The sequence below is a fragment of the Apium graveolens genome, chromosome 11 (genome assembly GCF_009905375.1).
Source record: "Apium graveolens cultivar Ventura chromosome 11, ASM990537v1, whole genome shotgun sequence".
Lineage (NCBI taxonomy): Eukaryota > Viridiplantae > Streptophyta > Magnoliopsida > Apiales > Apiaceae > Apium > Apium graveolens.
The window spans coordinates 90,468,559-90,540,647 of NC_133657.1; the positions used below are offsets into that span (position 1 = coordinate 90,468,559).

General features: G+C 36.8%; 1 protein-coding gene and 1 non-coding gene across 4 annotated transcripts; one reads left to right on the top strand and one right to left on the bottom strand.

Annotated features, from left to right (window-relative positions):
* Positions 1 to 15,226: 15,226 nt before the first annotated feature.
* LOC141697133 (SUPPRESSOR OF ABI3-5) lies at positions 15,227 to 30,753 on the bottom strand. Of its 3 annotated transcripts, none has more exons than XM_074501369.1 (16): positions 30,523 to 30,753; positions 29,121 to 29,255; positions 28,880 to 28,920; positions 27,903 to 28,650; positions 27,742 to 27,813; positions 27,535 to 27,627; positions 27,379 to 27,458; positions 26,737 to 26,890; positions 25,884 to 25,968; positions 25,715 to 25,806; positions 25,570 to 25,638; positions 18,612 to 18,782; positions 17,674 to 17,863; positions 16,507 to 17,460; positions 15,932 to 16,119; positions 15,227 to 15,667 (listed from the first exon to the last, which is right to left on the bottom strand). In XM_074501369.1, exons 2-16 carry the CDS (start codon positions 29,166 to 29,168, stop codon positions 15,488 to 15,490), a joined length of 3,165 nt encoding a protein of 1,054 aa, XP_074357470.1. In that variant the 5' UTR covers positions 29,169 to 29,255; positions 30,523 to 30,753; the 3' UTR covers positions 15,227 to 15,487. The 3 variants fall into 3 exon arrangements, with proteins under 3 accessions (XP_074357470.1, XP_074357472.1, XP_074357469.1); XM_074501371.1 differs by having other exon boundaries at positions 25,902 to 25,968; positions 26,737 to 26,893; XM_074501368.1 differs by having other exon boundaries at positions 26,737 to 26,893.
* Positions 30,754 to 45,352: 14,599 nt separating this feature from the next.
* On the top strand, positions 45,353 to 45,459 carry LOC141698978 (small nucleolar RNA R71). Its single transcript, XR_012565472.1, has one exon. It is a non-coding gene; the product is annotated as a small nucleolar RNA R71 (small nucleolar RNA).
* The last annotated feature ends 26,630 nt before the right edge of the window (positions 45,460 to 72,089 follow it).

The following is a 72,089-nucleotide window of genomic DNA, read 5'->3' on the forward strand; positions in this document are numbered from 1 at the left end:
AGTCATTGTTCAAGATTTCTCAGCTGCCAGGACATTAAGTGAATTCTGCAAAGGCAAAGGCATTGTTCAAGAATTCTCAGCTGCCAGGACACCTCAACAAAATGGAGTAGTTGAGAGAAAGAACTGAACATTAGTTGAAGCTGCTAGAACAATGTTGCAAGATTTCAAGTTGCCAACAAGATTTTGGGAAGACGTTGTTAACACTGCATGCTATACTCAAAACAGATATCTCATTAACAAGGCCCATGGCAAATCACCTTACTCAATCATGTCTAAGAGAAAGCCTACTGTAAAGCATATTCATGTGTTTGGAAGCAAGTGTTACATTTTAAATGACAACTCTGAATTTGTGGAAAAATTTGACTCAAAGGTTTTTGAAGCAATTTTTCTGGGATATTCATTGAAGAGAACTGTCTACAAGGTCTATGTGATTGATCAAAAGAAGATTATGGAAAGCACGGATGTGACTTTTGATGACGACAAGTGTCCAGGCTTGGAATGCCTTGATGATAATGAAGCTGAAGCCCTTGCATTTGAAAATCTCAATATTGATAGTGATTTTAATGGAGAAGATGAAGCTAATGCACAACAGATGATGAATGAAGAAACTACTGAACAGGAAAATCATGGGAATGGAAGCTCATCTCAAACACCTGAATTTGATAGCACAAACTCAGGGGGAGAAAGAAAAGAAGGATCTACAAGTCATACCAATGATGAAGATAATGATGAAGGCACAAGTCAACAAACTCACACAAGGAAGTGGGATAGAAGTCACACTAGAGAAGCAATTATTGGTGATCCTATTACTGGTGTGAGAACTAGAAGTGCAACTGCTAATGAGTGCCTACATGCATGCATCCTGTCTCAAGTAGAACCTAAGAAAACTAAAGAAACTTTATTGGATCCTGATTGGATATATGTCATGCAGGAAGAGCTGAATCAGTTTGAAAGGAACAAAGTTTGGGAGTTAGTTCCTGCACCAAAGAACATAAGTATAAATGGAACAAAATGGGTGTTCAGGAATAAGATGGATGAAAATGGTATAGTTACCAGAAACAAGGCAAGGTTGGTTGCAAAAGGTTACTCACAAGAAGAAGGAATTGATTATGATGAAACTTTTGCTCCAGTTGCACGACTGGAAGCAATAAGGATTTTTTTAGCATTTGCTGCACATTCAAATTTTAAAGTGTATGAAATGGATGTCAAGAGTGCATTCCTAAATGGTGAGCTAGAAGAAGAGGTTTATTTGCAACAGCCACCTGGCTTTGAAGATCCAGAGTTTCAATATTTTGTGTACAAGTTACTCAAGGCTCTATATGGACTAAAGAAGGCACCTAGAGCTTCGTATGATACATTGTCAGAATTCCTACTTAAACATGGTTTTACTAGAGGGACTATAGATAAAATTCTCTTCTACAAGAAACATGGTAATGATATGATCCTGGTTCAAATTTATGTGGATGATATCATCTTTGGTTCTACAAATGAAAAGCTTTATCAAAGATTCTCCAGGCTTATGCAGGGTGAATATAAAATAAGTATGATGGGGGAATTAAGTTACTTTCTTGGACTTCAAGTCAGTCAAAGAAATGATGGAATCTTCATCAGCCAAACTAAGTATGTCAAAGATTTATTGAAAAACTTTGGTATGGTTGATTGTTCACCTGCATCTACACCTATGTCTACAGCAACAAAGTTAGATGAAGATAAAAAGGGTAAAAGTGTAGATATTTCAAGATATATAGGGATGATTGGATCATTGCTTTACTTAACTGCAAATAGACCAGACATCATATTTGCTATATGTTTGTGTGCAAGATTTCAAGCCAATCCAAAAGAATCACATTTGATGGCTGTAAAGAGGATTTTCAAATACTTGATGGGGACTCCAAACTTAAGATTATGGTATCCTAAGGGAACTAGTTTTGAAGTTGTTGGCTACACAGATGCAGATTTTGCTAAATACAGGGTTGACAGAAAGAGTACTAGGGGAAGCTGTCAATTTCTTGGACAAAGACTTGTATCCTGGTATAGCAAGAAACAACAATATGTGTCAACTTCTATAGCAGAGGCTAAATACATAGCTGCAGGAAGTTGTTATGCTCAAGTGTTTTGGATTAGAAATCAGCTAATGGATTATGGCCTAGTGTTACACAAAATTCCAATAATGTGTGACAATACTAGTGCTATATCTATAGTGGCTAATCCAGTTAATCATTCTAGAACAAAGCACATTGATGTAAGGTACCATTTTATTAGAGAACATGCTACAAATGGTACCATTGAGCTCATTTTTGTTCCAACAGGAAAAAACAATTAGCTGACATTTTACTAAACCTTTGGATGAAGCAACTTTCACTATACTTGTAGGTGAAATTGGAATGCTTAATTCTTCATCCTAAGGCAAGAACTCAGCTAATGTTTTACAGCAGATTAATTTCTAGTAAATCAAAATTAATTTAATTTAATTGGATATTAACTGAAATATGAATTATAAATATTTCAGAAATCTTTGCATATTTATTTTTCAAAAACAAAAATTTAGCTTGGAATTTTTCAAACTCTAAGCAAACTATCTAGATGTTAATTTACATCTTTAATATGTAGAATGAACACAAGGCAGAATCAAAGTGATCAAGAGTATTTAGAGAACTGAGTTCTCGATAAGTCTAATTGACTTATCGACAAGTCATTCTAAGACTTCTCGAGTGAATTCTCGATAAGTCAATTTACTGACTTCTCGAGTGACTTCTCGATAAGCTTTATTATGATTTATCGATAAGTCATTGTAGTAGAGTTCTCTACAAGTATAACTTCTAGACTTATCAATAACTCAGAACTAAAATAATTTAATTCAATAAATTATTTTGGAAAATACTTTTGACAAAATTATTCTGATTTTATTTTGATTTATTCAAATAAAAATTGAAAACAATTCAGTCCATTTTGGACAAACTGGGTATTTATTTGACATATCGATAAATTAATTTTTAGTTCTCTAAAAGAGTAATTTAAAATGACTTTCGATATGTAATTCATTTTCAAATTGACTTCTTGATAAGTATACTCCAAAAGTCTATTTTTGACTTCTCGATAAGTCATTTGCTTTTACTATAAATACCCAGACATCTCGATACATATAAATACTTACACCTTCGAGAACTCAAGTAACCCAACTTTATAATCCAAAACCGATTTCTCTCTCGTTTTCACTCATTTCTCAATAATTTCTTTTACCCACTAAAGTTCATACTCATAACAATGGCAGCCAACAATATTGTACCCTTCATCCCAAAGGAGACTAACTTTCTTGCATTCCTAGATGCAAACCAAGCACCTGAAACTTTTCAATGCTTCGTCGAGTTCTTGTCTGAGACCTACTTTGTAGGGGCTCTAACTGTTAATCTAGTACTTTACTTGGATGTGTTAGGTGACTTTTGGAACACAGCAACAACAAGAACAATTGTGCATGAGAACCAGGCTGCATCAATTATGATAACCTGCACAATCAAGGGACAACAGGTGGAGATCTATGAAAATGATGTCAATCTGGTATTGGGCATTCCTACTGACAAGCTGGTGGAGGCTCCAACTTAGGATGAGTTATATGAATTCATGGACTTCATCAATTATTCTGAGAAGATCAACCTGGCTAGCATGAACAAGAAGCGTCCTTTCTTTTTAACTCAGTGATAAGGGCTTTCACCTACAGGAAGTCAGGATTTGACAACATATCAAGTGTTGTCCAGAAGCTGGTCTACTCAATGGCTCACAACAAACAGATCAATGTAGGACACTACATACTGAAGGAATTGAACACCAGGCTAACAATTCCACTGGAGTCAAGAGGTAAGGAAATTTATCTACCTAGATTCATTATAACTGATTTAAACCATAAAGTCAATGACATACATATGCTTGAAGGAGTAAATAGGTCACTAATTGGCAACTGTAAGCAAGTATCCAAAATTTTATTTGGATCACTTCTTACTAAGAATAAGGTTCTAGTGGGGTCATAAGTTAACACCTTTCATGATTGAAAGATTTAAGACCTACCTTTATTCTATGCCAGACATGAGAACCAGTGCAAGTCAACCTAGTGCAATAATGGTTCCTGAGCCTGTGGAAGCACAAACACAGGCACACCCACATGAACCTACCCATGTTGAGCCTATTTCTTTAAAACCATTAGTAACTAAGAAACCAACCACCTCATCTTCTCAAAAGGATGAGGTGAGTAAAAATAAGAGAAAGGAGATAACATTAACTGTTATGAATGAGAGTGGTGAGGAACAAACAGAAGCTGAGTCACCATTGGTCAAAAGGATAAAGAAGGCTAAGAAATCTGAGCTGACCACTCAAACCACCTCTGTATCCTCCCAAAAGAATGGAGTTGTAAAAATAGGGACAAAACAGACTCTAGATACATCCTCTCAATAGGGTGTGTCTATTGAAAAGAGCATTCTCCCCAATGCACTTTGTACAGAGTCTGCACAGCCAACAATTGAACAAATTCAAGTGTATGGTAGAAGAAATAAGGATGATACACACAGTGAGAGCACATCTATTGAAGTTCCCTCATCCATTCAGGAGGAGCTGCCAACACTCACTTCTGAATAACAAATCTTAATCTCACAAATTTTTTCTTCACATACATCACTTGATTCCATTCCTCAAGTGCAATCTCAATCAAGTGACTTGGTTCAAGAAACCTTGCTCACCACCCGGAAACCATATTAAGTTGGTGAGAGGCTACATGCTGGGGTAGACATTGATGACACCAACACAAATATAGGGGATTCATCAGTTTTCACTGAAGACCCTATGAATGTCACAAATGCACCTTCATGTGCAAATCAACCTTCAAAGGCTGTTAGGTTTAAGGGTAGTACTCCTGAGGGGGAGCTATATAAATCCTCTCCAATTCAATTGGAGGTTCCTCATGTATAAACAACTCTCCTCAAAACCCTAGCAGAAATTTCATTAGCGGTTGATGCTAGGAGTACAATTGCCAATGACTATGCCATGGGAGAGGCAAGTTTACCACATTCATGTGACAGTAATTTATAAGAAGCACAAGGGTTTGATACTGGTGCACATGACAGTAACCCAGTCAAATCCCCTCCAATTCAATTAAAGGTTCCCACAACTAGTGTGGAACAACAGCTTGTCATAACCACAGATCAATCTGTGAGTGAAACTGTGGCTTCTGTCATAGGTGGTTCTGACTCAACAACACAACCATCAACCTCACAACCTCAACAACCACATCTTCTCTCTCAATGGCTACAAGCATCTGACTCTCAAACTACATTTGTGGATGATCTTCTTGTTGAGCAGATTTCTGGATTAGCAAATATTTCACAGCATCTACTTACTTCATATATGAGCAATCAAGATTATCAAGCCATCATGCTAACATACAATGAAGAAGTTGAAAAACAAAAGGAGAAAATTGTAAATGATGTAGAACAAGATGGAAATGTAGATGCATGGCTATCTGAGGATTTTGTGTTAGAAATGGATCAAGTCCTGGCTAGTTTTAGGGAAGAATATGTCACTATTCTGGGAAGCAATGCCAAGGCCTTGACTCCACAAGATGGTTATGATGTAGTTATAGAAGTTTATAATGCTCAGCTTAAAGCCTTTCACCTTTTTGGTAAAGCTCTAGAAGTAAAACTGACTGGTCATGAAGACAGGATCAGAAAGCTGGTAAATGAGAAGATGGATGAAATTATACCTTCTCAGGTCAAGATCACCTCAAAGTTTCAACACTTTGCTGACCAAATGAAAAGATTATATTTAACCACTATGGAAAAGGAAGTCAAGGGTCTGAAACAGTCCTTCATTGCTCTTCATGAAGTGGTCCAACAATAAATCACCAATGCAAATGACTCAAAGGTCAAGTTGGACCAGCTTCATCAGACCATATATGAGCCTTCTGCATTACTTATGGATGGCATCAAACAAGCTGTGGAAGCAACTTTTGGCTCCTCAACATCTACCAGCTCAACCTCTACAAATATTCAAATCCAATCTCTTCAACAACAAGTCTCATACTTGAAAACCTCAAATGACTCTCTCAATGCTCAAGTTCAAGCCTTGACTTCTCTAGTCAAAAGTCAACAGTCAGATATCCAGACTCTGGTGGACTCTCACAAGCATCTCCAAATGCATAATTCTGTTGCTTTGGGAGCATCATGGTTCTCAACATACCAATACCATCACTTCCTGAACAAATAATGCCAGAAATTCCAACTCTCCTACTCATGCCTGTCACCAAGACTAAGGGGGAGATTGAGGCTAGAATTCAACAATCTAAGGATGCTAAGGCAAAATCTAAAGAGCCTATTCAGGTTGGTTAAAGCTCTTCTCAAGTTGATGTTGGAAAAGAAAGACTTCTAAAGGCTGCAGAAGGACCTAATCGAGATCAGGAATTTAGTGACCTTCTTGCAGCACTAAGAGTATCTCTTCAAAACAACTATGTGACCTGCAAGAAAGCTTTGTCCAATAACATCAACTTCATAAGGGCAGTGGTGGTGAAAATTGATAACTTTTTGGAGAAAAGGATTGTCATGAACATCAATGATGGTGGTGTGGACAGGTGTCTTCAGGTGACTCTTACAAATCTTCAATCTTTAAGAGCATCTGAATTGGATGTAATGATTGACAGAGTGAATCCAGTTATTCCAGACAAGCCAAGCACTTTCTTGTTCTTAAACATATGTCAAATCAAATATGAGGTTGATCATGACTCTACAGTCTGATCTAAAGCACAAAAGGAACAAGAAGCATGAGGATGTGGAGATGATAAAGATCTTGGATAGATATCTTGTAAATCCTGACACCATGCTGCCAAATACTCAATACAATTTAAGAAAAGACAAGGATGATGATGAGCAAAAGGATGACAGACAAAAGCCTTCTGGCTCAAATCCAAGTCAAGCTTCTAAAGCAACTGGCAGCAAGGACAAGAGTCAAGGAGAGAAGAAGGAGGATGAGAAGAAGGATGGTGAAAGTAAAAAGAGAGGAAAAAGGAGGAGCGAACAAAGACATGATGGCTCAGAACCACAATAAACCCTAAAAATCCAAACAAATCTAGCTCAACCTTCAATGCCAACAACCTTAATCATCAAACCACCTCTAACCTCTAAGCCAAAATTTCTATACAAACAAACTGCAAACACCTTCCTAAAAACACCAATCACCTCAAACCAAACATCTCTCAAGAAAATCACAAACTTACCTTATGACAAACCTTCACACAAAATTCACTACAAAACTGTTGGGAGGAAACCTAAGAAGGATAAGGATGCTGAAAAGGGTCAAGTTACTGAAAGGACCATATGGAAGTGTTTCAAGCAAAGTGACTTTCTACCTTTAAATTGGTGCATCTCAGATGAAGACTATTTTCAACAACTAGCTGAGGAAATAGCTAGAGTCTGGGTTGTATCTCTAAGGGAAGTTAGAATCTACTATGAAGATGGGTCCTTCACATTCCTTGGCTGTACTTTAATGGACTCTCTCTCTCCCCCACGGAAATCAAGAGAGTGATAAGTTTGCTAAAAGATAAAGATACTGCTACAAGAGCATGGAGATCAGTTTAAGCTGAATGGTTGATTGTAAAAGAGGAAAGAAGGGCAAGGAGTAAAGCAGGATATGAGGAGAAAAAGAGGAAGTATGATGAGGAGATTGAAATGTATATCAAAAGATCAGAAGAACTCATAGCAAAAGGGATGAGCAGAATCTCCAAAGATGGAAGATTTCTAAATGTAAAAGCTGGCTCATTTTCAAAATTTAGAATGGAAATGTTAGATGGTTATCCAAAGCAAGACAGACTCAAACTGATAGAAGCTCTAACAGGGACTCCAATTATAGAGGAACTTAAGATTCTTGTGTATCTAAAGGACCTCATTAGAGAAGAATCAAAAGTTCCAGTCTTTGTCTAATGTTTGTAATTATTCAAACTCAAGAAATCATCTAATGTATAATTGTTGTAATTGTGTCAATTTTTATATTAGTCTTATTTTCCATTATAAATTGGGGTTAGTCTTGTTAACAGGCATGAATTTGTGTTAAGCAATCTTCTCACAAATTGGGGGAGATTGTTGTGCAGGACATGCCTGTACAATAACAAGACTAAGTCAAATTGACAATCCGAAGTAAGTTGTATTGTAATCTTAGATTGCATTTTATATTGTAATATTTAAAGTCTGTAAAAATGTCAAAGAGGAGACTGGGGTCTTTTTCTTTAAACAGTATCAAACCTAAAAATCCTATCTAGAAGAAGATCAAGAAGATCATGCCTCAGAAGAACTATAAAGAAGCTTGGAGTTGAATAAATCTGTTTTGAGAAAAATGTTCTAAGTTAAGATCTCTACAAGTCACAGATTTTGTGTTATAGAGAAGTCATCCGAGAACTCTAGAATGACTTATTGAGAACTTAGGAAAGCTACTAGAGAACTCAGAGATATCGACAAGCCAAATTGAAGACATAAAGATTGGAGATATCAACAAGTCATTTCTTCACTAGAGAACTCAGAGTTATCGACAAGTCAAATATCACTAGAGAACTCTGAGTTATTGACAAGTCAAATATCATTAGAGAACTCTGAGATATCGATAAGTCAATTATCACTAGAGAACTCTGAGATATCGACAAGTCAAATATCACTAGAGAAATCTGAGTTATCGACATGTCAATTAGTCACTAGAGAACTCAGAGATGCCTATAAGACAAAGTGAAGACATGAAGTGGAGAGATCTCGACAAGCCAAATTCTCTTATAGAGAACTCAGAGACTTCTACAAGTCAAATTAACTATAGAGTAATGAGAGATCTCGATAAGCCAATATATTTATCGATATGTCAAGTTCTCTATATACCAAACTGGAGATCTCGAGGCAAAACTCAAAGTACAAAGTGCAGATCAGTTCAATATCCAAGATTAACAATCAACAAACAATCCAACCAGTTGGATTGACAAGTCTACAAAAAGCAGCTTGAAGAGTGTGCAAGATTAAGGGTGAAGATTAACTGACAAAGGAAGATCAAAGTTAACACAGTATGCAAAGATATGCTAAGCCAGAAATGGAAGATATACTTTTTCTAAAATGGAATGATTAGTGACAGTTTACTAAAGTCAATAGCATTTCTTATTACACACTATGTAAACCAGTGGTTAACTATCATATAAAGTTAGCATTATTTCTTTGTTAGATGTAACAATTCAGATCAGAAAAATCTTGTATTCTCTCAAGGAAGAAGTTAAGCTCTTTAACAACAAACAGCCCAGAAATTTTGTAACAAAACATTCTTAATTTTAATATAAAATTAAGTGAGTTTTGAAAGATTTGTGTTCACTTTTATTTGCTTGTTTAATTTCAGTATTAACACATCTCACTGCAAGATTTAATTTACTTTGTTCACAACCATAAAAATTTAAAGAAAAGCATTAAAACACAAAAATACATCCACCCCCCCCCCCTTTGTGTGTAATTCATTATCTAACAATAGTTCTCCCATGTTATTGGAAGGTGTTGGTTCTGTTTCCACACCTAATGTGTTCCTATCTTATGTATATTATGTTCCTAGTCTTAAGATGAATTTGGTTTATGTGATTCAGTTATGTGCATCTGGATACTTACTCTCATTCTCTTATTCCACTTGTTGTGTTCAAGACCCAAAATCTCAGAAAGTGATTGAGATAGGTCGTAGGCAAGGGGGACTCTATGTTTTAGATAAACTGAAAGTCTCGGATTTTCATTTGAGTAATTCTTCGTCAGATTTTTATCTTTGGCATTCTCATTTGGGCCATGTGTCTACCCCTCGTTTACAGTATATGCTATCTACAAGAGTTTTTGGATATTTAAAAACTCATGATATTTCTGATTGTAGTGGTTGTAAACTAGCTAAATTTGCTGCTTTGTCATTCTATAAAAGTGGTTCTTTTACCGTTGCACCTTTTGATATTATTCATTCTGATGTGTGGGGATCTCCACCTGTACCCACAAAGGGGGGTTCTAGATATTATGTGTCCTTTATTGATGATTATACTCTTTTTACATGGGTTTATATGATGAAACGTAGGTCTGATTTTCTTGATATATATAAGGAATTTCGTGCTATTGTACAAACTTAAAATTCTGCTGTTATTAAATGTTTGGGTGAAGAATGGGGTTAAATATCAAGTAGGTCACTTACTGCATCCAAATGTATCAAGTGAGTCACTGGTTACAAAACTGACTCAAATGAGTCACTCATTTAAATATTTATATCAAAAATATCACTCTATCGTTAGTCGAAATTCTTAAAAATATTATATATCGAGTTTCCCATATTTTTTGTTAATGATATTACATCCAAATGAAAGGTTATGAGTTCTACTATTTTAGATAATATTGTTAGATTTTTAAAATTTTATCAACTATTTATTTTTAATTTTTTGATTGTATTATTTGATTTAAATAAAAATAAATAGTAAATAAATTTTAAAAAATTTAAAAATATTATCTAAAATACTAGAACTCAGAATCTTTCATTTGGATGTAATATCATTCATAAAAAATGTGTGAAACTCAATATATAATATTTTTAAGAATTTCGACTAATGATAGAGTGATATTTTTTATATAAATATTTAAATGAGTGACTCATTTGAGTCAGTTTTGTAACCAGTGACTCACTTGAAACATTTGGACGCAGTAAGTGACCTACTTGATATTTAACCCTTAAATGTTTTCGTTGTGATTTGGGGGGTGAATACACTTCTAATAAATTTTGCCAGTTACTTGCTTCTGATGGTACTCTACGTCAAACCTCGTGTACAAACACGCCTCAGCAAAATAGAGTTGTTGAAAGAAAACATCGTCATATTGTAGAAATAGCTTGTTGCTTCTTGTTGTCCAGTCAGGTTCCTAGTGTGTTTAGGGGGGAAGCAGTTCTTACTGCGACCTATGTGATTAACATGATTCCTGCTTCTCATAATTCAGGTTTGTCTCCTTTTCAGAAATTGTATGGAGATGTTCCAGACTATTCTTCGTTGCGTGTTTTTAGTTTCACTTGTTTTGTCCTTCTCCCACATGTAGAGCGTACAAAATTAACTCCTAAATCTGTTTTGTGTGTTTTCTTGGGTTATGGTATCAGTCAGAAAGGATATCGTTGTTTTGATCCTGCTAGACAAAAGTTATATATTTCTCGTCATGTTGTGTTTCTTGAGCATATTCCATATTTTTTTGTCCCTGCTAGTTCCCATAATATGATACAGGCAGATCTCATTCGTATTGATCCTTTTGACTCAGATGTTGAGGAAACTTTGCCCACGGCTCCTAGTACTTCAGTTCCTGAGACGTCTCAGACTCTCTCATCTCCGCCCCCGTCTACGACTACTCAATCCTCTCCAGAGATTTTGGATCCTCCTTCTCCCACTCGTCAATCTACTCGTATTCGTAAGTCCACTCGACTTCCTGATTTTTCTTATTCATCTTATTCTCCTTCATTTGCCTCATTTGTTACATCTATTCACGGTGTATCTGAGCTTATTTCCTGTAGAGATGATGTTCGTGATCCTCTTTGACAGGCAGCTATGGATGAGGAACTTACTACTTTACATCAGGCACATACGTGGGACTTGGTTTCCTTACCACCAGGAAAACATGCTATTGGTTGTCATTGGGTCTATAAAATTAAGACCAAATCTGATCGTTCTGTTAAGCGCTATTAGGCTCGGCTTGTTGCTAAAGGTTATTCTCAGGAGTATGGTTTGGATTATGAGGAGACCTTTGCACCTGCTGCAAAGATGACGACGGTTCGTACTCTAATTGCAGTTGCTTCAGTTTCTAAATGGAACATATTTCAGTTAGATGTTAAAAATGCTTTCTTGTATGGTGATCTACATGAGGAAATTTATAAGAAACCTCCTCCTGGTTTTCCTCATCGGCCTGGTTATGTTTATCGACTTCGTAAGTCACTATATGGTCTACGACAAGCATCTCGTTGTTGGTTTGAGAAATTTTCCACGGTACTTATTTCACTCGGTTTTCATTCTAGTCATCATGATTCAGCTTTATTTGTTCGTTATACAAGTGCAGGTCGTATTCTCTTGGCTTTGTATGTTGATGATATGATTATTACTGGTGATGATTGTGTCGGTATTGAGTCGTTAAAACAGGAGTTGGCTCATTGTTTCGCTATGAAAGACTTAGGTTTGCTTCGCTATTTTTTGGGGATCGAGATTGCTACTTCACCACAGGGTTATCTTTTATCACAGTCTAAATATATTGTTGATTTATTTGATCGTGCTCGCCTTACTGATAATAAGATTGTGAATACTCCTCTTGAGATGAATGTTCGATATTCGTCATCCGATGGTCTTCCTTTGGCAGGTCCTACTTTATATCGTACTATTGTGGGTAGTCTTGTTTATCTCACTGTTACTCGTCCAGATATTGCGCATGTTGTTCATGTTGTTAGTAAGTTCGTCACTTTTCCTACTACTGTGCATTGGGGAGTTGTTCTTCATATTCTCAGATACTTTCGAGGGACTCAGTTTCAGAGTCTATCATTTCCTTCTACTTCATCTTTAGAGTTGTGTGCTTATAGTGATGCTGATTAGGTTGGAGATCCCGAGGATCGCAAGTCTACTACTGGTTTTCGTATTTTTCTTGGTGATTCTCTAATTTCATGGAAAAGTAAGAAACAAGATGTTGCTTCTCAATCATCTTCGGAAACTGAGTATCGTGCAATGGCTTCCACTATTTGTGAGGTTGTTTGGTTACGTTGGTTGCTTGCAGCTATGGGTATTAAGCTTACTCATCCTACTCCGCTATATTGTGATAATAAGAGTGCAGTTTATATTGCTCGTAATTCTGTTTTTCATGAACGCACTAAACCTATTGAGATTGATTGTCATGTTACCCGTTATCACTTGCAGCACCTTACCTCATGTCTCTTCTTCACTTCAGATTGCAGATATTTTTACCAAAACTTATTTGATTTCGCGCTTCCGATTCTTATGACAAACTCTCAATGCTTAATGGTGCAGTATCGTGAGTTTGAGGGGATGTTAGAATATATATTTGTTATATATTATTAGTGATATATTATATTAAGGGTGTTTTCGTAATTTAGCTTATAACAGTTTATTATATAAACATTAAAACATGTATCCTGATTATTAAAAATTATAATAAAAATCTAGTTGTTTATTTTGTCTTAGTACTTTTATCAATAATGTTATTCAGGAATGACAGGGGAGAGGAGACATGGATTATTCCTATTAATAGCATTTCTGAAACCTGGAAGGAGGGAGATATAGCCGGTGTCTAATCAGACATGCTAGACTGAGTTCACTACATATATAGTACTGCAAATTACTAACGGTCTATGACACCAGTGTAAAATGTCAACAGATTGTAATTAATTGTTTGGAAGTGTTTTTGTTTTTTGTTCTTCCTTTTTTTCACGGGATCCAAGCCAAGATCATTACAACTAGAGCCGGCCATTTGTGCGGGTCGAACCCGCTCACTCGGGACCGATTCGTACGAAAACCGTAATTATTCGGCTCGAAGCGGGCCGGTTCTCAACCCGCACAGCTCGTTGTAATAATAGTGCCGATTACGAGTCATTAAATTGAAAACCGGGATCGAACCGGCCCGGCTCGTGAACCGCACGAGCCGTTTGAACCGATCAACCCGGCACTATTCGGCCCGCACAAGCCCACCTTTGTCTCTGTCTTCAACATTTACAACATAACATGTACATACACAGAATTCTACTTAAGATTAATCATTAATCATGCGGATAATTTAAAAATATAAATTAGTAATCTAATTGTAATTTATTTAACTTATTACTTTTATTGTTCACTAATCATAATTCACTTTTATTCAATTAAGTTAAATAAACTTACTATTGTCATGTATATATAAATGGGATAACAGTATATACCTCTTAATTAAAATGATTATTAATATGAACATTAATATGTAGATTTTTAATTAATAAAATTTACCGAGATGTTGTCTCTTTTAAGCAAAAAATTGAAATAATAAAATTAATCAAATATGCCTTTTAATCCGGCTCGCAAAACTATGTAAGCACAATACATGCTCAACATCTAATTTTAAAACTAATTTTAAAATATGTTGAGCACAACCATATTTTTTTTACATATCAAAACTATTTAATCTGTTGAGTTGAGTGGGTAACATGTGATGTGACAGAGTAGGTGGCAGACACACTTAGGCTAAGAAAAAAAGAAAAATAACAATTAAGGAGCCCGAGCAATACAACCCGCGGCCCGCCTGCAGTACAACCCGCGGCCCGCACAACACGCACCCGAGCTCAGTGTTGGGTACGAGTTTACTTCTATCGGTTCAAGCACAGCCCGGCCCAATTCGTTTAATTAACGTGCCGGTTCAGTGTTCGTTATTTCCGGTTTCAACCCGCTCCCAGCCCGGCCCGAACCGCCCGACCCGCACTACTGGCCACCTCTAATTACAACCTCTTAAGCTAAAATAAATAAGTATATTCATTAAATTAGGGATTGTTTGATTCATCAAAAACCTTATATCTAGTATTTGGTTCACCAACCCCATATCTAGTATTTAGTTCGGAAAAATTGAATTTGATATTCATTCCTTAAACTCTCAAGTTATGAGTTCTTTATACCCAAATAGTGAGATGGATATGAGAGAGTGGTATGAATATTAACTCTAATTTTACTATTTTAATTTTTATTTTAGCAATTAAATGTAAATGTCTAATACTAAAATAAATTTATGAATAAAAATATTTTAATATAGTGATGAAATTAATATTTATAATTAAATTAAAATTATTAGCTTTAAATATTTTAAATTAAAAATATTAATTCTAGCACTTAATCAAACACATAATATTACATCTGCCGATACCGCATCTTGAACTAAAGTTCCAAGAGATATCTTGTTAGTTTAAAATTTAAGAACTAACCTCTCCTCATTTTTAGAGGACTTTTGATAATGTTTTACTAATTATTTATTTAATAAAATATTCATTTTCCCTGCAATTCTTACATTACTTTTTAATTTTAATAGGTTATATTGAAATATATACCAAATTAATATAGGTGAATGTGAGAATAATTATTTGTAGTTAGGTTCAATTACAAGGCCCTTGCTCTTTACTCCTTCCATTCCACAATAATAATATTTTTGAGAGAATTTTCTTTCCATAATATATGTTCATTTTTAATATAAATATATTGACATTATACAGCCAGTAATTGGTCAACACAAATGCAATCATCTATAGAGAAATCCAGTCGGAAAATCGAAGACAGATCTTGGTGATAATCAAAGAGCCTAATATATAAAGTTGCAGACCAATAATTTGCAAAATTATCACACAACCCACTTTTCACATTCACATGAATCTAGACTAATCTCACCCTAATGACAAATGATAAAAATGTTTCCACTCGACCTCTTGATCCAAGACTTCCCTATGACATTTCTCTAAACCTAGCAAGTGCTTTCTTCTGTATAAGAGTCCGATAGCTATCTCCAGCTTGAACTTCGAGGCTAGGATCCAATTTCTTCGGTTGACTCCCTAACCCTGCTCTTTTCTCAACCGACTGGGCTTGAACAGGCTCAACCATGCCGCTCCCATCCTTTCCCAACCCCTGTACAGTAACAAGCAAACAAAGGAAAAAGCAAAATTTGCCCAAACAAATGTAAAGTCAGATACTGCTACACATGGAGTCCGTAGCCTACCAATGCTTCAGCACTTGCTATATAAAGCAACCAGTCATACTATTCAAGCCCAAAGAAATTATGTCATTTGAACTTCTCAGTGATACTATGTTTATTTTTTTACAACGAAATGGTGTAACTTTATATTACGGTAGTCGGGAAGCATAATAGAGTTCAAGAGTTAAAGATGTTACCAAGCCTTCTTGCCAGCCCATGTTCCGAAGCATCCTATTGCCAACGTTACTTTCATCAATAGCTTTCTCAGCGGTAATCACCTCATAACTCTGAACATTGTAATTGCCATCAGCAACACCACGTCCTCCAACACCAGGGGGGAAGGGCATTGAATCCGTCACAGCCCTTTTGAATGCTGGATCTCGATCTTTATTATTCACAAATAGTAAAACAGAATGTTCCTCACAAGTCAATAGATATGTCATAATAGGTTAATACACGGACCGCTAGCCCTCTCCTCTCTCTTATCATTTAAACAAGGAGAAATATGAAGTAAAATCAGGAACATCAAGAATGAAAGCTACAGGCAAAACACTCAAAGCCCCTTTCAGAATGTTCACAATCACTTGTACAAAAAAGGAAGAGGCACAAGGTATAATGCTAGTCAATCCTATTGAATAAGAAAGTCTAGGATTTTACTTTTTTGGAAATACTTTACTACTTGCACAGAGATTATATAAAAGCATGGAAAGAAGAACTTAAAAAAAAGAACCAAGGGAATGACAGCCAATCGCAGATTATTAATCATGCTCACCTGAGTCCCCTGTTTCGGGGTCGTATTGATTGCTTCCAAAAGCAGATGAGCCGTATAAGCTCCTGCGCTCAGCTGCACGATCTCTGTAGGTAGTCTGATTCTGTTCCTTTTGTGAGGAAGCTGGCTGCACTGGCATCTCAGAAAATCTCCTCTTACTGCTCCCAGCAGCTACTGGGGGAGTATAAGAACCCAATGCAGATGCATCTGTTCGGAAAGGTAATGCAGTTCCAGACAAATCGATACTTGCAGATGAATATGAATCCACAGTACCTACGGAGGCGGACAAAGATGTTGAAGTAATGCCTGGTGGGCCTGAATAAGAAGTATCAGATTTCACCACCCCTCTTCCAGAGCCTCTAATCACTCCCCTGATAATACCCCCTGAACTATTAGGCTTAGGCCTCTCTTGAGAATCCAGAGCAGAAGACTGAACAGGTGCGCTTGTAGAAAATCCTGAAGTATTCATTGTGTTCTCCTTTAAGGTCACTGCCTCTATTTTTGGCTTGCCTTTACTTGATGACCCCATAGCATTTACCTTTTCTTCTGCCGATGGATTTTGCTTGTCATCAAGAGCCAGACGCGGTGCTTGCCCTTCATGGCTCCTCTGTTTCCACATCGTTAAAACATTGCTCATCTTTTTCTTGCTAGCCAGAATGCTACTTTTAGAAGCAAGTCGTATCTCTTTCTGCTTCTCTTTCTCTTTCTTCTCTGCAGCTAGTGCTGCTGCTGCAGCAGCCTGGACAGCATCTGGCAATGAAGTCGGTTTCTCACTTGAATTTACTGTAGCAGCTGGGGCTGAGATAACTACTTTTCTATTGTTAGAATTGTCCGCAGCCTTGGAAAGATCAGCTCCATTTCCAGCAGTTTTATCAGTTTGATCAGTGCAGGGAATATATTGCTGAGTATGTTGATCATAGGTATACCAAATACCATTATTACCATCATAGTATAAACCTGAAAAATTTGCATGCAAACTAAAGAAGTCAGGATAAAAATTGAGAAGAAATAAAGAGACGAATTCCTCACATGGGTATATTGGCCAACTTATAAAGACTATTAACAAAATATAGCAGATTACTACTACAAGTAGCAGGAAAATATAGATGAGAAAAAGAAACATCATTATAAAAAATATAACAAAAGATGCTACAAGTAGGCAACTCAAACCTGTATTTCCATCATAATAGAACCCAGAAGAAGCGTCATAATAATAGCCAGATGCTTCATCCCACACAAAGCCAGACTGTGGAGCAGAAGAATCCCTCAGAACTGAAAGCTCGCCAGATTGCTCCTGCCCGCCAGTTGATTGTTTGTCATCGGGATTATATTCTTTAGGAGCCCAGCCAACAGCATCATACTAAGAAACAGAGGTTAAGGTTAACAAGCCTATTTAAGAACTATCTGCAACATATGGCCTCAATATATTGCCTAAAATTTAAAAGGCACTATAGTGAAACAAAAGATCAAGGTCAGCACTGCATTATAATTTTCCAACGCAAGCTCAACATCAGTATATAATTATGCACAGAAGCAGCTGTTGCTGAGGCAGTCCAGGCTCTCTCATATGGTAGTGATTATTGCACAGTAACTAAGATAATTACATCTGATGTATCTTTGACAGAAGATGGTATCACAATGCCTAACTTTTAAAAAATCCCTTGTTAATCTTCTCTTGATACAATCGATGCATCTCTAGCCCAATTACCAAAAAGATATTTTTTTTCATGATTCTAATTTTTAACTTGGTTGATAGGAAGTCTGCAAAATAATTAAGAGCCCCAAAGAGGATGTAATTTGCACCCTTAAAATGTGGACAACTTGTTGATCCTATATATCCTTCCACACATTTTAGATGTAGACAGTAGACTTATAATATTTCTATATACTTGCCTAGGCCTGACATCCTGATGCAACATTTGGCAGCTCAATTAGGCTATACCACAAAATCTCAGTACCGCATCGACATGATAAATGACTAAAGTTAACAATATCTCCTGCGAGCAAATGCTTCAGGCATCATTTCACTAGATACCAGTAATTACAAGTCACAATATGTGTTACACGTGAAATTAATATTTTACTTTTTAAGGTGGTAAAACAATTACCTGTTGGGCAAAGGTGGCAGCCTCAATTGCAGCAGCAGCAAGGCTGCTGGACTGTGAAGGTCCTGATCCTGGCCCAATTATGCTCTTTGCATATGCTACTCGGAGGATCTGACCATTTTTCTCTAAAGTTGTTCCACTGGTGGCTTCAAGAGCTTTAGAAGCATCATCAACCTTACACCGCAAGATATTGGCAATTTGGTTTCAACATCACAGTATTTAGCAAAAAAATAAAAAATCTCGAGACGAGGCATAATACAAAACCATTACAAACAAATAAATTAAGGGAAAAATGGCGGCAAGAAGTGCCTAAAACAGAAGGTTAAAACAGAACAGTTCATGGTAATAGGTCAAGATTGACAATATAAAACTCTCTTTTTAAAGTAAACTAAGTATAATGTCAAGTACTGGACATGACAATTATCCATGGTTCAGATATGAAATTTCGGAAAAATGAGGACACAGGGACTATCCAAGTTTGAACAAGGTATGGGAGCACAGCAAAATTTATTAATAAACAAGTTCATTACATCAAATTTCGTAGAAAAAATTAACAATAGAACTCAAAAGAAACATAATTTGTTAAAAAAACCTTGGCAGTTTAGGTGTCTCCTCTACTTTCTTCTCCTTTCTTTTTCCATCGTTTTTTAGGCATAATGTCAATTACAAGGAATCATTCAAATACTCTCGATTATTTGTCTCTACTGATACTCGAACCCTCTGCCTTGTGATATTTCAGGTTGTCAAAATGTCCACATTTCAGTCCAAACTGACATAGAATAAGTTGCGTTGTTGGCACAAAAAGTAAGGAAACTTATACAGTGAAGCCTGTATATGATAAGGAACCAGGAAAGAGCCACCAGTGTTGGCTAGATCAACCTTACACACAGTCCAAAGCATGTGCAGATCCTAATGAAATGGTGAAGAGGAGGAACCAGCCAAGGAGCTCTGCTGGTAGTTCAGTTAGCACCAGAACTGGAGATTCTCTCAAGTTTAGGCAAGTAACAGACCTACAAGGTACCAGCCAGGCATATGAAGCAAGAGAAGTTAATAAACTTTCTCAAAAACATGAAGACATGCTTACCGGTGGGTTTTGCCCTTATTATAATAACAAAGAAGGGCCTTCACATGAGTGTAAACAGCAAGGTCAGATTGTGATGACTCAAAAGACAGAGATGTCTTCTCTTGAAGAGTCCTATACAGATGAAAAGTCAGAAGACTCAGAACTCACTTCTACAACCTCAGAAAATCAGATTGTGCATTCAGTGCCTCATTTGGAGTTAAGTCCTCCTAAGTTTCAAGGAAAAGGAGTATTCGATTCTCTACAGGAATGTGAGAACCATTGGCAGGATGACCCTGTCTACGATGTAACAGAGAAAGGCCAGGAATGTTGGCTTGAGAATGAATTTATCTCAACAGCCCTAGGAGGAAACAACTTTTACTCATCTGACCTCCTACAATCTGAGTTTTGTACAAGTAAAAGAGGTGAGGAGAAACAAAGTGATGTGGAAGGAGAATCTTCAATTATCCTTAACGCCATGAGGGAATTGAGTGAGGATGTTCCTTGCAGAGATGGTCCAACAACTCCAACTTATGTTGATTCGGAAAAGAATTCGAGTTATCTTTAAGGCAATTCCACTGGTGCCAAGTTGTTTGACAAAAATACTAAAAGAAAAACAATCTTAGTTGCTGAGAATGAGATTGCAGATGAGCTAAATACCTCTATTAATCTGATGGAGGTGAGTGAAGTGGAGAGTGCCCCTGAAGAAGTATTCTCAATTATTTCTTCCAGCATAAGAAAGAGTGCTACTAATTCTCATGGCTTGCGTAAGAAGACTAGCAATTTCAGTAAGACAAATTGGCTTGTCTTTGACCCTGGTGGTCAGATGCATAAATCACCACTGCAATTCAAGGGGTTCTGCACCACTACGATTACTAAGCTACCTAATAAAGGAGTTCAATGGCTGTCTCAATTAGGTGAACTCCACTCCAATTATGGAACGCAACCCATGCAGTTTGAATGGCATGGTAAGAATTTAAAGCTCACATCCGATTCAATCTTGGATCTTGTGGGAAGCTGTCACCATTTCAATAATGTTATACCAAGGTGGATAGAACACATCTGTGGTAGTTATGAGGTGGACGAGAAGCAAGATGCCATTGAAGAAGTATTTCCAATTATCACTACCAACAGGGGAAAGAGTGCTGGGGCTTTTGAAAAGTTTCTAGCAGCTAAAAACTCTAGAAATTTCAAGACAAATGTGCATGTCTTTGATTCAGGTGGTCTTATGCTAAATGATCATTCAAAAAGAGTTACAAAACTGTTCAAGATATCACCAGATCATGCGATTGACCAAGTTGTCATGAATGGACAATATATTGATTGTATGAGGGCTGAGGAGATGGCAAGAGCTTATAGGTGCACTCTGCCGAGACAAGCCAGTCCAAGTAAGGTCAAGAGAATTGAAGTCCAGGAAGGCTGGAGAAAGTATGCAATAACCATTTTTGATCCAGGTGGAAGAAAGTTGTCTGGTGAAGATCAACCATGAGGACATGGTCATTTTTTAAAGGAGGGAGATATGTCAGGAACTGACATTAAAGCTAACTAGTAGTAGACTAGAGGAGCAGCAGTAGTAGTAAAGGGCATTAGAGTCATTTACTATTCTGGAGTTGGTTACATAGTTCAGGGTCTATAAATAACTGTATTGTTTGTATTTTCAGATCATGATTGGAATATATGGAAAATGGCATTTGCCACCAAATCTCTCTCTCTCTCTTACTTTCTCTCTCTATAAGTGAATTCTCTCTCTAAAATCTATCTTCTTCTACAAGTTCCTCTCTCATTTCTCTCTGAACTCTCTCTGATCTCTCTGAACTCTGTCACATCCCTCTATTTCTGCTCTACTTTAGCTTTATCTAGCTACTTTCTTACTCTATAAAACAGAAAATACCAAAAATAGTCAAAAACTAGGTCAGTAACATACAAGTTCCTGACAAATTGGTATCAGAGCCATAAAAAACGATTAGCTACTGCTTCACCAGTCCTGTGCTATCAAAAACGAGTCCAATCATGTCTCAAGTGTTGCAATCCATTCAATTTACACAGAGTTATGTTCATCACAGTTCAAGTACTCTGTTTCTCAACTGTTCTTCAGAGATCGGTAGTGATTGAGGTTGTATCTGCTGGTTTGTCTTCAGTATAGACTCGTTTTTAGTAATAGATAGTGTATGAGTGTTGAAAAAGCTAGAAAACAACAAAAAATAGTTAAATAGTGTTGTTTTGTAGATTCACTGAGTCAACTCGGTACCGGAGTTTGCTATTTTCAGTTGTTTTGTGTCAAAATTGTGGTGGATCTGTGTTTATATTGTTGAAGGAAGCTTGTTCTGTGTAGTAGCTGTGTTTGTGTTGGTTAATTGTAGTGGTGTAGGAACTGTATAGTAAGGATTTGAAGCAAGGCGCACATCAGGTGTTCGATATAACGTCTCAGAGATTCTTTGTTAAAGTTTGTTAGCTGTTTCATCTCGTCTTCAGTTCAGTTAGCTGTTGTGTTTGTTATACTGAGAAGAATACAAATGAATTAGTAGATCTACTCGGTTTTACTATTGCTAGTAGTGTATTTTCTGTTCCGGAAGTAGTAGAGAGTAGAGACTGTGGTGTGATCATTTTTAGTAGACTTGTTGTGTCGGATTGTGTTGACATTGGTATTGGTTGTACTTCATTGTCTGAAGTAAAGTGTGTTGCTGATTGGAAGAATTGATTGTAGAGTTGTGTTGAATTGAGGTGAAATTTCGGTAGATCTGTGCTGGTGTTGCTGGAGTGGGGCTGTTGTGTGCAGTTGCATTAATTGTAAGTCCTTGTAAGGAATATCAATGGAGAATAAAGGTACTAGAGAGTTCACTAAGAGTGTGCAGGAGTTCCACAAGCAGTTTCAGTATTATATGGACAGATCTAATAGAAGATTGCAAGATCTAGAAGATTTGATTGAGGTAGTTGCTATGAACATGGAGATTTTAAAGAAGTTAAAAAATCATAGAAAAACAACTGTTGTTGGCACAAAAAGTAAGGAAACTTATACAGTGAAGCCTGTATATGATAAGGAACCAGGAAAGAGCCACCAGTGTTGGCTAGATCAACCTTACACACAGTCCAAAGCATGTGCAGATCCTAATGAAATGGTGAAGAGGAGGAACCAGCCAAGGAGCTCTGCTGGTAGTTCAGTTAGCACCAGAACTGGAGATTCTCTCAAGTTTAGGCAAGTAACAGACCTACAAGGTACCAGCCAGGCATATGAAGCAAGAGAAGTTAATAAACTTTCTCAAAAACATGAAGACATGCTTACCGGTGGGTTTTGCCCTTATTATAATAACAAAGAAGGGCCTTCACATGAGTGTAAACAGCAAGGTCAGATTGTGATGACTCAAAAGACAGAGATGTCTTCTCTTGAAGAGTCCTATACAGATGAAAAGTCAGAAGACTCAGAACTCACTTCTACAACCTCAGAAAATCAGATTGTGCATTCAGTGCCTCATTTGGAGTTAAGTCCTCCTAAGTTTCAAGGAAAAGGAGTATTCGATTCTCTACAGGAATGTGAGAACCATTGGCAGGATGACCCTGTCTACGATGTAACAGAGAAAGGCCAGGAATGTTGGCTTGAGAATGAATTTATCTCAACAGCCCTAGGAGGAAACAACTTTTACTCATCTGACCTCCTACAATCTGAGTTTTGTACAAGTAAAAGAGGTGAGGAGAAACAAAGTGATGTGGAAGGAGAATCTTCAATTATCCTTAACGCCATGAGGGAATTGAGTGAGGATGTTCCTTGCAGAGATGGTCCAACAACTCCAACTTATGTTGATTCGGAAAAGAATTCGAGTTATCTTTAAGGCAATTCCACTGGTGCCAAGTTGTTTGACAAAAATACTAAAAGAAAAACAATCTTAGTTGCTGAGAATGAGATTGCAGATGAGCTAAATACCTCTATTAATCTGATGGAGGTGAGTGAAGTGGAGAGTGCCCCTGAAGAAGTATTCTCAATTATTTCTTCCAGCATAAGAAAGAGTGCTACTAATTCTCATGGCTTGCGTAAGAAGACTAGCAATTTCAGTAAGACAAATTGGCTTGTCTTTGACCCTGGTGGTCAGATGCATAAATCACCACTGCAATTCAAGGGGTTCTGCACCACTACGATTACTAAGCTACCTAATAAAGGAGTTCAATGGCTGTCTCAATTAGGTGAACTCCACTCCAATTATGGAACGCAACCCATGCAGTTTGAATGGCATGGTAAGAATTTAAAGCTCACATCCGATTCAATCTTGGATCTTGTGGGAAGCTGTCACCATTTCAATAATGTTATACCAAGGTGGATAGAACACATCTGTGGTAGTTATGAGGTGGACGAGAAGCAAGATGCCATTGAAGAAGTATTTCCAATTATCACTACCAACAGGGGAAAGAGTGCTGGGGCTTTTGAAAAGTTTCTAGCAGCTAAAAACTCTAGAAATTTCAAGACAAATGTGCATGTCTTTGATTCAGGTGGTCTTATGCTAAATGATCATTCAAAAAGAGTTACAAAACTGTTCAAGATATCACCAGATCATGCGATTGACCAAGTTGTCATGAATGGACAATATATTGATTGTATGAGGGCGGAGATGGCAAGAGCTTATAGGTGCACTGTGCCGAGACAAGCCAGTCCAAGTAAGGTCAAGAGAATTGAAGTCCAGGAAGGCTGGAGAAAGTATGCAATAACCATTTTTGATCCAGGTGGAAGAAAGTTGTCTGGTGAAGATCAACCAGGAGGACATGGTCATTTTTTAAAGGAGGGAGATATGTCAGGAACTGACATTAAAGCTAACTAGTAGTAGACTAGAGGAGCAGCAGTAGTAGTAAAGGGCATTAGAGTCATTTACTATTCTGGAGTTAGTTACATAGTTCAGGGTCTATAAATAACTGTATTGTTTGTATTTTCAGATCATGATTGGAATATATGGAAAATGGCATTTGCCACCAAATCTCTCTCTCTCTCTCTTACTTTCTCTCTCTATAAGTGAATTCTCTCTCTAAAATCTATCTTCTTCTACAAGTTCCTCTCTCATTTCTCTCTGAACTCTCTCTGATCTCTCTGAACTCTGTCACATCCCTCTATTTCTGCTCTACTTTAGCTTAATCTAGCTACTTTCTTACTCTATAAAACAGAAAATACCAAAAATAGTCAAAAACTAGGTCAGAAACATACAAGTTCCTGACATATACCCATGTCCGAGTGTCAAGTGCCCGACAGGCATGGTTATTACGGCACCAAGTCGAGCCTCGACATCCGAGTACCTTCGAGAAGATTAGTCGACAAGTCGTTCGACTAGTCGTTAAAAATCGACTAAGTGCTCATTGTACATATACTTACTAGATTTAATATATAACATAACTAAACATGTCGATCCCATAATTTAAATTAAAAGTAATAGATTAGTAAGCTCAAATAAACATAGTTACTGCATAATAGCATGCATATTGCAAATACCAAACAAATGCGAGCAAATAAAGACATGTCACATAGGTTTAATGAATATCAAGCAAATTTATCCATCTTAATATCATTTTCATTTTCATATCTTTCTTATGTGTTCTCATGGGTTTGATCGAGTCATGGCACACCACAATCGCCCCAAATCGGGCGTCGACCCGATTACCTTTACAACAACTAGTCGTTGACAAGTCGGGCTTTGAGGCTCTCGGCGCCCGAGTACCTTCGTGTCAACTAGTCGTTGACTAGTCGTTGACTAGTCGTCTTCGTGACAACAATGCCGACAGGGGTACTCGAGGAGTCTAGGTAACATAGGTATGGATGCCTAAATCAAAGAGTAAGAGGACACACTCTGCCATGGTCATAAAGATTCATAAAGCTATCAATAGGCAGCAGACAGGTAGACATTAAAAAAACTGCTTGTCAAGTGAACATACCGAATGAAAATGAACAAATGCATATCCCTTTGATACATGAGTAAATTTGTCTCTGACAACCCGAAGATCCTGAGATTTAAAAAATCAGTACAAATTTGCATACACGAGGTAGGTATAGCAATATTAGGTTCAACAGTGTATATACCTTAATTGGAGCATGCTTGGAAAATTCATAGCGGAGCATTTCTTCATCAGCATTTTCATCCAATCCACGAACAACAAGAACATGGGTAGGACCTGATAATTGCCACTTTCAGGAAACTGTTTCACATGTGCTTAAACTATTCAAGGTGAAACTGCATAAAAAAAATAACCTGCGTCTCCTCTCCTACCATGGGGAGCATGATTTAATGAAGCCATATCTGCTGGAGGAGCATCATCTGTTCTTGCTTCATTACACTAATTTTACAAATTGAAAATAAAAACTGACGTTAGTTGTTCATTATAAGGATATCATACAAAAGCTTTCACAGTAAATTGGAAGAGTCTATTTTACACAGGAAGAATATGCCATAGTAACGAAGTATATAAGTTGAACTGGTAAGCAAAAAGGAGTTGCGAGTTTTCTACTTTTAAATGAGTACAAATTAATAATAGCCATAACATTTCAAATATGTACAAACTGTTAACAGCTCTATCTAATATTTGGAATTGCTATTTTTTAATTCATCCCGCAAGTAGTTTGACTTGAAGAACTAGGAAAAGTTAAAATTTCAAAACATGAATAACAAATCACAGACAGTACATCTCAGAGCCAAAACGTGAACTGAAACATATAATCTAGTCTAAAGCACTGAAAAAACAAAAAATAGATTACAAAATACTGCACTCTACTAGAAATATGAGCTATCAAATATGTTTCAGTAAGATGTGGATCGAAGGAAAAATTGCTAGAAAGGAAGCTCCTGTCAAATTGCATTATAGCATCCAAATGAATATGCTGTCTCCACCACCTTATCTCATCCTACTTTCTATATGAAGAAGCATACTGAAAAGTCCAAACCACAACAAAGCCAGGAAATGGTATCCATTTACTAACAATTGAATACCCTTGAAGAATAACTAACAGACAATGATGCTCCCATTTCTACAGTATGTAAAAATGAGATGTCATCCAGCATTGTCTATGGAATAAAATTTCAGTAAGATAACAAGAATGAGATGAACCTGAAAGCATGATGTGCGACGCGCAAAATTTACACAGCCACAGATGGTGCACATCCAGTCTGACGGCACTGTAGTACTTCTATGGCTGCCATGACCTGATCTTGATGCATTATCCGATCCAAAAGATGATCCACCAGCTCCTCCGGTTGGCTTGCTACTGCAACACATGTTAGAATTTGCAATAAATAGACTAGCAAGTGTAGATGAAGCTCTACAGGTACAAAACCTTGTAGCAATCCACTTATATCAACGGGCTGTTTGTTTCCCCATTTTTTTAACGTACTTATCTTCTATAAGTACCTGTTTTCTTGCTTTTTATACATAATTTCTAATTTTCTAAAGATATGCATAAGCAGACACCCTCTAACATGGTGGAAGGTTAATAAGAATGACATTCGGTAATGTACCAACTCTTAAACACTTATGAATAGTCTGCAATACCAAATTTGGAAACCAGCCAAAGCAAGTTCACGAGGGGGGGGGAGAGTAATGTTTACCAATTAAAACCGTACCTCGCTTGCATACAATTTAAAACATGTGATGCATGACGAACATGCTAAAAGCATTACAAAGACACATACCAGTATTAAGCAAATGTCTTGCAATTCAAATATCTCTACCTAAATGACAGATCATTCCTACCTGTACTCAAAAAACAGCTTCCTACTGTCCACAACAAGACCATCATCTCCGAGCCGATCCATCATTGCACGTGCAGCACCCTGTTGTACAATATAAGCATCCATTAGTACATTAACAAAACAGAAAGTATGAAGCATGTATAGACAGAACTGTTACCAGGGACGGAAAATCGATAAAAGCAAATCCACGGGATGTGCCAGAATTTCTCTCTTTGATAACCCGAACATGGCGAAGGGGACCCCATTCAGCCTGACATGGAAATGTTGAAGGGAAGTTATATCATGCAACAGAAACAGAAAGCAAATAACAAAAACAGAAGTTCATGCTAAACTGCTAACACTAAAAGGATGCAGCAGAACTTACAAGGATCTGGTATAAATCTTCCTCAGTTGTCTTCTGTGAGAGACCTTTTACAACCACAGTAGCAGATGGAGCCTACAAAAGAACAGTCATCATGCAAAGCCCCAACAGGACAAGTGAAATCGTATTAAATCCGAGAAATTAAACTGAAGAATAAAGAATACCACATAATTATAATCATGTTGTCGTTTCTCATCACGGTCATTCTGTTTATCAGTCCTCTCCTGACGAGGATCATCATAGCTATCTTCTCGATGACTACGACTGTAACTTCGCCCTCGAGGAGACCTTGACCTTAAGCGGTCATCATGACCACGAGACCGAGAACGCTCATGCGTTCTGTTTGGACTGGAATCTCTCTCCCGACTCAAAACACTTCTGTCGCGATCACGGTCACGAGAGTCGGGTCTTCTCCAGTTACTATCTCTTCTACTACCTCTATCATAATCAGAGTCATAACTATGCCTGCCATAGTCTCTTTCACGGCTATCTTCCCTGCTCTGACGAGATATACGAGGTCTGTAATCATAATCATCCAATGCATAATCTTCACGATCACGTCCCCTATATCTCCCAGACCTATCGCTCCCCTGATCTCGGTAATTGTCTATACCGCGATAACCATCCCGTAATTTATCATATTCATGAATTGTGTTTATGTCACTGTACCTGTCTAAATCATGAAATGAATCCAGGTCTTGGTACGAGTCAACATATGGCTTTTCATGCCGCCTAGGGTTCTTATCAATTGAATATTCGTCCTCGTAGCTTCTCCCTCTTGTTGGAGGCCAGGCGCCAACTGAAGATGGAGGTGGATAATTATCTCTCTCGCGGTGGAATGAATTTCTTGAGTAAATGTTATCTCTAGGATATCTGTCATCTACAAACCTCCTATCATCATATGAACCAGCCCTGCAATATAAATATAAGACAAGGGCATATAGAACAAAAAAGATGATAAACTAGCATGTGTATAATATAAGACCCACAAGGCCTACGTATAAAAAAAGTTTTCATAAAAATATACTGAATACAAAAAAAAGCAATACATCAATTTAAAGGAATGATATAAGCATTCATTCATGATTCAACTATTTTCAAGGAGCAAATACCCATTATGATGGCCACAAGTTTCACTCACCGAAAGTTTGGGTCATGTACTGCACCATAACCTTCCGAAGCCTGTGGATTCAAGAGAATAAGCTATGTCAGCAAGTAATAAGCATGGTACAAGGTAGACAAATCGATTCCATATCCTCACTGCCCATTAGCTTATCTCATTGTTCTTTTAAGATTAGTTTCCGGAAGAAATGGACAATCACATGAGCCTAATTTCCTGTATATCATCCCATATATGTGATTAAAAGAGAAACCACAATTACGCTGTTATTTTCCCATCCTTGCTGACGAGCATAGCGACCGGGATCCATTCTATCAAATATGCTTCTTTGTCAACCTTGAAATATTCTTGAAATATTCTGGATGATCGTTCGTGGGCAAAATGACAGAATAGCTTCCTGTAATGGATGCACAAACAAATATAGTTATGCCCTCATGAACTAAGAGATAATCCTCGTGACTTGGCCTCCTTTTTTACCGGACTCCTTAAAAATTCAAATTCTTCCAAGAAACTTCCCCTTTCAAAATTTATAACACGCATTTAAGGCTCTTGAAGCGAATATATTATAATCAACAAAAATTCTGCCTGGCGAAGAGTAGATCAACCTCAAACAGGATAAAGGTATACAAAATTCTACTAATGCGGCATCCAGCATTACAATAAAAAGTATGTGCCTGTACAACAAATCTCGAGCACCAAAATCCAACCTCTCTACTACATGTATTAAAAAAGCCATGACCAGTGAACTTTCAAACATACATATTACAGACACAAATAAATGTATATTATCAAATCCGATGAGGCTACATATGATGTCTGTCAAGGAAATCCAAGCATAGCAACATTGACTGCTTATCCATACATTTGGAAGTTAGCATTTTCATTCTTGTTCAAACAACCAGTTTTCAAATTTACATAAAGTGTACTTGCAAATGTAATATAAATCATGTTGGAGATGTAATTTACATAAAGTCCACAAATTGGATAAGTGTGATGATAGAGGCAATAATATTATATAGTCCTTTTTCAAAAGTCCTGCAACGTTCAACAAATTAAATACTCCCTCCACAGCCAAACATAAAACAAATCTTCCTAAAAAACCCTTCACATCTTCTATTTGCTCGTGAAGAAAATAAGTGTCTTAATTTAAGGGCCAACTATAGTTTGTAATGAAAAACACCATACATATGAAAATGAAACCAAACCAATCGGCTATATGAACCATGTTCTAGTGTGCAATTTACTAAAATGGTAATAACTGGTTCTACAATTTTGTTATCATCATCCAAATATCGTAAACCCATTTGACTTGACTAACTACAAACAATCATAACTTGTTCAGTTATAACTACATAGCCAAGTCAATAATCAAATTCTCTAACTAATTAATTAGAAATCACAACAAAATTCAGCAACACAAATTAGTGGTGCAGAATAGAATAAAGATAATTATAATTATTTACAATTCATGATTAATTTAATACTAATTTATATTTCTCTTCTAACCCCTAATTTGACCTAACAATAATCACATTCAAAAGAAAAATTCAACATCAATTACAAATAAAGCACAAAACTTTAGGCAAGTGATGGTGAATTGCACGTAATTGTTGATAAAATTAAGAGAATTTACAAGATTAAATATATAAGTTAGCAAATCTTACGCTGAAAGTGATCAATTCGGGGGTGGTGGCAGAGTTTGATGTCCGATTCGAGCACCGATATTGCAAACGGATGAATCTAGGGGCTAGAATAGTGTAAGATCGAATATATAAATGAAAGATGGGTGTATTTTCGATTGCTGATTAGAAGAAGATGATTATGATGAATGAAATACTGAAGATGGATGATATTAGGGCAAATATACACACCACTTGGGTTTGGGCCTTCCGGGTTATTATAATGTTGTATATATAGTTCAACTAGCATCATACTACTTAATACCCCAATGTTTTACACTTTACTTTTACATTTTACATGGAATTATTATTTCAATTTACAATGAAATTAGTAATATAGCCGATGTTTCGCATACCCGAATCTATATTAATATACCAAGATTGTATTGATTGAGATCATAATATTAATTTTTAATTTTAAAATATAAGTTAAAAATATATAATGATAATTTTAACAAAAAGTTTATGCGAAAACGCTAAAAAGAATGCTTACAGTTAAATAATAAAAAAAATTAACATGCTGATACTAAAAAAATGAAACTAATATTTACATGCTTAGATAAGGAATAAAATTATTGAAATGTTTTTTATTTAGTGGACTAAAAGTTACTCTATTAAAGTTGCAAGAACATGAATGAAATATAATTATTGAAATGATTATTGATTTAGTGTATTAAAACTTTTAAGTAAATTATGAAATTTGTTAAAAAATGAGTAAGTACCCGTAGATGATATTTTTTAAGCAAATAGAAACACTTAAAACATTAGTCTATATCTTTATGAAGTAACCAAGAATTTAGTAAAAAAACATATTTGTTTTCTTAAAAATGATTACATTCATACTTAAAAATTAAAAAAAAAATCTCAAAACTCTAAATAGGATCAGAATGTTTGTACACAACATCTCTGGAGAATAAATAAAACAGATCTTTAATATATATTCAACCTAACAACTATGCAATAGGAATGGACCACTTGACCAAGCCTTGCATCTTCATCCTCAAAGTAATCTTAAAAAATGTATTATGAATTTTCAACACCTCTCTGAATCTTGACCTTCAATTACTTCGTCACATTATCATGACCAGGAAGTCTGGAACTCACTACAATAACTTCAGCACTGATAGTGTACAGGAAAACTCATGTTAAGGTCTAAGACTTCAACAATTCTTTCTATTAGTTCGTCCATAATAGCTATGTTGTTCATGAATTCACAACCAATACGGGCCATCTAAGTTTTCAAGTTATTTATTTTTGAGTAAACATACCTGATTTTACAAGAGAGGTGTTATGCCCAAAAATTGGTATAAACATTATTCGAGTCAAAATCAGATATAGTGGTCAAAATTGAGACATGTGTGCCTGAAATTAAGGAGAAGATAAGTCAAGTTACCTTTCTGCAAAGGAAATAGGCGCGCCCTTTAAATAGGGGAAGGCGCGCCCTAAGTTTATGAAGGATTATTGGATGAACATATCATGTAGATACTGAAGGCGCACCCTCACCAGATGAGGGAGGGGCGCCCTGTCACTGAGAAAGAGACTGAGTAATTCTCTGTGCAAGTCCCTCACCTGTGGAAGATATTAGGGCGCCCCCTAAGCAAGGGAGGTGGCTTGGATAGGATTTCAGCATGGTTACTTGGACGGATTATTTGGATGATTCAAGAAAGATGGAGATTATTATTACTAACATATTTACTATAGGTACTCTATTAAAGAATTCCTTCCTGTAATGCAACTACGGGAAGACGGTGTCCGTGGTCAGAGACCTCCAGGGGTATGTTTGGATGGAAGGCATCCTCCTATAGTTAATGAGTGTCCTCATTGGGGATGTGGGGTAAAATTTGGTGTGTACTTTGGGTGCTCTGTCTTTATAGTCAACGGGTGTCCCCGTTGGGAGACTTCGGAGTATCCTGCACTTTGCACCCAAAAGTTTGGGATCACTTGTCCTGCAATCTGGTAGAGGTTCCTTATCCGGGGGACAAGGATGTATCCAACATTTGGGGTGAATCACGGCTATACATGTGTCCACGAACTAGAGAAACAGTTGGTAGCGGAGGGTTATTCTTGGCCAGGGAGATGCCTTGTCCGTGAAGTCTCGAAGCCGTGGACGAGTCTTGAGCCTTTGTGGTTGGGCCTCATCGGTGGAAATTCCTAAACCTAGTAGAAGACGGTTTCCAGTAGATTTCCTATTGGGCCTCGGGACAAGAGATCTAAGCCCATTAGGTTTCTTGTTCCCCAAGAACTACGTTGGCTTGATTCCCTATAAATAGGAATACGTAGGCAAATTACAAGGGGATAGAAGCGAGAGTGCAAAGGAGCCACCACTAAACCTAAGCAATCTCAACCACCAATAATCACAAACACCAAACACTGTTCATAAAGTTCGACGATTATTTTTCACGTTTTTCGACGAATAACCACTGTCACAGATCTTGTTTCCGACTACGAACCTTAGACTTTGTTGCTACCAAATTCCTCCGTCAACAAGATGATATAAAAAAAATTATTAGAAACCTTCCATATAGTGCATTACCAGCAGAAAGTTTTGCTTCAGAATGTAAACTTTATTCTTTCAACGTAAATAATATGAATTCAAATATGATCCAGTTAATAAAGAAAATTATCATTGCTTTAGCAATATTCTGGCTGAATACCTTTTTGTTGTTTCTCTAAAAGCAACAATGCAAACAATATTTCCATTTAGGTGGCAATATTTCAAAATTGGATGAAATGAGTATCTTATAATGCTTTATACAACACTGCATATTGTGGGCAAAGAACCATAAGCTGCTGATATAAGAGACAAGAATGGGTAAATTATATAATTATACTGTTGTTAGCAAATGAGCACAAATACATCAATGACATTAGGGGTATGAAGTTTTCTATGTCCCTAATTGAAAACATGTTATCAGTGATCACAACGAAAAAATCTGGTAATCTGGATTTAATGAAAGCAAATTAAATCAATCAGAATGCTATATAACCTGAAACATTATTACATTTTTGAAAATCTAAAAGAAATGTACATTTAATTTATATGCAGCGGCTAAACGATTTTAAGGTCATTTAGGTTTGTATAAGAAATAAAATAATAGTGTAACGTTCTCTACTGTTCATTTTTTTCTAAATTGATGTATAACTTTTACAGCTATATAATACAATTTCACTATGGGGACATATCACTACATATGTATTGCAAAGAACAAATAGTATTCATGTTATTCAGAGAGTATAGTTCTGAAAATATTGACAATTAAATTAAATTTAAAAAATTCATGCATTAATTAGATATCACGTAAATTAGTTGATCATAACTGACAAAAGTGCAATGTTTATAATGAGTATGAGTTTTTTTTACAAATATATAAAATCTGAATACAAATGTGGAGCTGTTGCATCTACATCAACATTTATTAATACAAATGTAGAGTTGTAGCAACAAAAATGAATTTTTATAGATGTATCAATAGGATGATTGTCAATTAATTTAGCATGCTTATATACATAATGAAGGGATTTATATCTTTTTTTAACTGCATATCTTTTTTGTAAAGAAAAGCAATTTGACAATTCTTTGTACTATTTGTCATGTGTGTAGTAACACGACCATGTGTCGAGGATTGTGAACTTGTTATGAGCGAGAACAACAAAGAAATATGGCAATCTTGAGTGAATGAAAACAATTGACCTGTTATTAGTGAGCACAACAAAGAAATCTGGTAATCTTGAGTGAATGAAAATAATTAATATGAGCCAAAGTAGTATACACCCTGTAGTATTTTTACATTTCTAATAATAGAGTACAGATGTACATTAAATTTATTTACACCAGCTAGACGATTTTAAGGTGATTATCTATGTATAAGAAACAGGTAAATAGTGCAATGTTCTCTCAATTGCATTTTTTTTGTAAAGTGATGTATACTTTCACATTTTCTACTCGACTTTTGTGATGAAAAATTGAACAAAATTAGACCAATTAATATGTACTTTCAAGAATCAAAATATTATTAATGTTATGTAAATGTACCTCATAAAATTGATTAAAGCATCACACGTGAACAAAGTTTGCACGCAACAACTTAAATTGGGAAATAATAATCTAAGCATGCCAGAGTTTTAACAATCAAAAAAGACTAAAAGGTCATAATGCTGCAATTGTTGGTCACTACTTTGCCTTCCAAGCATAAACCCTGATAATAGATCCCATCTATTTCTCCTTCATACGAAACATATGGAAAAAATTACAACACAATCAATAGCGATATATAAATCAACTTTCTGGAATGTTATTGTACAATTATATATGCGTAAAAAAGGCCAAAAAGCCTTACCACTTTTATTTTCTTACTGGTAGACTTGGCAGAGCATAGAGTATATCCAGAGTCAGGAATTTCGACCATATCAGTTTGAAATATAAGAATATAAATATACAACTTTAATTAGTGAATAATGTCATATAGTACATATGTATATGGTAATAAATAAATCATTTAAAGTAAGAATGATTGTAATTCTTACATCTCCAAAATTTGAGAATCCAGTAGTCACTGTGTTTGCAGATCTGGATGGAGTTGCACCTTCGGAATCATATGCATCAATAACATAGAAAACAATACCGTTTAGTAAAATGTTATCGTCGTTAAGCTCAATTCTGAGTGTATGAGTGTAACATCCTTCCCTGCAAATGACTTTATCTACGGAGGATATGCTCTTGGATCCTACAATTTAAATGAGTTGCAAATTAAGTGTAATTATTAATATAAACCAAAAGTTCGAGGACAACAATTGACACAAATGTTAGTAGTTGACCGCATTGGAACACCTGGTATCCCTCTGCAATTACCTTTGTTGCTGTTTTTCCAACCAACCACTTTGCAACACGATCATAGGTAATAAAATTGAAAGCTTCCTTGGAGTCTTCTACGAGCAGAACAATTTTGTACATGTAATAAAAAATAATAAAGATCAGGCCTAAATTCTTGTGTTTTGTAATTAGTGTTAATTATAATTTTAAAACCACAGCCTTTTCTAGGGAACATGGTATTTTTTGTTGAACTTTCAGCACTTATATTTTCTTTCCAGTTAAACTTGTCCCAAGCACTCATTTTTTGGCTGAACACGGTCCTGGTAGTTCCTATCTGTTCAAATTTATTAGGAATGTATTTCTAAATATCACATGGTTGGTGTCTAAGGAATTAATGCGCGATATTAAAGTAACACCGCTAAAATATAAAGTAAGATTCTTAAATACCTTGTGAGGCTGGAAACCAAACTCGAAAAAATGGTGATGAATAGGTTATTATCTTAAATTTATTAAGTATAAGGTGGTAAATCATAGATTTAACGAAAATAGTCTAAATTGCTACCTGATCTGTTAACACCAATCTTTTTCGGTTCTAGAACAATAATAGTAATACTTCTATGTGCTTCCTTTTTTTGGCAGCGCTTGGAGTTTCAATTACCCGTTCATCAATGCGAGTTTTACTACTATCATAATTGTACTTTGGTAAAACTTGCAAACCTTTATCTGCAAAAATAAAATATCAAAAATTTGCGACTGTGTAAAGATTTCCGAGTTTTGTTCTGTGTATTAAAAAGGTACTTGTTTCTGATGTTTGCATACCTGTGTGCACTCCGGAGAAAATTAAAGTTACTGTTAGGAATATGTTGTTAACTTGATGATAAATTAAACGAAACACCTTAGTAGATTTAACTTAGTGTATTTTATAGCACTCGACGGATAATCAAATATGGTCCCGACGGATGATTTAATATAGTCCCAACGGATGACGATTTGACATCCACCGGGTGAGTAGCTGTTAGGGCGAAAACATGCACTAATATTCACGCAAGTATACGCGTTCGCAAGTAATATAGAATACTTTCTAGTTCGTTCTCTCAGAGACTCAGACTAAGTTATTGTCTAATTAAACTCACTCACCAATGTATGACTACTTCTCAATGTTAAGATAATAACACTTAAAATTGTTGATAAAATATTAACTATAATTAACTACTTAATTAACCACTTAACTAACACTTCAATTTATCAATAATAAAACACTCATGAGATCACAACTTCATTATTACTTCCTTCTATAGCCATTGTTATTACCTTTAGCATGTGACAGTGATGACATTAATCGAATAACACGAAACTGATAAAAGCCAACTTTCATTGTACTAATACCATTCTACCAAACATCCACAATTAAGATAGAAGTTGAATAGTCATCAATTATGTTGAGTTCCTATATGTCTACAGAAATTGACAACACAACGATTTAAGCACAAGTTATTCCTTTTGATTACATAGGGCAAATAAAACTGTTAGAATTACCCACTAATCATGCTCAACGTACATGAACCTATGCTAGCATGGCAAGTTCTAAATCTCAAGATCCACCGTCGCTTCACAAGAGATTAACACCCTATCTTATATGTTCGCGACGCACATAAGACGAATACGCACAACCAATACTAGATATCATGCAATCATCACACACTAAAGTATTAAACAATTAACTAGAGAATTCTATAATAAATCCGTTACAACCCCATGATCTAGATTAGCCCATAATAGAACTTATCGCCATCATGGGTTCATATGAAATCATAATAAACAACACAAGAAAATAATAACTAAACTAATTATATTAAAACAGAGTACGTCACAAGAGTAAATAAGTCAAAGCAAGAAAACTAGCATCCAACGTTACAACGAAACAAGAATCACAAGAAAATATGCTTCCTCTTCGCTGCAGTGTGCTAAATCGGTCTTCTTCCTTATCTCCTTCGCTTCTTGCGCAAAACACAATCTAAAACATAATCTCCTTTTTTTTTTGTGAAAACGTCTCAAATCTACTTATATAATAGTCCCATAAAACTCAGATTACATAGAAGTTGGAAGCCAAACAGAAGTAGAAGTCTAAAATAATTTATCCTTTTCCCCGACCCTGCGCGGCCGCTCAGCATTTCTGCGCGGGCGCGCAAGGCTGCTGCGCGGCCGCTCAGCATTGCTGCGCGGGCGCGCAGGACCCTACTGGAAAAAATCCAGGTTTGCTCCGTTTCTTCGCCGTAATCTGCCCGTTCTTTTCCTCTCGCAATGGTGAACACATGCCAAGGCTTATTCTTGATGATTCCTCCTCCGAATTGCAACTAATACCCTGAAATGCATAAACACTAGAAAAATGCATCAAATACACAAAATACTTGATTTCAAGACACCAATTTAAGCCATTTTAAGACGTTCTAAGTGGTATAAAATGCCACTTATCACACCCCCAAACTTAAATCGATGCTTGTCCTCAAGCGTCACAGACTCAAAACAAATAAAAATATGCATGAATGCAATCTATATGAAAATGCAACGATCCCCCTTACTACAATTAACCAACCAAATTGTCACATCTCAACGAATGCAGTAAGACAACTAAAGATCAATAAACTCATGCAAACGGACATACAGCCAGAAACGCGGTGTGTGCAAATGCTTAACAGATATGCTTCGGAACTAGACCAATTACTATGACTAGACTATCTTCAAGGCAATCCTACGATTATACAAAGAATAAAAATTCTAGGCACAAAGTGATATACAACACTACAAGAACTCTGGAGCTTACTACGGAATTGTGCTTTTTATTTACAACTCCAATGCTTATTTGACCGTGCAATGAGTGAGGTCCACAAAAGACTTATACAATGGTATCCATGTAACGAGCGTTAGATTAGCGGATCCCAGACTCTAAAAGCCTTAGGTCACTAGGCACAAAGTCCCCTAAGAACTTAATAACTCGAATACCAAAGAGCCCACTCTTGATCAATTATGCAATTTTTTTTTCTTTTCTGAGCAAGTGCGTTTCGCTCCATCTTGCTCAACCCTAGACTACTCGCATAACATGCGAGCCGGCTACTAGCCACAACTAGCAACAAATTCCATTTTTACTCCATTTTTTTTTTCTTTTTCATGCCTTTACCACTAAGAACCTATTATCAAATTCTAAGCATAATAAATAGATTATCCTCGAAAATAATCAGATCATAACAACAATCTAGCCCTTAAGCATTCTCTAAGACTTAGTGAAAATATAAGTGCTTCTAGCATGCATATCAACCTACACAACTTAATATCACTTTAATGCTATCACTACACTCGCATCAATATCACAATTCAGTCGATAAATCATTGTAAAAGGGATCATGGTATATGCATGAGCTATATGATATGACAAACAAATAAAGCTATATAAAAAAACTATATGGCAAAAATTATGCAACTATATGAACTAACTATCATGAATATGCAGCTATATGACACACACAAAATATTCCTTAACTACCACCCCCAAACTTAAAATCTTCACTGTCCCCAGTGAAGGTAGTAGAAAGGAACACAGGGTATACCTACTCGGAGTCATCATCATCATCACCCTCAGTGGGTGGAGTATCAGGCGGCGGGTATGCAGAGTCCTCACCAAAAACTGGCCACTGGATATCAGCTCCAAGGCCTCGAAAAGCAGTCCCTAACGCAAGAGTGAGCTCCTGAGCAAACCTGCTCTGCGTCTCATACATGGCATCCATCCGCCGTGAAAGCCTCCTATACTGGGCATCACCCATCCCAGCACCCTCCTGAGCTCTCGAAGAACCAGCCTCACCACGCCCTGGCCTAGCCATAGTAGCACCTCGTGCTGGACGTCCTCCTGGAAGACGATAACCCAGCCCATGCTCCTCAGGCTCACCACCGATCCACTCCTACATCCCATTCAGAGTGCCAGAATCTATCGGAGCTGCTGGCAACTGCAACTGCTCATGAGCCGGCCAGTTCACTCCTACTGCTCGGCATAGCTTCGTAACCGTGGATGCATAAGGGATGTTCATATGCTTTGCTCCCCTCAAAAACTTCAGAATTCCTTGGTAGATAAACTCACCAAGGTCCACATAGTATTCCTCATTCAGAATTCCCCACAACAACTGTGCTCTCTCAACTGTGACCTCGTGTGCATGTGAAGAAGGCAAAATATTAGCACATATAAATGCATTCCATGCACGGGCATACCTGTTCATGGCGATCGCCGGAAAGTGACGATACTCATTATTGGCTGGAATGCGGTTCCAAACTGTGCCCGGTCGACAGAGAGTCGCACAAATCAAATCCAAGTCAAAATCCTCAGCAGTCTTTTCATTCCAGTTCTCCTCCTCGGGCTTCCTCTCTCGCTGTCCAATCACACGGCGAATCGCCGCAGGATGATAATCAACCGTCAGCCCACGAACTACAGAAAACCCATTCTTTTCAGCCTTCGCGTTCGCGTAGAACTCGCGAACAACACTCATCGGTACTGCTTCGGGTGACTCACAAAAAGCTATCCACCCATTCTCTGCAATCATGGGCAACAACTCACCATCCCTCCCTGATGGTAAAAACCCCCTCTCCTTCAGAATCGGCTTCCCCAACAGCCTAGTGTACTCCTCCTCCGCAGCTCTGTCAGTTAACCGAGGCCTTGCAGCAGTACCCCTTGATGAATCAGCAGTAGGAACTGTGCTGCTGCTGTCAATAGTGCGTGCTCTCTTGGGTGCCATTGATTTGTGAATAAAAGTGTGTAAGAACTGATTTTTGATGTTTATGAGAGGGTTTAAGTGTAGGAAGTTTGTGGGAGATATGTAGGATAGGTGTATGTATATATAGGGTGTGGAGTAGGTTAAATTAGATTAGGAGTGGGGTTGAGGGATAAAATCATGGGGTAATGGGAAAAGAATTCGTGGGTTTATGTTCTGTGATGGGTTTTTTGTGTTTTTTTTTTTTTTTCTGAACTGCAAAAAATTTTCTGGAACTCGACCCCTGCACGGCCGCTCAGCATTTCTGCGCGGGTGCGCAGCAAGCTGCGCGGCCGCTCAGCATAGCTGCGCGGGCGCGCAGAGGGTCTCTGGAAAATTTTTTTTCAGCCCCTGTTTTCTGATTTTTTTTGTGTTTTTGGATAGGTTATTAACTTCTAAGGGTTCCTGTAACAACAATTCATGGGTTGCCTCCCACGCAGCGCTTCTTTTTCGTCATTAGCTTGACGTTCCGTACCTTTCTCAAGTAGTCAACAAAATGGCACTAACCGCCTCTCGGTTTGCCATGTCCCCATAGTAGTGCTTCAACCGCTGACCGTTAACCTTGAATGCTTGGTCCGAATCATTCTCAAAAATTTCCACCGCTCCATGTGGAAACACAGTTTTGACAATAAAAGGTCCAGACCACCTTGATTTCAACTTCCCAGGAAAAAGTCGGAGCCGAGAGTTGAATAAAAGAACTTGTTGCCCTGGCACAAATAACTTAGGATGTAGCTTCCTATCGTGCCACCTCTTCACCTTTTCCTTATACATTTTGTTATTCTCGTACGCTTGCAGTCGAAATTCATCAAGTTCATTAAGCTGAAGCATTCTTTTCTTACCAGCTACATCTAAATCCAGGTTCAATTTCTTCAATGCCCAGTAGGCCTTATGCTCAAGCTCCGCCGGTAGATGACATCCCTTACCGTACACCAACTGAAACAGTGACATCCCAAGTGGAGTTTTGTATGCTGTTCTGTAAGCCCAAACAGCTTCATCGAGCTTTAAAGACCAATCCTTCCTTGACGGACAAACAACCTTCTCTAGAATGCGCTTTATCTCTCTGTTAGACACTTCCGCTTGACCATTTGTTTGCGGATGATAGGCAATAGCTACTCGATGATTCACATTATAACGCTGCATCATAGAAGTGAACTTACGGTTGCAAAAATGCGATCCTTCATCACTTATGATTACCCGAGGCGTTCCAAACCTTGTGAAAATTTGCTTATGAAGAAAATTTAGCACTGCCTTTGCATCATTTGTCGGTAAAGCTTTAACTTCGACCCATTTTGAGACATAATCGACTACCAGCAAGATGTACTGATTATTGCAAGACGAGATAAAAGGCCCCATGAAATCGATTCCCCATACATCAAAGACCTCGACTTCAAGCATCACATTTAATGGCATCTCATCCTTCCTTGACAAATTTCCCACTCTTTGGCAACGATCACACCTTAAAACAAACTGATGAGCATCCTTGAACAAAGTAGGCCAGAAAAAACCTGCTTGCAGAATACGAGCTGCCGTCTTCTCACCTCCATAGTGTCCACCATAAACCGTGGAATGGCAGTCTCGTAATATCCCCTCCGTCTCACAGAATGGGATACATCTCCTGATGATCTGATCAGCTCCCTGTCTAAACAAATATGGTTCATCCCACATATACCACTTCACCTCATGCAGAAACTTCTTCTTTTGAGCGGATGTCAAATTAAGCGGCATTATATTGCTGACAAGATAGTTTACAATATCTGCAAACCATGGTTCTTCCTCCTGAATTGCAAACAACTGCTCATCCGGAAAAGATTCATTGATTAATGTCCTATCTTGTGAAGTAGAATCGGGATTCTCCAACCTAGAGAGATGGTCAGCTACTTGATTCTCGGTACCTTTTCTATCTTTGATCTCTAACTCAAATTCTTGAAGTAAAAGCACCCAACGAATGAGTCTCGGCTTCGAATCCTTCTTAGAAACCAGATAGCGAATAGCTGCATGATCAGTGAATACTTTCACTTTCGTACCAAGCAGATAAGATCGAAATTTCTCAAAGCCAAAGACTATAGCCAAAAGCTCCTTCTCAGTAGTGGTGTAGTTCAATTGGGCCCCATTTAAAGTCTTACTCGCATAGTAGACCACATGGAAGAGATTTTTCTTGCGCTGTCCCAGAACTGCACCTACCGCATAGTCACTCGCATCACACATCATCTCAAACGGTTCTGTCCAATCTGGTGCTGTAATAACTGGTGCCGTGATCAAACTCTCCTTGAGAGTCTCGAATGCTGCCAAACATTCATCATCAAATTTGAAAGGCACATCTTTCTCAAGTAAATTACACAACGGCTTAGATATCTTTGAAAAGTCCTTGATGAATCGCCGATAAAAACCCGCATGACCGAGAAAACTACGGATTCCTTTCACCGAATTAGGTGGGGGAAGATTTTCAATGACTCCCACCTTGGCCTTGTCCACCTCCAGACCTTTGCTAGAGACCTTATGCCCAAGGATAATGCCTTCACGCACCATAAAATGACATTTCTCCCAATTAAGCACCAAATTAGTTTCCACGCATCTTTTGAGTACGGCGCGCAGATTATTCAAACATTCATCATATGAGTGTCCAAAGACGGAGAAGTCATCCATGAACGCTTCGACGTTATTTTCAATCATGTCAGAGAATATAGCCATCATACATCTCTGAAAGGTGGCCGGGGCGCCACATAACCCAAACGAAACTCTACGAAAAGCAAATGTGCCAAATGGACAAGTGAAGGTAGTCTTTTCCTGATCCTCTGGTGCAATACAAATCTGATTATACCCGGAATAACCATCCAGAAGACAAAAATACTCATGTCCCGCCAATCTGTCAAGCATTTGATCAATGAATGGGAGAGGGAAGTGATCCTTCCTTGTGGCTTTGTTCAATTTTCTATAATCCATGCATACTCTCCATCCTGTAACTGTTCGAGTAGGGATGAGCTCATTCTTTTCATTTGCGACCACAGTGATACCTCATTTCTTAGGTACACATTGCACGGGGCTCACCCACGAGCTGTCAGAAATAGGATAAATGATGCCTGCATCTAGCCATTTCAGAATTTCTTTCTTCACCACCTCCTTCATGATCGGGTTCAGTCTTCGCTGCTGTTCCACAGTTGGCTTACTACCTTCCTCTAACAGAATTTTATGCATACAATATGAAGGACTTATCCCCTTGATGTCTGCTATGGTCCATCCTATAGCCAATTTGAATTCTCTCAAAATCCTTAAGAGCTTGTCTTCCTCACTACCTGAAAGGTCAGCTGAAATAATAACAGGTAACGTAGATGAATCACCTAAAAAAGCATACCTCAAGTGTTCAGGTAATGGTTTGAGCTCCAAGGTAGGTGCTTCCTCTATTGATGGTTTGAGCTTCCCTTCAGCATTCTTAAGGTCAGAAGTACCAAGAGATTCAAATGGTATGTCGAGCTTTCGCTTCCATGGAGAAGCGTTCAGATATTGTAATTGCTCGTTGCTATCTTCATCATCGCTGTCAAAATCCCCCACTAAGGCCTTTTCCAATGCATCAGACATTAGCATGTGATCGAGTTCCGAAGTAACTGCGGAATCAATCACATCCACTTTTAAACACTCCTCATCTTCTGTAGGGAATTTCATTGCCTTGAATACGTTGAAGGTCACATCCTGATCTTGGACCCGCATAGTAAGTTCCCCTTTTTGCACATCTATCAAGGTACGGCCAGTAGCCAAGAAAGGCCTCCCCAAGATTATGGAAATCTTCTTATCTTCCTCAAAATCCAGAATAACAAAATCTGCAGGAAAGAAGAGCTTATCCACCTTGACGAGCACATCCTCAACTATGCCCCTTGGGTAAGTAATGGAACGGTCATCCAATTGTAGCGACATGTATGTGGGTTTTGGATCAGGCAGATCCAGCTTTTTAAAGATCGACAACGGCATCAGATTAATGCTTGCTCCCAAATCACAAAGGCACTTGTCAAAAGTTAGATTGCCAATGGTGCAAGGAATGGTGAAGCTTCCTGGATCTTTCAGTTTTGGTGGTAACTTTTGCTGCAGAACAGCGCTGCATTCTTCCGTGAGAGCAACGGTTTCAAGGTCATCCAGTTTCACCTTCCTTGAAAGAATAGTCTTCATAAACTTCGCATAACTAGGCATTTGTTCCAGAGCCTCAGCGAAAGGTATATTGATGTGAAGTTTCTTGAACACCTCCAGAAACTTCCCGAACTGTCTATCCAGCTTTTGTTGCTGCAATCTCTTAGGAAAAGGTGGTGGAGGATAGAGCTGTTTCTCCCCTGTATTAGCCTCAGGCAGAGTGTGTTCAACAGTAGTCTTCCTTGGTTCCGCCGCTTTCTCCTTTTGCTTAGATTCTTCATCTCTAACTTCAGCTTCGACTTCTTTTGCCTTTTCAGCATCAGCTACTTTTCCAGACCTTAAGGTAATAGCCTTGACTTGCTCTTTAGCTTCCTTCCTGTCTGGTACTTCCGTGTCACTGGGAAGAGTGCCAGGTTGACGATTGAGCACTGCATTGGCTAATTGACCGATTTGATTTTCTAAGGTCTTGATAGAAACTGCCTGACTCTTACATAACAGCTTAAGTTCCTCAAAATCAGCACTAGTAGGTGCAGCTGCACTTCCCTGTTGAGGATATGATTGCCTTATAGCATACTGCTGTGGTTGCTGGAATCCAGGTGGGTTAAACTGTTTACTTACTCCTTGCTGATATGGTGGCTGAATAGCATTCTGATTATTTCCCCAGCTGAAATTTGGATGATTTCTGTTGTTAGGATGATAGGTCGCTGGCACAGGCTGCTGTTGTCGCTGATAATTATTCACATACTGAACAGATTCGTTGACAAGAGAACACTGATCCGTAGCATGAGAACCTGCACAAAGCTCACAAACCATAGCTATTTGATTAACTCCATACGTAGCCAGAGAATCAACCTTCATTGATAGCGCTTGGAGCTGGGCTGCAATAGCGGTGGCTGCATCAACTTCCAGAATACCAGCGACCTTGCCTGACGTCATCTTCTAAGTTGGGTTTTGATGCTCGTTTGCAGCCATTGTCTCTATAAGATTATACGCCTCAGTATAGCTTTTAGCCCATAAGGCTCCTCCCGCTGCTGCATCGAGCATGGGCCGAGATTGGGCCCCCAAACCATTATAAAAACCAGTGATTACCATCCAATCTGGCATTCCATGATGTGGACATTTTCTCAACATTTCCTTGTAGCATTCCCAAGCCTCGCACATAGATTCTGTAGGTTGCTGCGCAAACTGAGTAAGAGCACTCCTCATAGCAGCAGTCTTTGCCATTGGATAAAACTTCACCAGAAACTTTTGCGCAAGATCTTGCCACGTAGTGATGGACCCAGCTGGTTCAGAATGTAACCAGTCTTTAGCCTTATCCCTCAGTGAGAATGGGAAAAGCCTCAACTTGATAGCTTCATCAGTCACGCCATTATACTTAAAAGTGCTGCAGATCTCGACAAAATTCCTTATGTGCATGTTGGGGTCTTCAGTTGCCGCTCCTCCAAAAGAAACAGAATTCTGCACCATCTGAATAGTGCCCGGCTTGATTTCAAAGGTGTTAGCTTGAATAGCCGGATGAAGGATGCTTGACTGAATGTCATCAATTTTAGGCCGAGAAAAATCCATAAGAGCTGGATCAGCTTGAACAATACGATCTCCCATGTTTACTGGTTCTTTCTGCTCAGTTCCTGAATCCGAATCCTCAAAATCTAACTTCTCCGGAGTATCAAGAACTTCGTCTTTCTCCTCAGCTGTATCTAAGGTCCTCTTGCGAGCACGAGAACGAGTTTGCATAAACGCTTGCTAAAGTACCTGAAACACAACCGAAAAGAGTAATTAACTACTACGTCCTAATCACTGAGTCCTAATGACCAATGATGGTAAGTACATAAACTAAACAAATACGCCGAGTCCCCGGTAGCGGCGCCAAAAACTTGTTAGGGCGAAAACATGCACTAATATTCACGCAAGTATACGCGTTCGCAAGTAATATAGAATACTTTCTAGATCGTTCCCTCAGAGACTCAGACTAAGTTATTGTCTAATTAAACTCACTCACCAATGTATGACTACTTCTCAATGTTAAGATAATAACACTTAAAATTGTTGATTAAATATTAACTATAATTAACTACTTAATTAACCACTTAACTAACACTTCAATTTATCAATAATAAAACACTCATGAGATCACAACTTCATTATTACTTCCTTCTATAGCCATTGTTATTACCTTTAGCATGTGACAGTGATGACATTAATCGAATAACACGAAACTGATAAAAGCCAACTTTCATTGTACTAATACCATTCTACCAAACATCCACAATTAAGATAGAAGTTGAATAGTCATCAATTATGTTGAGTTCCTATATGTCTACAGAAATTGACAACACAACGATTTAAGCACAAGTTATTCCTTTTGATTACATAGGGCAAATAAAACTATTAAAATTACCCACTAATCATGCTCAACGTACATGAACCTATGCTAGCATGGCAAGTTCTAAATCTCAAGATCCACCGTCGCTTCACAAGAGATTAACACCCTATCTTATATGTTCGCGACGCACATAAGACGAATACGCACAACCAATACAAGATATCATGCAATCATCACACACTAAAGTATTAAACAATTAACTAGAGAATTCCATAATAAATCCATTGCAACCCCATGATCACGATTAGCCCATAATAGAACTTATCGCCATCATGGGTTCATGTGAAATCATAATAAACAACACAAGAAAATAATAACTAAACTAATTATATTAAAACAGAGTACGTCACAAGAGTAAATAAGTCAAAGCAAGAAAACTAGCATCCAACGTTACAACGAAACAAGAATCACAAGAAAATATGCTTCCTCTTCGCTGCAGTGTGCTAAATCGGTCTTCTTCCTTATCTCCTTCGCTTCTTGCGCAAAACACAATCTAAAACATAATCTCCTTTTTTTCTGTGAAAACGTCTCAAATCTACTTATATAATAGTCCCATAAAACTCAGATTACATAGAAGTTGGAAGCCAAACAGAAGTAGAAGTCTAAAATAATTTATCCTTTTCTCCGACCCTGCGGGGCCGCTCAGCATTTCTGCGCGGGCGCGCAAGGCTGCTGCGCGGCCGCTCAGCATTGCTGCGCGGGCGCGCAGGACCCTACTGGAAAAAATCCAGGTTTGCTCCGTTTCTTCGCCGTAATCTGCCCGTTCTTTTCCTCTCGCAATGGTGAACACATGCCAAGGCTTATTCTTGATGATTCCTCCTCCGAATTGCAACTAATACCCTGAAATGCATAAACACAAGAAAAACGCATCAAATACACAAAATACTTGATTTCAAGACACCAATTTAAGCCATTTTAAGACGTTCTAAGTGGTATAAAATGCCACTTATCAGTAGCTTATGTAACAAATAAGTATTGTAGCACATTTCTGCAAACAACTTTGTGTAAAATCTGTAGGAGCATACGAGTCATGTTGACTACTAGTGGATATGCAGAATAGGTTGATTAATTGTAAATATGAGATGTCTTGTAATTCTGTATAAGTGAAATGGAGTCAAGTGACAAATAGCTACCCGACGGATGATCAACAAAGCTACTCGATGGATGATCAACAAAGCTACCCGACGGATGATCAACAAAGCTACCCGACGGATGACAAGCATGTACCCGACGGATGATCAACAAAGCTACCCGACTGATGACAAGCATATACCCGACGGATGATCAAATTCAAATATCTGTTGACAGTGACAACACAGTCACATACGTTGGGTGTTTGTAAAAGGAATATGGTAGCCTGTTAAGCAGGAGTTCGAGAACAAGGAAGCATTACCATTTCCATGCTATTATGAAGATATTCAAAGATGTTGGAATAGAGTAGTGATGTAGCATGGAGTTAGACTAGATATATTTTGTTTTATTATCTTGTCTTATTGTCATATAAACTTGGTGATATATAAACCAAGTGTAGCTAGTAGAACATTCAACCAAGCATACACATTTCAAAGAGAGATAGAAAAAGCTGTATTTGTCAAGAATTTCTCTGTAGTTTGTTTGTTCTACTTGTAAGCAGCTGTGAGCTATTCAAGCTTCACAGGGTTCTCATTCGATATATATACATATATATATATATATGGTGAATACTTTCAAATCCACCAGAAAGTTTTAAAAGCTTGTGTTTTTATTACTTTGTGTTTTGATTTATAAAACTACTTCATTCCGCAATCTGCAAATCAAACACTTATATATTTGTCGAGTTAAAACTGTTTTAAAATCTTGAAAAAGTAGCCAGAATTACATTCAACCCCCCTTCTGTAATTCTTATTGTATTGTTAGGGAATAACAATTGGTATCAGAGTAAGCTCTTGAAGTACAAAGAGTGTAAAGATCACAACAAACAACAAGATGAACAAGAAGGATGTTGGAGTCAAAATTCCATTTGTGGATAAAGATAATTATCACCACTGGAAGGTGAAAATGCACCTACATCTTCTTTCCCAAGATGAGGCCTATGTGGATTGCATAGAGAGAGGTCCTCATGTACCAATGAGAGCTGCAATAGGCAATGAACCATTTGTTCCCAAACCTAGGCATGAATGGTCAGATCCTGATATTGAGCAAGTCAGGAAATACCAGAAAGCCATGAATATATTGTTCAATGGAGTTGATGGTGATATGTTCGATAACATCATTAATTGCAAAACAGCCAAAGAGGTTTGGGACATAATCCAGATTATTTGTGATGGTACTGAGCAAGTAAGGGAGAATAAGATGCAGTTGCTAATTCAGCAATATGAGCACTTCCATTGTGAAGAAAGTGAGTTTCTCACTGATATTTTTAGTAGATTTCAAAAGCTACTAAATGCTCTGAAGTTGCATGGAAGAGTCTATCAAACAAAAGACTCTAATCTCAAGTTCCTTAGATCTCTTCCAAAAGAGTGGAAACCAATGACAGTCTCATTGAGAAATTCACAAGATTACAAAAAGTTTACCTTGGAGAGACTATATGGCATCCTTAAAACTTGTGAGCTTGAAATAGAGCAAGATGAGAGGATAGAGAAAGGAAGGAAGAAAGGAGGGTCCATAGCACTGGTTGCTGAGTTAAAGAAGGAGAAATAGATGAAGGTAGAAGTTGTTAAGTCTACATCAAAGGTCTGTGAAAGCAAGGGTAAAGGGCTGGCAGCTGAAAATGACGATCACTTGAGCCAAGATGACATGGATGATATTGATGAACATCTAGCATTCCTATCCAGAAGATTTGCCAAGCTCAAATTCAAAAAGAATTTTGGAGCAGCCAAGCCAAGTAGAAACATGGTGGATAAATCCAAATTCAAGTATTTCAAATGTGGCTTGCAAGGGCATTTTGTAAGTGAATGTAGAATGTCTGATTCTAGCAAGAAGAAGTTTGAGCCTGTTGATTATAAACAGAAATACTTTGAGTTGCTCAAGCAAAAGGAAAGGGCTTTCATCACACAGGAGAATGACTGGGCTGCAGATGGTTTGTATGAAGATGAAGAAACAAACTATGTCAATCTAGCCCTGATGGCCAAGTATGATGAAATAGAAACAAGTTCTTCAAGTAATCAGGTAATCACCAGTAACCTAGCACATTTATCTAAAGCTGAGTGTAATGATGCCATAAATGACATGTCCACAGAATTATATCACTTGCGTGTTACACTTTAGTCCCTCACTAAGGAAATGCTAAAATTAAAGAAAACAATTTGTTTTTAAGTGAGAGGAATAATGTGCTAGAGTCTCAGTTTATTGAATTTGAAAAATTGAGAATTGAGTGTAAGATTTCTAAGGATGAATTGACTGAGTCCTTGAAGAAAGAAGAGATTTTAAAGAAGCAGCTTGAACGAGAACAGGAAGTGATTAAAGCATGGAAATCATCCAGAGATGTCCATGCTCAAATCACTAAAGTTCAAGGTATTGAGTCCTTTTGTGATGCATCCTGGAAGAAGAGTAAAGAGAAGCTTGAGTCCAATTTGGTTTAAGGATTGTTAACAGATGTGGACTCGACGGATGATGAAAATCATCCGTCGGATAATCAGAAGGATTATCCGTCGAGTGATAAAGAGCCACATCTGTCGGCTGTGAGTAAACCTATTAGCAAAGCTAAACTAGCTAAGTTAAATGAGAAATATGGATCAGTTTCTAAGAACTTTATTCTAGGAGAATCTAGTCAAGTTAAGAAAGACAAGAAAATTAATGTTGGTCATCTGTCCATCAAGCAATTGAATGACAGATTAGAAAAGATTGAGGTTAAAACAGAAACTAAAAAGAAAAAACAATAGAAATGGGAAAGTAGGAATTAACAAACATAACAACTACACACCTGATAAATATGCATCAAGAAAAATATGTGTTAAGTGTGGTAATGTTAATCACTTGTCTGTTAATTGCAAACTTGCCATGCCTACTCTTATGTCTGCACCTCCCTCTTTTCCCAACATGACTGCTATGCCTACCATGCCTGTAAATGCCATGTCTACTCAGAATATGAATGCACAATTTGCTAATATGCCATTTGCACCTAATCCTTATTATGCTGCATTTAGTATGCCTCAAATGACATTTAGCATTCCTTAGTGGAATAACATGTTTGCAAATAGCATGCCTTTTTCCTGTTAATCAAAATGTGCATGACAATTCTGTTTTAATGACTAGTTTCAAAGGTCCAACTCAGATGACTAAGGATGAATCAGAAATCCCCAAGTCAAATGAGATCAAACCTAAGAAACCAAAGAAGAAAGCTAACAAGGCAGGATCCAAGGAAACTTGGGTACCAAAATCAACTTGATGTGATTTTGATGTGTGCAGGGAAAAAAAAGAATCTTTGGTATCTGGATAGTGGTTGCTCAAGGCACACGTCTGCTCATTGAGTTCAACGAAAGAGCTGACCCAAGTATTACTTTTGGAGATGACAACAAAGGTTATAGTATGGGATATGACTTGATTTCAAAAGATAATGTCATCATTGAAGATGTTTGTAATATCCCGACTCCATTTTATTTGAATAATATGTAATTTATGTATATTTGGATAAGCATTACTATACTTTTCTTTCTATAAAATCTATTATTGTTAAATGTTGGTTTGCCTTGATATCAAGGCTCCCATAAATTAAAATTTTGACTAAGCGAAAGAGGTCTGATAGTTTTTATATACTTTCGGTCCCCAAATAAAAAATTATAAATAATAATAATAATTATTATTATTATATATTATGGGTACCCAATAGAAAATTTTTGACTAAAGGATGGGTCTCAATTTTTATTAAGCCCCAAGATAAAATATTAAACTATATTCGACTCAATATTCATCGAGCCAAATATTAATCAAGCTTAGCCAAATAGCCAAACTCCATTTTTAGTTAATAGGCAAATGTTTAACCTCAATATATAATTGAGGTAGGAATCTTGTGCTCACATCTTTTCAATGTGGGATAAGTTTACCTTGTTATCAAATCAAATTGTGCATAAGTCTTGAGTTTTATAGAGAAACTAAAATGACATATCTTATACCTTGTCGATGTGGGACTTAAAAGTGAAATTTAGTGAACTGTTTTATACTTCCATTCTTCTAGTTTCACAAGAGTAAAGTCTTTGATTTTCATGTTAACTTATGCTTCAACTTTTTATTTTAATTAAGCCCAATAAAAGAATTTTTATTTAATTCAATTATATAGAACTTTGTAAGTTCTAGACCCAACTTTCCAATATGGGAAAGGGTAAGCTTTCTTTAATTTTTGAAATAAATAAGCCTACTAGTATTATATAAACTTGGGAGAAGATCTCTTTCAGAACCTTCTCGATGTGGGCCTAAATGTAGTCCAAAATCAAGCCACTAATATTGGCTTCGTAGAATAATATAGAAAGAGAGATATAACATCTCTAATATCTTATCAATGTGGGACTTAGTAAAGTCTTTGTTAACCTTCAAGCCCCATCTTTTACTTGGTTATGAGATATTTATTTATTTCTCTTTATATTTAAACTTTAAAACTGAATTAAATTGACTAAATTAAAGCCAAGAGAAAGCTCTAAACTTTCTTAAGCATAAAACTAAAACTAAGTTAAGTTTATATAGACATTGGAGGGAAGTTGGTTTCATTATCTTTTCAATGTGGTATAAAACAGCTTGTATAAAGAATTATAAAAAACTCACAACCCACATTGGAAAGATAAAAGAAGAAGAATGAGAATATAGAGTAAGAATTAAAGTTATATTTAATAAAAATTTGCTGAACTTAGCTAGACATACATCTCTTGTGAATCCTTTAGCACTTGGACGTCTTGTTAGCTTTCCTAAAAATTTCTTGTCTTTCTTACCTTGTCTTTGTACCACATCGAGAACATGATAGTATGTTCTCCTGAATATAACCAGTGACATAGTTACTAAGTAAATACAATATGTGAGCTAAGGCAAGCACCACCCTGTTGCTTAGGTGCAAGCGTTGACCCAACTCAGCTATTTTTCTTAAAATCAATTCCATTGTACCACATCGAGCAAATATACAAGGAAAACCATTCCATTCCTAATATAAACACAACACTTGTGACTTACTAAAAATAGGAAGCATAGCCTGCTATATTTGGTAAGTCTGCTAACCTATTATGATTTAATTATTTTTAGTTATATTATTAGTTTATTTAATTTTTTGTGATAATATTATGATTTAATTATTTTTAATTATATTATTAGTTCATTTAATTGTTTGTGATTATATTATTAATAAGTAGAGACTAAATATAGGCATGACCTAATAATAAAAAAATAAATGTGTTAATATTTTAGGGAATAAAGTTGTTTAGACTTGTGATTTAATTTAGACTGGAACGTGGTGCACTGTAATTATATGATGTACCCTTCACTGTGGATAATTTATGATGTTTTGGTGAATATTTTAGTGATGATTTATGATGATTTCTGATGAGACATGAGTATTCTTACATTGATTCTGTGAATTGTGATGCTTCCTTTGGAAAGTAAAGCTAAACCAATTGTTTAGCTGGCCGGGATCCCCACTAGTAGAACTTGTGAACTTGTGAATTGAACGTGTTTGGATACTCATACTCATTTTTAATGTGCGAAAATATTTTGATGACTATGATGAAATATTGATTTGGCTCATTAAGTTTTGTGAATAAAACTACGTTGAACTGTGCGATATATGCTTACTGAGCTTTATGAGTTCATCCTTTTATGTACTAACTCTATAGGAAAGAATTCTGGAGAAGGATATTCAGGCAAGGGTAAAGATGTGATGAATTGAAGTACTAGATTTGGTGGGATTTGCAAGTAGAAGTAGTATGTAATCGAAAGAAATATTTTAATATGTATTTTGTATTAGACTTATATTCTGAACCTTTAGAGGCGTATGATATAAGACTTTTGATGTAAGGTTAAATATATCTTTAAGTTATGTTGTGATGTTAAGCTTGAGATTATGAAGATATATTTTGGATTGTTTAGTAGAATGACGTCCCCGGGTCGGGTTACTGAGGTCATCCTGGGCCGGGGGCATCACAGGTGGCATCACAGCTAAGGTTTAGAAATAGGATGAATATAGTATTTCGAATCGCGGGTAGTCCAATTGTAGGCCTAACGTACATTTAGAAAATGCGTAGTCGTAATTCTTGAACATGGTCAATATAAGGTGTATGACGTGTTTAGTACTCGATCGATCATTATTATGACGTATATCATGATGTGTGCGGCACATATTCCGAATGAAGTAGGATTAATATTATATATTTAATTGTAGGAGAAGATGGCTGATGGAAATTCTGATAGGACTGGATCTAGTGTACAAATTAGCCCTGAGATGTTGTTGATTTTGGGAGAAATGAAGAATATGTTTAAGAGCCTAATGGAGGGGCAAACAACTGCGGATACTCCCAAAATGAATGGGGAACGTGTTGAAAATATGGAAAAAGAAGGCGAGAATAAGCGAAGGTGTACATACAAGGTTTTTAAGGATGCAGATCCCCCGATTTTTAAAGGAGAACTGGATCCACATGTTGCGAACGTATGGATTAAAGAAATGGAGAAAGTGATAGAGATATCGGAATGTTCAGAGGAGCAAAAGGTAAAATTTGTAACACACTCATTAAGGGGGAAGCTGTATTTTGGTGGGATACGATTAAACAAACTGAGGATTGTTCTAAAGTGGTTTGGACAAGGTTTAAGAAATTATTCTTTGATAAATATTTTCCTACATGTATGAAGAATGAGATGGATATGAAGTTTCTATGACTAAAGCAAGAAGAAATGTCTGTGTCGGAGTATCTCTCAAGATTCTTGGAACTTTCCAGGTTTGTTCCTCATCAGGTTGATACTGAAGCCAGAAAATGTCAGAGATTTCAAGAAGGGCTGAAACCTCAAATTAGAGAGAGGGTCTCTTTGTTGGAATTAGAGCAATTTGATAAGTTGGTTGGAAAAGCTAGGATTACAGAGAGGGAATATGAAGCTCGTACTCAATTCTTCAACAATAAGAAGAGGGGTCGAGAGACAGAACTAAGTCCTAAATCAGGATATAAGAGAGATAATAAGAAATTTCAAGTAATGAAGAAAGAGAATTTTTGTGAAAATGATAGGAGGATAACAACACTTGAGTGTAAGAAATATGGAAAGAGGCATGGTGGTGACTTTTGTTATCGAGCTGATGGGCTATGTTACAACTGCGGAGAGAAGGGGCATATAGCAACTCAGTGCCCAAAGCCTAAAGTAACTTCTTATTTTAACTGTGGATGGCAAGGTCATTTGGCACGGGATTTCCCTCAGTAGAAAGTCAAGACTGAAGTTAAAACTAGAGGGAACAAAACTCTGACAGTAGGAACTCCCCACCAATCGGCCCTAAGGGCAATAGCTAGGACCTAGCTAGGACCTACGCCATGATGACTCAGGATGCTGAAATATCGAATGATGTGCTGTCAGGTACGCTCCAACTCTGTTCTCAAGATATGCATGTTCTATTTGATTCTGGATCAACTCATTCTTTTGTGGATTTAAAGTATGTGGATAAGTTGAATGTTCCTGCACAAAGTTTAGATGATGTATTACTAGTAAAGCTCCCAAATGGTAGGAATTTGTTTGTGAACATACTTTTCTAGTAGACTTGTTACCTTTAGAATTGAAAGATTTTGGAGTAATTTTGGGAATGAATTGGTTGACAACGTACAAGGCCAATTTGGATTGTAGTAAAAAGCGAATATATTTAAGGGACCCAGATAAAAAGAAAGTTTATTTTAAAGGAGACATGTTAGAAAAACCTAGTGTTATGATATCAATTTTGAAAGCTTATAAGATGTTAAGAAAAGTGTGTGAAGGATTTCTAGCTTATGTGATTGGTGAGGAGGAAGTTAAAAATAAAGTTTAGAATACCCATGTGGTTAGAGAGTTTTTAGATGTTTTTTTCCTGAAGATTTTCCAGGAGGCCACCCAAAAGAGAGGTTGAGTTTGGTATTGAATTGGTTTCAGAGGAGCAACCAGTATCGAAAGCACCATATAGGATGACACCAACCGAGTTAGTGGAGCTCAAGGTACAATTACAAGAAATGTTGGATAAAAAGTTTATTAGACCAAGTGTTTCTTCTTGGGTAGCACCAGTGTTATTTGTAAAGAAGAAAGACGGTTCTCTACGATTATGTATTGATTATAGAGAACTGAACAAGTAGACGATAAAGAACAAATGCCCACTTCCATGAATAGATGATCTTTTTGATCAATTACAAGGAGCTACTTACTTTTCAAAAATTGATTTGCGCTCAGTTTATCATCAATTGAGAGTGAAGAAAGAAAGCATTCAATTGACGACATTTAGGACTCGATATGGTCATTATGAGTTTGTAGTGATGCCGTTTGGAGTGACAAATGCACCTGCGGTATTTATGGATTTGATGAATCGAGTATTTAGAAATTTTTTGGACAAGTTTGTAATTGTGTTTATCGATGATATTCTTATTTACTCGAAAACTAAGAAGGAGCGTGAGGAACATTTGAGGATAGTCTTACAAACTTTAAGGAAAGAACAATTGTATGCCAAGTTTTCAAAATGTGAGTTTTGGTTAAGAAGAGTAAGTTTTCTTGGACATGTGGTTTCAGAAGAAGGAATTTCAGTTGATCCTTTGAAGATTGAGGTGATCATGAACTGGGAGAGACCAAAGACCGTGACAGAGATTTGGAGTTTCTTAAGTTTGGCCGGATATTATAGAAAGTTTGTTCAAGATTTCTCTAAGATAGCAGGGCCATTAACAAATCTCACTAGGAAAGATATAAAGTTTATTTAGTCGGAGGAATGTGAGAAAAGTTTTATTGAATTAAAGAAAAGACTAACGTCTGCTCCAATACTTGGGTTACTAGATGGAACTGAAGATTTTGTGATTTATAGTGATGCATCAAGAAAGGGATTAGGATGTGTGTTAATGTAATGTGATAAGGTGATTGCTTATGCATCTCGACAATTAAGGAATCATGAAAAGAATTATCCCGCCCACGATTTAGAGTTGGCTGCAGTAGTTTTCACGCTTAAGATCTGGAGGCATTACTTATATGGAGAAAAGTGTAAAAATTTTACAGATCATCAAAGCTTAAAGTACCTCTTTTCATAGAAAGATTTAAATATGAGGCAAAGAAGATGGTTGGAGTTGCTAAAAGATTATGATTGTGAAATTTTATATCATCCTGGTAAGGCAAATGTTGTAGCTGATGCATTAAGTAGGAAGGAAGTTGGAAATTGTGCGAGCGTCATAGTGGAATGAATAGATCTTAAGAAAGAAAGACTTGGAGTGGAATTTGGTCTACAAAAGAAGGGTGAGAGCTTGTTGTATCAAATTAAGGTCAACCCAATGTTGTTAAAGAAGATAAAAGCAAGTCAGAGGCAAGATGAACGCTTAAAGGAAATTTTGAATAATTCTAATTTAGAATTGGGTAAAAAGGATTTTAGGAAAGGAAACGACGACATCGTGAGATTTCGCGATAGAATATGTGTACCATCTGATATAGAGATTAAGAAAGAAATATTGTCTGACGCACATTCATCGTCTTTTTCGGTACATCCTGGATCTACAAAGATGTATAAGGACTTAAAACAACATTTTTGGTGTCCTAAGATGAAAAGAAAAATTGCAAAATGGGTGGCAAGATGTTTAGTTTTTGAACAAGTGAAAGCGGAGCATTAAAGGCCAGGAGGTTTATTACAATCACTACATGTACCTGAATGGAAATGGGAACACATCACCATGGATTTTGTATTAGGATTTCCAAGGACACAAAGAGGAAATGATGTCATATGGGTTATCATAGATAGACTTACGAAGAGTGCACATTTTCTGGCTATATCAGAATCATCACCTTTAGAAAAGTTAGCAAAGTTGTATATACGAGAAATAGTTAGGTTGTATGGAGTACATGTTTTAATTATGTCTGACAAAGATCCCAGATTTACTTCGAGATTTTGGAATAGTTTTCAAGAAGAGACGGGTACAAAATTAAGTATGAGCACGACATTTCACCCTCAAACTGATGGGCAATCAGAATGTACGATTCAAATTTTAGAAGACATGTTAAGAGCTTGTGTGTTGGACTTTAAAGGAAGTTGGGAAGAATATTTACCTTTAGCAGAATTTGCATACAATAATAGTTATCAGGCGACAATTGGAATGGCTCCATATGAAGCTCTTTATGGACGTCGATGTAGAACATCGTTATGTTGGGATGAAGTTGGAGAAAGAAGATTGTTGGGGCCTGAGTTAATTCGTATAACTATGAAGAAGGTGAAATTGATATAATAGAGGATTTTAACGGCTCAAAGTAGGCAAAAGAGTTATGCATACAAGGATCACCGAGATGTGGTGTTTAAGGAGGGAGATTTTGTGTTTCTTAAAATTTCTCCATGGAAGGGTGTCATGAGGTTCGGGAAGAAAGGAAAGTTAAGTCCTCGGTATGTCGGACCATTCGAGATTCTTAGAAGAATTGGAGAAGTAGCATACGAGATAGCACCACCACCAAGTCTAGGACATATTCATAATATATTTCATGTGTCATATTTGAGGAAGTATGTCTCGGATCCATCGCATATTATAGATTATGAACCGATAGAAATTCAGGAAAATATGCAGTACGAAGAACTTCTGGTAGAAATAGTAGATCGCCGTGAGTAGAAGTTGAGAACTAATATCATACCTTTAGTAAAAGTGATTTGGAGAAATCATAATGTTGAGGAAGCGACTTGGGAACCTGAGGAAATGATGAGAGCAAAATATCCCCACTTATTCGAGACAGGTATGATTTAAAATTTAAATTTCGAGGATGAAATTCTTTTAAGGGGGAAGGATGTAATATCCCGACTCCATTTTATTTGAATAATACGTAATTTATGTATATTTGGATGAGCATTACTATACTTTTCCTTCTATAAAATCTATTATTATGAAATGTTGGTTTGCCTTGATATCAAGGCTCCCATAAATAAAAAAATTTACTAAGCGAAAGAGGTCTTGGTTTGCCTTGATATCAAGGCTCCCATAAATAAAAAAATTTACTAAGCGAAAGAGGTCTGATAGTTTTTATATACTTTCGGTCCCAAAATAAATAATAATAATAATAATAATAAATATTATGGGTACCCAATAGAAAATTTTTGACTAAGGGATGGGTCTCAATTTTCATTAAGCCCCAAGATAAAATATTAAACTATATTCGACTCAATATTCATCGAGCCAAATATTAATCGAGCTTAGCCAAATAGTCAAAATCCATTTTTAGTTAATAAGCAAATGCTTAACCTCAATATATAGTTGAAGTAGGAATCTTGTGCTCACATCTTTTCAATGTGGGACAAGTTTACCTTGTTATTAAATCAAATTGTGCATAAGTCTTGAGTTTTATAGAGAAACTAAAATGACATCTCTTATACCTTGTCGATGTGGGACTTAAAAGTGAAATTTAGTGAACTGTTTTATACTTCCATTCTTCTAATTTCATAAGAGTAAAGTCTTTGATTGTCATGTTAACTTATGCTTAAACTTTTTATTTTAATTAAGCCCAATAAAAGAATTTTTATTTAATTCAATTATATAGAACTTTGTAAGTTCTAGACCCAACTTTCCAATATTGGAAGGGGTGAGCTTTCTTTAATTTTTGAAATAAATAAGCCTCCTAGTATTATATAAACTTGGGAGAAGATCTCTTTCAAAACCTTCTCGATGTGGGCCTAAATGTAGTCCAAAATCAAGCCACTAATATTGGCTTCGTAGCATAATATAGAAAGAGAGATATAACATCTCTAATATCTTATCAATGTGGGACTTAGTAAAGTCTTTGTTAACCTTCAAGCCCCATCTTTTACTTGGTTATGAGAAATTTATTTATTTCTCTTTACATTAAAACTTTAAAACTGAAATAAATTGACTAAATTAAAGCCAAGAGAAAGCTCTAAACTTTCTTAAGCATAAAACTAAAACCAAGTTGTGTTTATATAGAAATTGGAGGGAAGTGGGTTTCATTATCTTTTCAATGTGGTATAGAGCAGCTTGTATAAAGAATAGAAAAAACTCACAACCCAAATTGGAAAGATAAAAGAAGAAGACTGAGAATCTAGAGTAAGAACCAAAACTATATTTAATAAAAATTTGTTGAACTTAGCAAGACATTCATCTCTTGTGAATTCTTTAGCACTTGGACGTCTTGTTAGCTTTCCTAAAAATTTCTTATCTTTCTTACCTTGTCTTTGTACCACATCAAGAACATGATAGTATGTTCTCCTGAATATAATCAGTGACATAGTTATTAAGTAAATAAAATATGTGAGCTAAGACAAGCACCACCCTGTTGCTTTGGTGCAAGCGTCGACCCAACTCAGCTATTTTTCTTAAAATCTATTCCATTGTACCAAGCTATTTTTCTTAAAATCAATTCCATTGTACCACATCGTGCAAATATACAAGGAAAGCCATTCATTTCCTAATATAAAAATAACACTTGTGACTTACTAAAAATAGGAAGCATAGCCTGCCATATTTTGTAAGTCTGCTAACCTATTATGATTTAATTATATTATTATTAGTTTATTTAATTGTTTGTGATTATATTAGTAATAAGAAGAGACTAAATATAGGTGTGACCTAATAATAAATAAATAAATATGTGAATATTTTAGGGAATAAAGTTGTTTGGACTTGAGATTTAATTTAGACTGGAATGTGGTGCACTGTAAGTATATGATGTACCCTTCACTATAAATCTAAACCAATTGTTTAGCTGGTCGGGATCCCCACTAGTAGAACTTGTGGACTTGTGAATTGAACGTGTTTGAATACTCATACTCATTTTTAATGTGAGAAAATATTTTGATGACTCTGATGAAATATTGATTTGGCTCATTAAGTTTTGTGAATAAAACTCAGTTGAACTGTGTGATATATGCTTACTGAGCTTTATGAGCTAATCCCTTTTTATGTACTAACTCTACAGGAAAGAATTCCGGAGAAGGATATTCAAGTAAGGGTAAAGATGTGATGAATTGAAGTACTGGATTTGGTTGGATTTGCAAGTAGAAGTAGTATGTAATCGAAAGAAATAATTTAATATGTATTTTGTATTAGACTTGTATTCTGAACCTTTAGAGGCGTATGATATAAGACTTTTGATGTAAGGTTAAATATGTTTTTAAGTTATGTTGTGATGTTAAGCTTGAGATTATGGAGATATATTCTTCCTCAAAAATAAATTCTCTCTCTGCATATTTTAAATCTTTAGCAATGGCACCTGTAGTCAAAATCATGTCTCAAACTGGATATACCTATGAAAAGAACAACTTCACAGCTCTTGTGAACAAGGAGATTCAACAGTCTGGAGAGTTTCACAAAATAATGGACTTTGTGAAAGGCTGTAAACTCAACTATGTGATGCTGGAATCTCCCACAATCTACTGTGAGGTTATAGAGGAGATATGGACAACTGCAGTATACAACTCTACTGACAAGACCGTAACTTTCACTCTCAAAGGTAAGCAGTTTTGCATTAATAGTGACATTGTCAAAGCATGCTTTAGAATTTCAGATAATACTGCCACTGTTCCACACACATACACTGATATAGTTAACATGCTAAATTCCATGGGCTATGCACTTACTACCTCTAAGTTAAGTGAAATTAGGAGGTTAGGTCTTAGAAAAGAATGGAGTTATCTGTGTGATGTGGTAACTAAAGTTTTTTCTGGTAAAATTAGCAATTTTGACTCTGTTAACATTTCCATGCTTTACATGCTAGTTACTGATAAGTACTTTAATTTTAGTGACTTGGTCTTGTTTGAGTTAGGTTATAAGTTAGGAGAGCTTAATAAGAGAGATAAAAGTGTCTATTATGCTAGATTCTTTATGATGCTTGCTAACCATCTTATTGAGAACATTACAATTGAGAACCCAACCAATAAGCTGAATTGTTGGGTTCAAGAAAGGAGGATTATTGGAGATTTTAATAGAGCTAATCACCACAAAGAGGTGCCCCTCTTCTATTTTCCAGTCATGGAGGGTCCTCAGGTAAATGAGGTAAGCTCTACTGTCTCCACTTGTCCAACCTCACATATTTATTTGCCTTCTAGTGTAGCTATGGCATTTGTGTCAATGACCCAGCATATGCTGTTGTGGATATGTTGTGAACTTAATAATTTCATTAACAAAATACCTTGGTAGATTTTACTTAGTGAAAAATGTAGCACTCGACGGATAAGGATTATTGTCCTGACGGATAACTCAATATAGTCCCGACGGATGATGATTTATTATCCATCGAGTGAGTAGCTTGTGTAACAATAAGTCTGTAGCATATTTTTGTATACACATTATTTAGATTCTGTAAGTAGTACTCAAGTCATGTTGACTTTAACTAGATATGCAGAATAGGTTGATTAATTGTACATAGATGATGTCTTGTAATTCTACATAAGTGAAATGAATTCAAGTGCCATATTGTTACCCGACGGATAAACAACAATGCCATTCAACGGATGATCAACAAGACAACCCGACGGATGATCATGAACTTGATGGATGATCATGAACCCGGCGGATAAAGAATTCAAACATCTATTGACAGTGACAACACAGTCACATGCGTCGAGTGTATGCAAATGGAATGTGGAAGCCTATTCAACTGAGTTTTAGAGAACAAAGAAGCATTGCCATTTCCATGCTATTATGAAGATAATCAAAAATGCTGGAATAGAGTAATGAAGCAACATAGTATTAGACTTGATAGGTTTTGTTTTATTATCTTGTCTTATTACGTTGTAATCTTGGTAATATATAAACCAAGAAGTAGCAAATGGAACAACTAACTAAGCAACCAAGAGAGAAACATTTATAAGTTGTATTCTTAGCATTTCTCTACAATCTTAGTTGTTAAAATTTGTAAGTAGCTGTGAGCTAATTGCTACACAGAGTTCTCTTGATAGATTATATATCTCTGGTGGATACATTCAAATCCACCAGAAAGTTTTTAAAGACTTGTGTTTTTAAATACTTGTGTTTTGATTCATTTCAAGTTTTTATTCCGCAATCTGCAAATCAATTCACACTGATATATATATTTAAGTTAGAACACTTTTATTTTTGAAAAAGTTTTCAAGAATTCCATTCAACCCCCCCCCCTTCTGTAATTCTTGTTACATTGTTAAGGACTAACAGATGCCTACCCAAGCTACCAAACCAACAATTTCAAAATCCAAATCTAAGAAAGCCCCCTCTGGTTTCTTTCAAAAGAATCCAGTTGCAAAATCCACTAAACACAAAGAGGGGAGTGTGAAGGTGAGTGAGCAAGGTGAGGGACAGGGTGAAAATCAAAGAAACCCTAAGGATAAGGCTGGTGAGACGAGTGTACCCAAGCCTAGCCACACCATAGATTCCCAACAAACTGTCGTTGTTAATAAGGAAATAAGCTCAATTCTAGTTTCATCCTCCCAAAAGGATGTTACTATTGAAACAAGCTCCCAACCAGGAGCACAGATCAAGAGTGTTAGGGACACAAGTTCACAACAAACTTATGCTAGAAAGAAAAGATCAAAAACCCTTGGGAATGCACAGGGATCACACACAGTACAAACTGGAGCTAAAGACCCAGTCACTGCACCATCTCAAATTCAGATTGATGTAGCTCCAATAAATGTGGAGTCACAGCCAAAATCCTTAACAATTGAAGCACCTGAAACACCAAATTCACCCACACACTCACTGGATGTTGACATGATCAATACATCACTTCCAAATTCTCCATCTATAACTCTTGTGGAGAAGCCAAAAATCCAAGCAAGTGAGCATCATCTTTTAGATGATTTGTTGGCTCACTTGCCATTTCTTTTTGAGTCTGTTGAGACGTATGTGCCTAAATTTTCATCAATCTGCACAGAGTCTACAATAGTCTCCACTCCAAACTCATTCATTTCTTTTATCCCAGTGGATATTCATCATCCATCGAGTAGTGATTGTATCCCGATGGATAAGCCTAACAGTAGTCATCCGTCGGATAGCCATACTACTGTCCCGATGGATATTCATCATCCATCGGGAGTCTCTGCACAACTTCAAATTTCTTTAATTATCACAAGTGCAGAAGACTTAGTGGTAGTGCAATCACTCTTAGGGCTGAGGGAAGGGAGTGAACTGAGTGAGAGGCTGGGTTGCTTCCAGGCAAAAGGAGAGAATATGAGTGAACAAATGCAGTCTATTTCTTCAGGACTGGCAAAAGTGAGTGAGAAGAGTCCCACCTTAGATGGTGAAGGTGAGGGTGTGAGGGTGGGAAGCCAAGGGGAGCCCTTGATGTAAAAAGAGAGAGATATTGAGATAAATGCAGGTAATGGAGAGATAAGGATGAACACCATCCCTATTGAGTCAATGAATGTCAATAATGCAGAAAGGAAAAGACTATTTCAGCAAGAATATCAAGCTGACATAGATTCTATTTCCCTAGATGCTGAGACATATACTCATCTTGTTACAGCTTATCAAACATTAGCTGTACAGGGCAATGAGGAGGCTGAAAGAATTCTTAATTTGGTGCATACTACTCAATCTCTACAAAGAGCAAATGATGCAATCACTGCTATGCCTTCAACTACTAGTAGTGATTTTGAACTGGCTGAAGACTCATTTGGGGATGTTGGTGGGGATGAAGAGGAAGACAGTATGAGCATAGGGGGAGATGCAAATGTTCTTACCTGGATGCTAACAAAAGAATGTTCCTACTCACATCTCTAATCAACACTATTCAAGCTGATTCATGACACCCAAACAGCTATTCAAGCATCTACAAATGCCAGCACAAAGAGGCTACTAACAGCACATCTTGAAGCACTCCAGCTGCATAAGATTCAAGCTCTCCAACACAGTCAATGTGTGGATAAAATTAAACAGAAAGTTATTGTGTATATGTTGTGTACTTGATGATTTCATGAACAAAACACCTTGGTAGATTTTACTTAGTGAAAATGTAGCACTCGACGGATAAGGATTATAATCCCGACGGATGACTCATTTTAGTCCCGACGGATGATAACTTATTATCCATCGAGTGAGTAGCTTATGTAACAATAAGTCTGTAGCACGTTTTTGCATACACATTGTTTAGAATCTGTAGTAGTACTTAAGTCATGTTGACTTTAACTAGATATGCAGAATAGGTTGATTAATTGTACATAGATGATGTCTTGTAATTCTACATAGATGAAATGAAGTCTAGTTCCTGATTGCTACCTGACGGATAAACAACAATGAATTCGACGGATGATCAACAACCCGACGGATGATCATTAACTCGATGGATGATCATGAACCCGACGGATTAAGAATTCAAATATCTGTTGACAGTGACAACACAATCACATGCGTCGAGTGTATGCAAATGGAATGTGGTAGCCTATTTAACTGGGTTTTCGAGAACAAAGAAGCATTGCCATTTCTATGCTATTATGAAGATATTCAAAGATGCTGGAATAGAGTAATAAAGTAGCATTGTAATAGACTCGATAGTTTTTGTTTTTAGTATCTTGTCTTATTGCTTTGTAATCTTGGTGATATATAAACCAAGAAGTAGCAAATAGAATAACTAACTAAGAAACCAAGCAACCAAGAGAGAAACATTTGTAAGCTGAATTCTCAGTATTTTTCTGTATTTTTAGTTGTTCATTTGTAAGCAGCTGTGAGCTCTTTGCACACAGAGTTCTCTCGATATATATTGTATATCTCTGGTGGAATCATTTAAATCCACCAGAAAGTTTTTAAAGACTCTTGTTTTTAATTACTTATGTTTTGATTCATTTCAAGTAACCATTCCGCATTCTGCTAATCAATTCACACTTATATATATATCTGAGTTAGAACATTTTTATTCAAGAAAAAGTTTCAAGAATTCCATTCAACCCCCCTTTTGTAATTCTTGTTACATTGTTAAGGGACTAACAATTGGTATCAGAGCAAGCTCTTGAAGAACAAAGAGTTTAAAGATCAAAACAATACAGCAAGATGAACAAGAAGGATGTTGGAGTCAAGATTCCTTTTCTGGATAAAGATAATTACCATCATTGGAAGGTAAAGATGCATCTTCATTTACTTTCTCAAGATGAGGCCTATGTGGACTGCATAGAAAGAGGCCCTCATGTACCAATGAGAGCTGCAACTGGAAATGAGCTATATGTCCCCAAGCCAAGGCATGAATGGTCTAATCCTGATATTGAACAAGTCAGGAAGGATAAAAAGGCTATAAATATCCTGTTTAATGAAGTTGATGGTGATATGTTTGACAACATTATCAACTGTAAAACTGCCAAGGATGTTTGGGATACAATACAGATCATCTGTGATGGCACTGAGTAAGTTAGAGAAAACAAGATGCAGCTACTGATTCAGCAATATGAGCATTTTCATAATGAAGAAAGTGAGTCTCTCACTGACATTTTTAGTAGGTTTCAAAAACTGCTAAATTCTTTAAAGTTGCATGGAAGGGTCTATCAGACAAAAGACTCCAATCTGAAATTCCTTAGATCTCATCCAAAGGAATGGAACTTAATGACAGTCTCATTGAGAAACTCACAAGATTATAAGGAGTTTACTTTGGAAAAAGTGTATGGCATCCTGAAAATTTATGAGCTTGAAATAGAGCATGATGAGAGGATGGAGAGAGGAAAGAAGAAAGGAGGGTCCATTGCACTAGTTGCTGAGTTAGAGAAAGAAAAGGAGATGAAGATGGAAGCTGTTGAGTCAACTTCAAGGGTCCAAGTATTACTTTTGGAGATGACAGCAAGGGTTATATTGTGGGATATGGCTTGATTTCAAAGGACAATGTCATCATTGAGGAGGTTGCCTTAGTGGATGGTCTCAAACACAACTTGTTGAGTATCAACCAGCTTTGTGATAAAGGCAACTCAGTAACCTTCAACTCAGAAGCCTGTGTTGTGACTAACAAAAGGAGCAACAAAGTGGTTATCACTGGTGTGAGAAAAGGAAATATGTACCTAGCTGATTTCAACTCATCTAATGCAGTATCTATTACTTGTCTTCTCAGTAAAGCAAGTCAGGATGAAAGTTGGCTATGGCACAAGAAGCTATCCCATTTAAACTTCAAGACCATGAATAAACTAGTAAAGAAAGAACTGGTTAGAGGCATTCCTCTAGTGGAGTTTTCTAAGAATGGATTGTGTGATGCCTGCCAAAAAGGGAAGCAGATTAAAGCATCATTCAGGAAGAAACTTGATTCAACAATTGAAGAACCTCTGCAACTGCTACATATGGATTTGTTTGGACCAGTCAATGTGTTGTCCATCTCAAGGAAAAGATTCTGCCTAGTAATTGTAGATGATTTCTCAAAGTTCTCTTGGACATATTTCCTAAAGTCTAAAGATGAGGCTAGTGAAATCATCATCAATCACATAAGGCAAGTCAATAATCATCTTGATTTCAAGGTTAGAAGAATCAGGAGTGACAATGGAACTGAGTTCAAGAATTCTGTCATGAGAGCATTTTGTGAGCAAAGTGGTTCTGCATGAATTTTCAGCAGCAAGAACTCCACAACAGAATGGAGTAGTGGAAAAGAAGAACATATCACTTATTGAAGCTGCCAGGATAATGCTTGAAGAATCTAAACTGCCAACATATTTCTGGGCTGAAGCTGTAAACACTGCATGCTACACTCAGAATATTTCCCTGGTTAATCAAGCAAGATGCATGATCCCTATCAATTGTTCAAGAACAAGAAGCCAACCCTAAATTTTCTTCATGTCTTTGGCTGTAAATGCTATATTTTGAGAAATCAAACTGATCAAAATGGGAAGTTTGATGCTAAAGCAGATGAAGGAATTTTTGTTGGATATGCTGTTGGTAAAGCATATGGAGTCTACAATCTAAGAACCAACATTATTGTGGAATCAATATATGTTGTGTTTGATGATAAAAAGATTGAAGGACTTCAAAATGGAGATTACCATGAGAGCCTTAAATTCGATAATGTGGAGATGGTTAGTGATGACAGTGATGATGAAAGTGATCAAGAAACAGTATCAAAGGATAATACAGAAAAATCCACTACTAGTGAAGTACAAAACTCAACATCTGTCGAGTTGCATAATGCTTCATCCGTCGGGAGGCAATCTGCTTTATCCGCCGGGAGACAACCAGCTTCATCCGTCGGTACTCAAAATTCACCATCCGTCGGGTTATCAAGAGAAGCTGGAAATCAGAATAGATCACCTGTAGAAAGTTCCCCTTTCTCAAATCAAAGATCCACAAACTCAGGGGGAGTTTCTAACAATCAAAACTCAATCACACATCAAAACAACAATGAGGCCTCTTCATCTAGAGCTAATCTACCTCAACAAAGGAAATGGACAAAAGATCACCCATTTGAACTCATCATTGGTGATGTTTCTTCTAGAGTTCAAATCAGGAGAGCAACTCAAGAAGAATGTCTATACAGCAGTTTTCTTTCCAAGGAAGAACCAAAGAAGGTAGAAGAAGCTTTGTTGGATCCTGATTGGATTTTAGCTATGCAGGAGGAGCTAAACCAATTTGAAAGGAATAATATATGGAAGCTGGTGCCCAAGCCTAAAGGAAAGAATCCAATAGACACCAAATGGGTATTCAGAAACAAGATGGATGAAAATGGCATAGTAGTCAGGAACAAATATAGATTGGATACTAAGGGCTATTGTCAACAATAAGGAATATACTTTGATGAAACATTTGCTCCTGTTGCAAGACTTGAAGCCATCAGAATCTTCTTAGCCTATGCAGCCCATGCCAATTTCAAGGTCTATCAAATGGATGTCAAAAGTGCCTTTCTGAATGGAGATTTGGAGGAGGAAGTCTATGTCAGTCACCCTCCTGGTTTTGAAGATCCAAATTTTCCAGAACATGTCTATTATCTCTTAAATGCACTTTATGGATTGAAGCAAGCACCTAGAGCCTGGTATGACACCTTATCAAAGTTCCTTTTGGAAAATCATTTCACAAGAGGTACTGTAGATAAAACTTTATTCTTTAGAAATGTAAATGGCTCTAGTATACTTGTTCAAATTTATGTAGATGACATTATTTTTGGCTCTACAGATGAGAAACTTTGCAAAAAGTTTGCCAAATTGATGCAAAGTAAGTATGAAATGAGTATGATGGGAGAACTAACCTACTTTCTTGGTTTGCAAGTTAAGCAAGTTAGTGATGGAATATTCATTAGTCAAACTAAATATATTTTTGATCTTTTAAAGAAGTTTGATCTAATGGATTGCACATCTACAAAAACTCTCATGGCCACTGCACCTAAACTTGAATTAAACACTACTGAAAAGTCTGTGGATATTTCAAGTTATAGGGGCATGGTTGGCTCACTTCTGTACTTAACAGCTAGTAGGCCAGATATAATATTTGCTACATGTTTATGTGCTAGATTTCAGGCTGATCCTAGAAAATCTCACTTAGCAGCTATTAAGAGAATTTTCAGATTTCTCAAGGGAACATCAAAACTTGGCATTTGGTACCCTAGAGATTCTGGTTTTGATCTAACTAGTTATTCAGATGCAGATTATGCAGGTTGTAGAATTGATAGAAAAAGTACAACAGGAACCTGTCAATTTCTAGGAAACAAGCTTGTGTCCTGGTTCAGTAAAAAGCAAAATTTTGTTTCAACTTCTACAGCTGAAGCTGAATACATTGCTGCTGGCAGTTGCTGTGCACAGATTTTATGGATGAAAAATCAATTGCTAGATTATGGTCTGCAAGTTGAAAGGATTCCTATTTTCTATGATAACACAAGTGCAATTGCCATCACTAAAAATCCAGTACAACCTTCAAGGACAAAGCACATAGACATCAAGTACCACTTCATAAGGGAACATGTAATGAATGGTACTGTGGAACTACATTTTGTTCCAAGTAAGAAGCAGCTTGCAGATATCTTTACCAAGCCACTGGATGAATCCACCTTTTCAAGGTTGGTAAGTAAGTTAGGTATGCTTAATTATTCTTAAATCTATATAAGATAATTTGCAAGTTAAAATGCAGCCAGAAATTTAATTGATTTTTCAGTATTGGATGAAATTTTGGCTAAGTCAAAATTTACATCTCGACGGATGATCTTTATCGATCGAGTTTGATCATCCGTTGGTATACTATTTGCTAATAAAAATTAATTATTTTTCTGGAATATTTCATGACTCGACGAATAACAGTTTATCCTCATCCGTTGAATTGTCTTAATCTTAGCCGTTAATTTCCTGAACATTATCCATCGATTATACTTACAGTTTGTAAGCATAACACGACGGATAATGGGTGGAATTTTTACAGTTTATTTTTAAACGGCTATTTTAGGCAATTTTCATTGGTTACTTTATTTTACTTTATTATTTTTAGCAGTTATTTTTGAGATAGTATAAAAGCTTATTTCATTTCAATTGCTTTTCTTTTATCATTCTCAAATCAACTGCTCCAATTTCTTTCTCTTTCAAAGCACTTACTCTCTCTCTTCAAGCTCTCATTCTCTAACAATGGCGCCCGTTGTCAAGAATATGTCTCAAACTGGGTTTATTTATGAGAAGAACAATTTCACTGCACTAGTAAACAAGGGTATTCAGCAATCTGGTGACTATCACAAGATGATGGACTTTGTGAAGAATTGCAAGCTTAGCTATGCCATGCTGAAATCACCCACAAACTTTTGTGAAGCTGTTGAAGAAATATGGACCACTGCTACATACAACTCAACAGATAAGACAATCACACTCACCATTAAAGGTAAGGAATTCTGTATCAATAGTGATGTTATAAAAGCATGTTTCAAGATTCCTGACAACATTGTGACCTCACCACATACTGACACTGACATAATCAATATGCTTAATTCCATGAACTATGCTCTTTCTACTTCTAAGTTAATTGACATTAGGAGACTGGGCCTTAGGAAAGAATGGAGTTTTATGTGTGATGTAGTGACAAAGGTATTTTCAGGTAAAGTCAGTAATTTTGATTCAGTCAATATCTCCATGCTTAACATGCTCTACATGCTAGTTACAGATAAGTTCTATAATTTCAGTGACCTTGTTTTGTTTGAGTTGGGTTTCAAACTAGGAGAGTTAAATAAGAGAGGTAAGAATGTGTATTATGCTAGATTCTTTATGATGTTAGCTAACCACCTCTCTGAGGGAATTATGCTTGAGAACCCTAAAAACAAATTAGATTTTTGGGTTCAAGAGAGAAGGCTCATTGCAGATTTAAAGAGGGCCAATCATCACAAGGAGGAGCCACTGTTCTATTTTCCTCTAATGGAAGCACCTCAGGTAAGTGAGGTAAGTTCATCTATCCCTACTACTATTCCAACCTCACTAATTTCTTTGAGTTCTAGTGTAGCTATGGCAACTGTGTCAATGACCCAACAGTTGCCTACCCAAGCTACCAAAACAACAAAAATTTCAAAACCCAAATCAAAGAAAGCCCCCGCTGGTATCTCTCAAAAGATGCCAGTTGCAAAATCCACCAAAACCAAAGAAGGGAGTGTGCAGGTGGGTAAGACAGGTGAAGGAAGGGGTAAACATAAAAGAAACCCTAAAGATAAGGATGGAGAGTTGAGTGGTTCCAAGCCTAGCCACACTGCAGTTTCCCAACAAACTGTAGTGCTTAAAAAGGAGAAAAGCTCATTTCTAGTTGCATCCTCCCAAAAGGATGTAGTTATTGAACAAAGCTCTCAACCAAGAGCACAGGCCAAGAGGGTTAGGGACACAAGCTCACCCCAAACTTATGCCAGAAAGAAGAAATCTAAAACCCTTGGGGATGCACAGGGCACACACACTGTGCAAACTGGTGCTAAAGACACAGTCACTGTACCTTCACAAATTCAGTTTGATGTGGCTCCAATAAATGTGGAGTCACAGCCAAAATCTCTAGTAATAGAAGCACCTCAAACACCAAACTCACCCACAAATTCTCTGGATGTGGATATGATAAACACATCAATTCCTGATTCCCCTTCTTTAACTTTATTGGGGAAGCCAAAATCTAGTGCAAGTGAGCATCATCTTTTAGATGATTTGTTGGCTCACTTGCCAATTCTTTTAGGAATTGTTGAATCATCTGTGCCCAAAATATCTTCAATCAGCATAGAGTCCACAATAGTTTCCATTCCTAGTTCATTCATTTCTACTCGCTCGATGGATATTGCTCATCCGTCGAGTAGTGATTGTATCCCGACGGATAAGCTTAACAACAGTTATTCGTCGGATAGCAAAACCATTCACCTGATGGATATCCCTCATCCGTCGAGTGTCTCTACACCACCTCAAATTTCATTTATTTCAAGTGCAGAAGAATTAATGGTTATACAGTCACTATTAGGATTGAGAGAGAAGAGTGTTTTG

Excerpts from the sequence above, each read along its gene's own strand:
- LOC141697133 (XM_074501368.1), bottom strand. The coding sequence starts at position 29,168 with ATGGATCCCGGTCGCTATGCTCGTCAGCAAGGATGGGAAAATAACAGC. Across the intron at positions 28,651-28,879 it reads GTACATGACCCAAACTTTCG|GGCTGGTTCATATGATGATA; the intron begins GTGAGTGAAACT and ends TTTATATTGCAG. Across the intron at positions 27,628-27,741 it reads AAGATTTATACCAGATCCTT|GCTGAATGGGGTCCCCTTCG; the intron begins GTAAGTTCTGCT and ends TTTCCATGTCAG.